This window comes from Sphaerodactylus townsendi, linkage group LG11, assembly GCF_021028975.2.
Source record: "Sphaerodactylus townsendi isolate TG3544 linkage group LG11, MPM_Stown_v2.3, whole genome shotgun sequence".
Taxonomy (NCBI): Eukaryota; Metazoa; Chordata; class Lepidosauria; order Squamata; family Sphaerodactylidae; genus Sphaerodactylus; species Sphaerodactylus townsendi.
Genome location: NC_059435.1, coordinates 18295461 through 18366890, shown reverse-complemented (window position 1 = coordinate 18366890; position 71430 = coordinate 18295461). Strand labels below are relative to the sequence as shown.

Genomic DNA, 71430 nt, shown 5'->3' with positions numbered 1-71430 from the left:
CCCCCCCCACCCCCCCCCCCCCCCACCCCCCCCCCCCCCCACCCCCCCCCCCCCCCACCCCCCCCCCCCCCCACCCCCCCCCCCCCCCACCCCCCCCCCCCCCCACCCCCCCCCCCCCCCACCCCCCCCCCCCCCCACCCCCCCCCCCCCCCACCCCCCCCCCCCCCCACCCCCCCCCCCCCCCACCCCCCCCCCCCCCCACCCCCCCCCCCCCCCACCCCCCCCCCCCCCCACCCCCCCCCCCCCCCACCCCCCCCCCCCCCCACCCCCCCCCCCCCCCACCCCCCCCCCCCCCCACCCCCCCCCCCCCCCACCCCCCCCCCCCCCCACCCCCCCCCCCCCCCACCCCCCCCCCCCCCCACCCCCCCCCCCCCCCACCCCCCCCCCCCCCCACCCCCCCCCCCCCCCACCCCCCCCCCCCCCCACCCCCCCCCCCCCCCACCCCCCCCCCCCCCCACCCCCCCCCCCCCCCACCCCCCCCCCCCCCCACCCCCCCCCCCCCCCACCCCCCCCCCCCCCCACCCCCCCCCCCCCCCACCCCCCCCCCCCCCCACCCCCCCCCCCCCCCACCCCCCCCCCCCCCCACCCCCCCCCCCCCCCACCCCCCCCCCCCCCCACCCCCCCCCCCCCCCACCCCCCCCCCCCCCCACCCCCCCCCCCCCCCACCCCCCCCCCCCCCCACCCCCCCCCCCCCCCACCCCCCCCCCCCCCCACCCCCCCCCCCCCCCACCCCCCCCCCCCCCCACCCCCCCCCCCCCCCACCCCCCCCCCCCCCCACCCCCCCCCCCCCCCACCCCCCCCCCCCCCCACCCCCCCCCCCCCCCACCCCCCCCCCCCCCCACCCCCCCCCCCCCCCACCCCCCCCCCCCCCCACCCCCCCCCCCCCCCACCCCCCCCCCCCCCCACCCCCCCCCCCCCCCACCCCCCCCCCCCCCCACCCCCCCCCCCCCCCACCCCCCCCCCCCCCCACCCCCCCCCCCCCCCACCCCCCCCCCCCCCCACCCCCCCCCCCCCCCACCCCCCCCCCCCCCCACCCCCCCCCCCCCCCACCCCCCCCCCCCCCCACCCCCCCCCCCCCCCACCCCCCCCCCCCCCCACCCCCCCCCCCCCCCACCCCCCCCCCCCCCCACCCCCCCCCCCCCCCACCCCCCCCCCCCCCCACCCCCCCCCCCCCCCACCCCCCCCCCCCCCCACCCCCCCCCCCCCCCACCCCCCCCCCCCCCCACCCCCCCCCCCCCCCACCCCCCCCCCCCCCCACCCCCCCCCCCCCCCACCCCCCCCCCCCCCCACCCCCCCCCCCCCCCACCCCCCCCCCCCCCCACCCCCCCCCCCCCCCACCCCCCCCCCCCCCCACCCCCCCCCCCCCCCACCCCCCCCCCCCCCCACCCCCCCCCCCCCCCACCCCCCCCCCCCCCCACCCCCCCCCCCCCCCACCCCCCCCCCCCCCCACCCCCCCCCCCCCCCACCCCCCCCCCCCCCCACCCCCCCCCCCCCCCACCCCCCCCCCCCCCCACCCCCCCCCCCCCCCACCCCCCCCCCCCCCCACCCCCCCCCCCCCCCACCCCCCCCCCCCCCCACCCCCCCCCCCCCCCACCCCCCCCCCCCCCCACCCCCCCCCCCCCCCACCCCCCCCCCCCCCCACCCCCCCCCCCCCCCACCCCCCCCCCCCCCCACCCCCCCCCCCCCCCACCCCCCCCCCCCCCCACCCCCCCCCCCCCCCACCCCCCCCCCCCCCCACCCCCCCCCCCCCCCACCCCCCCCCCCCCCCACCCCCCCCCCCCCCCACCCCCCCCCCCCCCCACCCCCCCCCCCCCCCACCCCCCCCCCCCCCCACCCCCCCCCCCCCCCACCCCCCCCCCCCCCCACCCCCCCCCCCCCCCACCCCCCCCCCCCCCCACCCCCCCCCCCCCCCACCCCCCCCCCCCCCCACCCCCCCCCCCCCCCACCCCCCCCCCCCCCCACCCCCCCCCCCCCCCACCCCCCCCCCCCCCCACCCCCCCCCCCCCCCACCCCCCCCCCCCCCCACCCCCCCCCCCCCCCACCCCCCCCCCCCCCCACCCCCCCCCCCCCCCACCCCCCCCCCCCCCCACCCCCCCCCCCCCCCACCCCCCCCCCCCCCCACCCCCCCCCCCCCCCACCCCCCCCCCCCCCCACCCCCCCCCCCCCCCACCCCCCCCCCCCCCCACCCCCCCCCCCCCCCACCCCCCCCCCCCCCCACCCCCCCCCCCCCCCACCCCCCCCCCCCCCCACCCCCCCCCCCCCCCACCCCCCCCCCCCCCCACCCCCCCCCCCCCCCACCCCCCCCCCCCCCCACCCCCCCCCCCCCCCACCCCCCCCCCCCCCCACCCCCCCCCCCCCCCACCCCCCCCCCCCCCCACCCCCCCCCCCCCCCACCCCCCCCCCCCCCCACCCCCCCCCCCCCCCACCCCCCCCCCCCCCCACCCCCCCCCCCCCCCACCCCCCCCCCCCCCCACCCCCCCCCCCCCCCACCCCCCCCCCCCCCCACCCCCCCCCCCCCCCACCCCCCCCCCCCCCCACCCCCCCCCCCCCCCACCCCCCCCCCCCCCCACCCCCCCCCCCCCCCACCCCCCCCCCCCCCCACCCCCCCCCCCCCCCACCCCCCCCCCCCCCCACCCCCCCCCCCCCCCACCCCCCCCCCCCCCCACCCCCCCCCCCCCCCACCCCCCCCCCCCCCCACCCCCCCCCCCCCCCACCCCCCCCCCCCCCCACCCCCCCCCCCCCCCACCCCCCCCCCCCCCCACCCCCCCCCCCCCCCACCCCCCCCCCCCCCCACCCCCCCCCCCCCCCACCCCCCCCCCCCCCCACCCCCCCCCCCCCCCACCCCCCCCCCCCCCCACCCCCCCCCCCCCCCACCCCCCCCCCCCCCCACCCCCCCCCCCCCCCACCCCCCCCCCCCCCCACCCCCCCCCCCCCCCACCCCCCCCCCCCCCCACCCCCCCCCCCCCCCACCCCCCCCCCCCCCCACCCCCCCCCCCCCCCACCCCCCCCCCCCCCCACCCCCCCCCCCCCCCACCCCCCCCCCCCCCCACCCCCCCCCCCCCCCACCCCCCCCCCCCCCCACCCCCCCCCCCCCCCACCCCCCCCCCCCCCCACCCCCCCCCCCCCCCACCCCCCCCCCCCCCCACCCCCCCCCCCCCCCACCCCCCCCCCCCCCCACCCCCCCCCCCCCCCACCCCCCCCCCCCCCCACCCCCCCCCCCCCCCACCCCCCCCCCCCCCCACCCCCCCCCCCCCCCACCCCCCCCCCCCCCCACCCCCCCCCCCCCCCACCCCCCCCCCCCCCCACCCCCCCCCCCCCCCACCCCCCCCCCCCCCCACCCCCCCCCCCCCCCACCCCCCCCCCCCCCCACCCCCCCCCCCCCCCACCCCCCCCCCCCCCCACCCCCCCCCCCCCCCACCCCCCCCCCCCCCCACCCCCCCCCCCCCCCACCCCCCCCCCCCCCCACCCCCCCCCCCCCCCACCCCCCCCCCCCCCCACCCCCCCCCCCCCCCACCCCCCCCCCCCCCCACCCCCCCCCCCCCCCACCCCCCCCCCCCCCCACCCCCCCCCCCCCCCACCCCCCCCCCCCCCCACCCCCCCCCCCCCCCACCCCCCCCCCCCCCCACCCCCCCCCCCCCCCACCCCCCCCCCCCCCCACCCCCCCCCCCCCCCACCCCCCCCCCCCCCCACCCCCCCCCCCCCCCACCCCCCCCCCCCCCCACCCCCCCCCCCCCCCACCCCCCCCCCCCCCCACCCCCCCCCCCCCCCACCCCCCCCCCCCCCCACCCCCCCCCCCCCCCACCCCCCCCCCCCCCCACCCCCCCCCCCCCCCACCCCCCCCCCCCCCCACCCCCCCCCCCCCCCACCCCCCCCCCCCCCCACCCCCCCCCCCCCCCACCCCCCCCCCCCCCCACCCCCCCCCCCCCCCACCCCCCCCCCCCCCCACCCCCCCCCCCCCCCACCCCCCCCCCCCCCCACCCCCCCCCCCCCCCACCCCCCCCCCCCCCCACCCCCCCCCCCCCCCACCCCCCCCCCCCCCCACCCCCCCCCCCCCCCACCCCCCCCCCCCCCCACCCCCCCCCCCCCCCACCCCCCCCCCCCCCCACCCCCCCCCCCCCCCACCCCCCCCCCCCCCCACCCCCCCCCCCCCCCACCCCCCCCCCCCCCCACCCCCCCCCCCCCCCACCCCCCCCCCCCCCCACCCCCCCCCCCCCCCACCCCCCCCCCCCCCCACCCCCCCCCCCCCCCACCCCCCCCCCCCCCCACCCCCCCCCCCCCCCACCCCCCCCCCCCCCCACCCCCCCCCCCCCCCACCCCCCCCCCCCCCCACCCCCCCCCCCCCCCACCCCCCCCCCCCCCCACCCCCCCCCCCCCCCACCCCCCCCCCCCCCCACCCCCCCCCCCCCCCACCCCCCCCCCCCCCCACCCCCCCCCCCCCCCACCCCCCCCCCCCCCCACCCCCCCCCCCCCCCACCCCCCCCCCCCCCCACCCCCCCCCCCCCCCACCCCCCCCCCCCCCCACCCCCCCCCCCCCCCACCCCCCCCCCCCCCCACCCCCCCCCCCCCCCACCCCCCCCCCCCCCCACCCCCCCCCCCCCCCACCCCCCCCCCCCCCCACCCCCCCCCCCCCCCACCCCCCCCCCCCCCCACCCCCCCCCCCCCCCACCCCCCCCCCCCCCCACCCCCCCCCCCCCCCACCCCCCCCCCCCCCCACCCCCCCCCCCCCCCACCCCCCCCCCCCCCCACCCCCCCCCCCCCCCACCCCCCCCCCCCCCCACCCCCCCCCCCCCCCACCCCCCCCCCCCCCCACCCCCCCCCCCCCCCACCCCCCCCCCCCCCCACCCCCCCCCCCCCCCACCCCCCCCCCCCCCCACCCCCCCCCCCCCCCACCCCCCCCCCCCCCCACCCCCCCCCCCCCCCACCCCCCCCCCCCCCCACCCCCCCCCCCCCCCACCCCCCCCCCCCCCCACCCCCCCCCCCCCCCACCCCCCCCCCCCCCCACCCCCCCCCCCCCCCACCCCCCCCCCCCCCCACCCCCCCCCCCCCCCACCCCCCCCCCCCCCCACCCCCCCCCCCCCCCACCCCCCCCCCCCCCCACCCCCCCCCCCCCCCACCCCCCCCCCCCCCCACCCCCCCCCCCCCCCACCCCCCCCCCCCCCCACCCCCCCCCCCCCCCACCCCCCCCCCCCCCCACCCCCCCCCCCCCCCACCCCCCCCCCCCCCCACCCCCCCCCCCCCCCACCCCCCCCCCCCCCCACCCCCCCCCCCCCCCACCCCCCCCCCCCCCCACCCCCCCCCCCCCCCACCCCCCCCCCCCCCCACCCCCCCCCCCCCCCACCCCCCCCCCCCCCCACCCCCCCCCCCCCCCACCCCCCCCCCCCCCCACCCCCCCCCCCCCCCACCCCCCCCCCCCCCCACCCCCCCCCCCCCCCACCCCCCCCCCCCCCCACCCCCCCCCCCCCCCACCCCCCCCCCCCCCCACCCCCCCCCCCCCCCACCCCCCCCCCCCCCCACCCCCCCCCCCCCCCACCCCCCCCCCCCCCCACCCCCCCCCCCCCCCACCCCCCCCCCCCCCCACCCCCCCCCCCCCCCACCCCCCCCCCCCCCCACCCCCCCCCCCCCCCACCCCCCCCCCCCCCCACCCCCCCCCCCCCCCACCCCCCCCCCCCCCCACCCCCCCCCCCCCCCACCCCCCCCCCCCCCCACCCCCCCCCCCCCCCACCCCCCCCCCCCCCCACCCCCCCCCCCCCCCACCCCCCCCCCCCCCCACCCCCCCCCCCCCCCACCCCCCCCCCCCCCCACCCCCCCCCCCCCCCACCCCCCCCCCCCCCCACCCCCCCCCCCCCCCACCCCCCCCCCCCCCCACCCCCCCCCCCCCCCACCCCCCCCCCCCCCCACCCCCCCCCCCCCCCACCCCCCCCCCCCCCCACCCCCCCCCCCCCCCACCCCCCCCCCCCCCCACCCCCCCCCCCCCCCACCCCCCCCCCCCCCCACCCCCCCCCCCCCCCACCCCCCCCCCCCCCCACCCCCCCCCCCCCCCACCCCCCCCCCCCCCCACCCCCCCCCCCCCCCACCCCCCCCCCCCCCCACCCCCCCCCCCCCCCACCCCCCCCCCCCCCCACCCCCCCCCCCCCCCACCCCCCCCCCCCCCCACCCCCCCCCCCCCCCACCCCCCCCCCCCCCCACCCCCCCCCCCCCCCACCCCCCCCCCCCCCCACCCCCCCCCCCCCCCACCCCCCCCCCCCCCCACCCCCCCCCCCCCCCACCCCCCCCCCCCCCCACCCCCCCCCCCCCCCACCCCCCCCCCCCCCCACCCCCCCCCCCCCCCACCCCCCCCCCCCCCCACCCCCCCCCCCCCCCACCCCCCCCCCCCCCCACCCCCCCCCCCCCCCACCCCCCCCCCCCCCCACCCCCCCCCCCCCCCACCCCCCCCCCCCCCCACCCCCCCCCCCCCCCACCCCCCCCCCCCCCCACCCCCCCCCCCCCCCACCCCCCCCCCCCCCCACCCCCCCCCCCCCCCACCCCCCCCCCCCCCCACCCCCCCCCCCCCCCACCCCCCCCCCCCCCCACCCCCCCCCCCCCCCACCCCCCCCCCCCCCCACCCCCCCCCCCCCCCACCCCCCCCCCCCCCCACCCCCCCCCCCCCCCACCCCCCCCCCCCCCCACCCCCCCCCCCCCCCACCCCCCCCCCCCCCCACCCCCCCCCCCCCCCACCCCCCCCCCCCCCCACCCCCCCCCCCCCCCACCCCCCCCCCCCCCCACCCCCCCCCCCCCCCACCCCCCCCCCCCCCCACCCCCCCCCCCCCCCACCCCCCCCCCCCCCCACCCCCCCCCCCCCCCACCCCCCCCCCCCCCCACCCCCCCCCCCCCCCACCCCCCCCCCCCCCCACCCCCCCCCCCCCCCACCCCCCCCCCCCCCCACCCCCCCCCCCCCCCACCCCCCCCCCCCCCCACCCCCCCCCCCCCCCACCCCCCCCCCCCCCCACCCCCCCCCCCCCCCACCCCCCCCCCCCCCCACCCCCCCCCCCCCCCACCCCCCCCCCCCCCCACCCCCCCCCCCCCCCACCCCCCCCCCCCCCCACCCCCCCCCCCCCCCACCCCCCCCCCCCCCCACCCCCCCCCCCCCCCACCCCCCCCCCCCCCCACCCCCCCCCCCCCCCACCCCCCCCCCCCCCCACCCCCCCCCCCCCCCACCCCCCCCCCCCCCCACCCCCCCCCCCCCCCACCCCCCCCCCCCCCCACCCCCCCCCCCCCCCACCCCCCCCCCCCCCCACCCCCCCCCCCCCCCACCCCCCCCCCCCCCCACCCCCCCCCCCCCCCACCCCCCCCCCCCCCCACCCCCCCCCCCCCCCACCCCCCCCCCCCCCCACCCCCCCCCCCCCCCACCCCCCCCCCCCCCCACCCCCCCCCCCCCCCACCCCCCCCCCCCCCCACCCCCCCCCCCCCCCACCCCCCCCCCCCCCCACCCCCCCCCCCCCCCACCCCCCCCCCCCCCCACCCCCCCCCCCCCCCACCCCCCCCCCCCCCCACCCCCCCCCCCCCCCACCCCCCCCCCCCCCCACCCCCCCCCCCCCCCACCCCCCCCCCCCCCCACCCCCCCCCCCCCCCACCCCCCCCCCCCCCCACCCCCCCCCCCCCCCACCCCCCCCCCCCCCCACCCCCCCCCCCCCCCACCCCCCCCCCCCCCCACCCCCCCCCCCCCCCACCCCCCCCCCCCCCCACCCCCCCCCCCCCCCACCCCCCCCCCCCCCCACCCCCCCCCCCCCCCACCCCCCCCCCCCCCCACCCCCCCCCCCCCCCACCCCCCCCCCCCCCCACCCCCCCCCCCCCCCACCCCCCCCCCCCCCCACCCCCCCCCCCCCCCACCCCCCCCCCCCCCCACCCCCCCCCCCCCCCACCCCCCCCCCCCCCCACCCCCCCCCCCCCCCACCCCCCCCCCCCCCCACCCCCCCCCCCCCCCACCCCCCCCCCCCCCCACCCCCCCCCCCCCCCACCCCCCCCCCCCCCCACCCCCCCCCCCCCCCACCCCCCCCCCCCCCCACCCCCCCCCCCCCCCACCCCCCCCCCCCCCCACCCCCCCCCCCCCCCACCCCCCCCCCCCCCCACCCCCCCCCCCCCCCACCCCCCCCCCCCCCCACCCCCCCCCCCCCCCACCCCCCCCCCCCCCCACCCCCCCCCCCCCCCACCCCCCCCCCCCCCCACCCCCCCCCCCCCCCACCCCCCCCCCCCCCCACCCCCCCCCCCCCCCACCCCCCCCCCCCCCCACCCCCCCCCCCCCCCACCCCCCCCCCCCCCCACCCCCCCCCCCCCCCACCCCCCCCCCCCCCCACCCCCCCCCCCCCCCACCCCCCCCCCCCCCCACCCCCCCCCCCCCCCACCCCCCCCCCCCCCCACCCCCCCCCCCCCCCACCCCCCCCCCCCCCCACCCCCCCCCCCCCCCACCCCCCCCCCCCCCCACCCCCCCCCCCCCCCACCCCCCCCCCCCCCCACCCCCCCCCCCCCCCACCCCCCCCCCCCCCCACCCCCCCCCCCCCCCACCCCCCCCCCCCCCCACCCCCCCCCCCCCCCACCCCCCCCCCCCCCCACCCCCCCCCCCCCCCACCCCCCCCCCCCCCCACCCCCCCCCCCCCCCACCCCCCCCCCCCCCCACCCCCCCCCCCCCCCACCCCCCCCCCCCCCCACCCCCCCCCCCCCCCACCCCCCCCCCCCCCCACCCCCCCCCCCCCCCACCCCCCCCCCCCCCCACCCCCCCCCCCCCCCACCCCCCCCCCCCCCCACCCCCCCCCCCCCCCACCCCCCCCCCCCCCCACCCCCCCCCCCCCCCACCCCCCCCCCCCCCCACCCCCCCCCCCCCCCACCCCCCCCCCCCCCCACCCCCCCCCCCCCCCACCCCCCCCCCCCCCCACCCCCCCCCCCCCCCACCCCCCCCCCCCCCCACCCCCCCCCCCCCCCACCCCCCCCCCCCCCCACCCCCCCCCCCCCCCACCCCCCCCCCCCCCCACCCCCCCCCCCCCCCACCCCCCCCCCCCCCCACCCCCCCCCCCCCCCACCCCCCCCCCCCCCCACCCCCCCCCCCCCCCACCCCCCCCCCCCCCCACCCCCCCCCCCCCCCACCCCCCCCCCCCCCCACCCCCCCCCCCCCCCACCCCCCCCCCCCCCCACCCCCCCCCCCCCCCACCCCCCCCCCCCCCCACCCCCCCCCCCCCCCACCCCCCCCCCCCCCCACCCCCCCCCCCCCCCACCCCCCCCCCCCCCCACCCCCCCCCCCCCCCACCCCCCCCCCCCCCCACCCCCCCCCCCCCCCACCCCCCCCCCCCCCCACCCCCCCCCCCCCCCACCCCCCCCCCCCCCCACCCCCCCCCCCCCCCACCCCCCCCCCCCCCCACCCCCCCCCCCCCCCACCCCCCCCCCCCCCCACCCCCCCCCCCCCCCACCCCCCCCCCCCCCCACCCCCCCCCCCCCCCACCCCCCCCCCCCCCCACCCCCCCCCCCCCCCACCCCCCCCCCCCCCCACCCCCCCCCCCCCCCACCCCCCCCCCCCCCCACCCCCCCCCCCCCCCACCCCCCCCCCCCCCCACCCCCCCCCCCCCCCACCCCCCCCCCCCCCCACCCCCCCCCCCCCCCACCCCCCCCCCCCCCCACCCCCCCCCCCCCCCACCCCCCCCCCCCCCCACCCCCCCCCCCCCCCACCCCCCCCCCCCCCCACCCCCCCCCCCCCCCACCCCCCCCCCCCCCCACCCCCCCCCCCCCCCACCCCCCCCCCCCCCCACCCCCCCCCCCCCCCACCCCCCCCCCCCCCCACCCCCCCCCCCCCCCACCCCCCCCCCCCCCCACCCCCCCCCCCCCCCACCCCCCCCCCCCCCCACCCCCCCCCCCCCCCACCCCCCCCCCCCCCCACCCCCCCCCCCCCCCACCCCCCCCCCCCCCCACCCCCCCCCCCCCCCACCCCCCCCCCCCCCCACCCCCCCCCCCCCCCACCCCCCCCCCCCCCCACCCCCCCCCCCCCCCACCCCCCCCCCCCCCCACCCCCCCCCCCCCCCACCCCCCCCCCCCCCCACCCCCCCCCCCCCCCACCCCCCCCCCCCCCCACCCCCCCCCCCCCCCACCCCCCCCCCCCCCCACCCCCCCCCCCCCCCACCCCCCCCCCCCCCCACCCCCCCCCCCCCCCACCCCCCCCCCCCCCCACCCCCCCCCCCCCCCACCCCCCCCCCCCCCCACCCCCCCCCCCCCCCACCCCCCCCCCCCCCCACCCCCCCCCCCCCCCACCCCCCCCCCCCCCCACCCCCCCCCCCCCCCACCCCCCCCCCCCCCCACCCCCCCCCCCCCCCACCCCCCCCCCCCCCCACCCCCCCCCCCCCCCACCCCCCCCCCCCCCCACCCCCCCCCCCCCCCACCCCCCCCCCCCCCCACCCCCCCCCCCCCCCACCCCCCCCCCCCCCCACCCCCCCCCCCCCCCACCCCCCCCCCCCCCCACCCCCCCCCCCCCCCACCCCCCCCCCCCCCCACCCCCCCCCCCCCCCACCCCCCCCCCCCCCCACCCCCCCCCCCCCCCACCCCCCCCCCCCCCCACCCCCCCCCCCCCCCACCCCCCCCCCCCCCCACCCCCCCCCCCCCCCACCCCCCCCCCCCCCCACCCCCCCCCCCCCCCACCCCCCCCCCCCCCCACCCCCCCCCCCCCCCACCCCCCCCCCCCCCCACCCCCCCCCCCCCCCACCCCCCCCCCCCCCCACCCCCCCCCCCCCCCACCCCCCCCCCCCCCCACCCCCCCCCCCCCCCACCCCCCCCCCCCCCCACCCCCCCCCCCCCCCACCCCCCCCCCCCCCCACCCCCCCCCCCCCCCACCCCCCCCCCCCCCCACCCCCCCCCCCCCCCACCCCCCCCCCCCCCCACCCCCCCCCCCCCCCACCCCCCCCCCCCCCCACCCCCCCCCCCCCCCACCCCCCCCCCCCCCCACCCCCCCCCCCCCCCACCCCCCCCCCCCCCCACCCCCCCCCCCCCCCACCCCCCCCCCCCCCCACCCCCCCCCCCCCCCACCCCCCCCCCCCCCCACCCCCCCCCCCCCCCACCCCCCCCCCCCCCCACCCCCCCCCCCCCCCACCCCCCCCCCCCCCCACCCCCCCCCCCCCCCACCCCCCCCCCCCCCCACCCCCCCCCCCCCCCACCCCCCCCCCCCCCCACCCCCCCCCCCCCCCACCCCCCCCCCCCCCCACCCCCCCCCCCCCCCACCCCCCCCCCCCCCCACCCCCCCCCCCCCCCACCCCCCCCCCCCCCCACCCCCCCCCCCCCCCACCCCCCCCCCCCCCCACCCCCCCCCCCCCCCACCCCCCCCCCCCCCCACCCCCCCCCCCCCCCACCCCCCCCCCCCCCCACCCCCCCCCCCCCCCACCCCCCCCCCCCCCCACCCCCCCCCCCCCCCACCCCCCCCCCCCCCCACCCCCCCCCCCCCCCACCCCCCCCCCCCCCCACCCCCCCCCCCCCCCACCCCCCCCCCCCCCCACCCCCCCCCCCCCCCACCCCCCCCCCCCCCCACCCCCCCCCCCCCCCACCCCCCCCCCCCCCCACCCCCCCCCCCCCCCACCCCCCCCCCCCCCCACCCCCCCCCCCCCCCACCCCCCCCCCCCCCCACCCCCCCCCCCCCCCACCCCCCCCCCCCCCCACCCCCCCCCCCCCCCACCCCCCCCCCCCCCCACCCCCCCCCCCCCCCACCCCCCCCCCCCCCCACCCCCCCCCCCCCCCACCCCCCCCCCCCCCCACCCCCCCCCCCCCCCACCCCCCCCCCCCCCCACCCCCCCCCCCCCCCACCCCCCCCCCCCCCCACCCCCCCCCCCCCCCACCCCCCCCCCCCCCCACCCCCCCCCCCCCCCACCCCCCCCCCCCCCCACCCCCCCCCCCCCCCACCCCCCCCCCCCCCCACCCCCCCCCCCCCCCACCCCCCCCCCCCCCCACCCCCCCCCCCCCCCACCCCCCCCCCCCCCCACCCCCCCCCCCCCCCACCCCCCCCCCCCCCCACCCCCCCCCCCCCCCACCCCCCCCCCCCCCCACCCCCCCCCCCCCCCACCCCCCCCCCCCCCCACCCCCCCCCCCCCCCACCCCCCCCCCCCCCCACCCCCCCCCCCCCCCACCCCCCCCCCCCCCCACCCCCCCCCCCCCCCACCCCCCCCCCCCCCCACCCCCCCCCCCCCCCACCCCCCCCCCCCCCCACCCCCCCCCCCCCCCACCCCCCCCCCCCCCCACCCCCCCCCCCCCCCACCCCCCCCCCCCCCCACCCCCCCCCCCCCCCACCCCCCCCCCCCCCCACCCCCCCCCCCCCCCACCCCCCCCCCCCCCCACCCCCCCCCCCCCCCACCCCCCCCCCCCCCCACCCCCCCCCCCCCCCACCCCCCCCCCCCCCCACCCCCCCCCCCCCCCACCCCCCCCCCCCCCCACCCCCCCCCCCCCCCACCCCCCCCCCCCCCCACCCCCCCCCCCCCCCACCCCCCCCCCCCCCCACCCCCCCCCCCCCCCACCCCCCCCCCCCCCCACCCCCCCCCCCCCCCACCCCCCCCCCCCCCCACCCCCCCCCCCCCCCACCCCCCCCCCCCCCCACCCCCCCCCCCCCCCACCCCCCCCCCCCCCCACCCCCCCCCCCCCCCACCCCCCCCCCCCCCCACCCCCCCCCCCCCCCACCCCCCCCCCCCCCCACCCCCCCCCCCCCCCACCCCCCCCCCCCCCCACCCCCCCCCCCCCCCACCCCCCCCCCCCCCCACCCCCCCCCCCCCCCACCCCCCCCCCCCCCCACCCCCCCCCCCCCCCACCCCCCCCCCCCCCCACCCCCCCCCCCCCCCACCCCCCCCCCCCCCCACCCCCCCCCCCCCCCACCCCCCCCCCCCCCCACCCCCCCCCCCCCCCACCCCCCCCCCCCCCCACCCCCCCCCCCCCCCACCCCCCCCCCCCCCCACCCCCCCCCCCCCCCACCCCCCCCCCCCCCCACCCCCCCCCCCCCCCACCCCCCCCCCCCCCCACCCCCCCCCCCCCCCACCCCCCCCCCCCCCCACCCCCCCCCCCCCCCACCCCCCCCCCCCCCCACCCCCCCCCCCCCCCACCCCCCCCCCCCCCCACCCCCCCCCCCCCCCACCCCCCCCCCCCCCCACCCCCCCCCCCCCCCACCCCCCCCCCCCCCCACCCCCCCCCCCCCCCACCCCCCCCCCCCCCCACCCCCCCCCCCCCCCACCCCCCCCCCCCCCCACCCCCCCCCCCCCCCACCCCCCCCCCCCCCCACCCCCCCCCCCCCCCACCCCCCCCCCCCCCCACCCCCCCCCCCCCCCACCCCCCCCCCCCCCCACCCCCCCCCCCCCCCACCCCCCCCCCCCCCCACCCCCCCCCCCCCCCACCCCCCCCCCCCCCCACCCCCCCCCCCCCCCACCCCCCCCCCCCCCCACCCCCCCCCCCCCCCACCCCCCCCCCCCCCCACCCCCCCCCCCCCCCACCCCCCCCCCCCCCCACCCCCCCCCCCCCCCACCCCCCCCCCCCCCCACCCCCCCCCCCCCCCACCCCCCCCCCCCCCCACCCCCCCCCCCCCCCACCCCCCCCCCCCCCCACCCCCCCCCCCCCCCACCCCCCCCCCCCCCCACCCCCCCCCCCCCCCACCCCCCCCCCCCCCCACCCCCCCCCCCCCCCACCCCCCCCCCCCCCCACCCCCCCCCCCCCCCACCCCCCCCCCCCCCCACCCCCCCCCCCCCCCACCCCCCCCCCCCCCCACCCCCCCCCCCCCCCACCCCCCCCCCCCCCCACCCCCCCCCCCCCCCACCCCCCCCCCCCCCCACCCCCCCCCCCCCCCACCCCCCCCCCCCCCCACCCCCCCCCCCCCCCACCCCCCCCCCCCCCCACCCCCCCCCCCCCCCACCCCCCCCCCCCCCCACCCCCCCCCCCCCCCACCCCCCCCCCCCCCCACCCCCCCCCCCCCCCACCCCCCCCCCCCCCCACCCCCCCCCCCCCCCACCCCCCCCCCCCCCCACCCCCCCCCCCCCCCACCCCCCCCCCCCCCCACCCCCCCCCCCCCCCACCCCCCCCCCCCCCCACCCCCCCCCCCCCCCACCCCCCCCCCCCCCCACCCCCCCCCCCCCCCACCCCCCCCCCCCCCCACCCCCCCCCCCCCCCACCCCCCCCCCCCCCCACCCCCCCCCCCCCCCACCCCCCCCCCCCCCCACCCCCCCCCCCCCCCACCCCCCCCCCCCCCCACCCCCCCCCCCCCCCACCCCCCCCCCCCCCCACCCCCCCCCCCCCCCACCCCCCCCCCCCCCCACCCCCCCCCCCCCCCACCCCCCCCCCCCCCCACCCCCCCCCCCCCCCACCCCCCCCCCCCCCCACCCCCCCCCCCCCCCACCCCCCCCCCCCCCCACCCCCCCCCCCCCCCACCCCCCCCCCCCCCCACCCCCCCCCCCCCCCACCCCCCCCCCCCCCCACCCCCCCCCCCCCCCACCCCCCCCCCCCCCCACCCCCCCCCCCCCCCACCCCCCCCCCCCCCCACCCCCCCCCCCCCCCACCCCCCCCCCCCCCCACCCCCCCCCCCCCCCACCCCCCCCCCCCCCCACCCCCCCCCCCCCCCACCCCCCCCCCCCCCCACCCCCCCCCCCCCCCACCCCCCCCCCCCCCCACCCCCCCCCCCCCCCACCCCCCCCCCCCCCCACCCCCCCCCCCCCCCACCCCCCCCCCCCCCCACCCCCCCCCCCCCCCACCCCCCCCCCCCCCCACCCCCCCCCCCCCCCACCCCCCCCCCCCCCCACCCCCCCCCCCCCCCACCCCCCCCCCCCCCCACCCCCCCCCCCCCCCACCCCCCCCCCCCCCCACCCCCCCCCCCCCCCACCCCCCCCCCCCCCCACCCCCCCCCCCCCCCACCCCCCCCCCCCCCCACCCCCCCCCCCCCCCACCCCCCCCCCCCCCCACCCCCCCCCCCCCCCACCCCCCCCCCCCCCCACCCCCCCCCCCCCCCACCCCCCCCCCCCCCCACCCCCCCCCCCCCCCACCCCCCCCCCCCCCCACCCCCCCCCCCCCCCACCCCCCCCCCCCCCCACCCCCCCCCCCCCCCACCCCCCCCCCCCCCCACCCCCCCCCCCCCCCACCCCCCCCCCCCCCCACCCCCCCCCCCCCCCACCCCCCCCCCCCCCCACCCCCCCCCCCCCCCACCCCCCCCCCCCCCCACCCCCCCCCCCCCCCACCCCCCCCCCCCCCCACCCCCCCCCCCCCCCACCCCCCCCCCCCCCCACCCCCCCCCCCCCCCACCCCCCCCCCCCCCCACCCCCCCCCCCCCCCACCCCCCCCCCCCCCCACCCCCCCCCCCCCCCACCCCCCCCCCCCCCCACCCCCCCCCCCCCCCACCCCCCCCCCCCCCCACCCCCCCCCCCCCCCACCCCCCCCCCCCCCCACCCCCCCCCCCCCCCACCCCCCCCCCCCCCCACCCCCCCCCCCCCCCACCCCCCCCCCCCCCCACCCCCCCCCCCCCCCACCCCCCCCCCCCCCCACCCCCCCCCCCCCCCACCCCCCCCCCCCCCCACCCCCCCCCCCCCCCACCCCCCCCCCCCCCCACCCCCCCCCCCCCCCACCCCCCCCCCCCCCCACCCCCCCCCCCCCCCACCCCCCCCCCCCCCCACCCCCCCCCCCCCCCACCCCCCCCCCCCCCCACCCCCCCCCCCCCCCACCCCCCCCCCCCCCCACCCCCCCCCCCCCCCACCCCCCCCCCCCCCCACCCCCCCCCCCCCCCACCCCCCCCCCCCCCCACCCCCCCCCCCCCCCACCCCCCCCCCCCCCCACCCCCCCCCCCCCCCACCCCCCCCCCCCCCCACCCCCCCCCCCCCCCACCCCCCCCCCCCCCCACCCCCCCCCCCCCCCACCCCCCCCCCCCCCCACCCCCCCCCCCCCCCACCCCCCCCCCCCCCCACCCCCCCCCCCCCCCACCCCCCCCCCCCCCCACCCCCCCCCCCCCCCACCCCCCCCCCCCCCCACCCCCCCCCCCCCCCACCCCCCCCCCCCCCCACCCCCCCCCCCCCCCACCCCCCCCCCCCCCCACCCCCCCCCCCCCCCACCCCCCCCCCCCCCCACCCCCCCCCCCCCCCACCCCCCCCCCCCCCCACCCCCCCCCCCCCCCACCCCCCCCCCCCCCCACCCCCCCCCCCCCCCACCCCCCCCCCCCCCCACCCCCCCCCCCCCCCACCCCCCCCCCCCCCCACCCCCCCCCCCCCCCACCCCCCCCCCCCCCCACCCCCCCCCCCCCCCACCCCCCCCCCCCCCCACCCCCCCCCCCCCCCACCCCCCCCCCCCCCCACCCCCCCCCCCCCCCACCCCCCCCCCCCCCCACCCCCCCCCCCCCCCACCCCCCCCCCCCCCCACCCCCCCCCCCCCCCACCCCCCCCCCCCCCCACCCCCCCCCCCCCCCACCCCCCCCCCCCCCCACCCCCCCCCCCCCCCACCCCCCCCCCCCCCCACCCCCCCCCCCCCCCACCCCCCCCCCCCCCCACCCCCCCCCCCCCCCACCCCCCCCCCCCCCCACCCCCCCCCCCCCCCACCCCCCCCCCCCCCCACCCCCCCCCCCCCCCACCCCCCCCCCCCCCCACCCCCCCCCCCCCCCACCCCCCCCCCCCCCCACCCCCCCCCCCCCCCACCCCCCCCCCCCCCCACCCCCCCCCCCCCCCACCCCCCCCCCCCCCCACCCCCCCCCCCCCCCACCCCCCCCCCCCCCCACCCCCCCCCCCCCCCACCCCCCCCCCCCCCCACCCCCCCCCCCCCCCACCCCCCCCCCCCCCCACCCCCCCCCCCCCCCACCCCCCCCCCCCCCCACCCCCCCCCCCCCCCACCCCCCCCCCCCCCCACCCCCCCCCCCCCCCACCCCCCCCCCCCCCCACCCCCCCCCCCCCCCACCCCCCCCCCCCCCCACCCCCCCCCCCCCCCACCCCCCCCCCCCCCCACCCCCCCCCCCCCCCACCCCCCCCCCCCCCCACCCCCCCCCCCCCCCACCCCCCCCCCCCCCCACCCCCCCCCCCCCCCACCCCCCCCCCCCCCCACCCCCCCCCCCCCCCACCCCCCCCCCCCCCCACCCCCCCCCCCCCCCACCCCCCCCCCCCCCCACCCCCCCCCCCCCCCACCCCCCCCCCCCCCCACCCCCCCCCCCCCCCACCCCCCCCCCCCCCCACCCCCCCCCCCCCCCACCCCCCCCCCCCCCCACCCCCCCCCCCCCCCACCCCCCCCCCCCCCCACCCCCCCCCCCCCCCACCCCCCCCCCCCCCCACCCCCCCCCCCCCCCACCCCCCCCCCCCCCCACCCCCCCCCCCCCCCACCCCCCCCCCCCCCCACCCCCCCCCCCCCCCACCCCCCCCCCCCCCCACCCCCCCCCCCCCCCACCCCCCCCCCCCCCCACCCCCCCCCCCCCCCACCCCCCCCCCCCCCCACCCCCCCCCCCCCCCACCCCCCCCCCCCCCCACCCCCCCCCCCCCCCACCCCCCCCCCCCCCCACCCCCCCCCCCCCCCACCCCCCCCCCCCCCCACCCCCCCCCCCCCCCACCCCCCCCCCCCCCCACCCCCCCCCCCCCCCACCCCCCCCCCCCCCCACCCCCCCCCCCCCCCACCCCCCCCCCCCCCCACCCCCCCCCCCCCCCACCCCCCCCCCCCCCCACCCCCCCCCCCCCCCACCCCCCCCCCCCCCCACCCCCCCCCCCCCCCACCCCCCCCCCCCCCCACCCCCCCCCCCCCCCACCCCCCCCCCCCCCCACCCCCCCCCCCCCCCACCCCCCCCCCCCCCCACCCCCCCCCCCCCCCACCCCCCCCCCCCCCCACCCCCCCCCCCCCCCACCCCCCCCCCCCCCCACCCCCCCCCCCCCCCACCCCCCCCCCCCCCCACCCCCCCCCCCCCCCACCCCCCCCCCCCCCCACCCCCCCCCCCCCCCACCCCCCCCCCCCCCCACCCCCCCCCCCCCCCACCCCCCCCCCCCCCCACCCCCCCCCCCCCCCACCCCCCCCCCCCCCCACCCCCCCCCCCCCCCACCCCCCCCCCCCCCCACCCCCCCCCCCCCCCACCCCCCCCCCCCCCCACCCCCCCCCCCCCCCACCCCCCCCCCCCCCCACCCCCCCCCCCCCCCACCCCCCCCCCCCCCCACCCCCCCCCCCCCCCACCCCCCCCCCCCCCCACCCCCCCCCCCCCCCACCCCCCCCCCCCCCCACCCCCCCCCCCCCCCACCCCCCCCCCCCCCCACCCCCCCCCCCCCCCACCCCCCCCCCCCCCCACCCCCCCCCCCCCCCACCCCCCCCCCCCCCCACCCCCCCCCCCCCCCACCCCCCCCCCCCCCCACCCCCCCCCCCCCCCACCCCCCCCCCCCCCCACCCCCCCCCCCCCCCACCCCCCCCCCCCCCCACCCCCCCCCCCCCCCACCCCCCCCCCCCCCCACCCCCCCCCCCCCCCACCCCCCCCCCCCCCCACCCCCCCCCCCCCCCACCCCCCCCCCCCCCCACCCCCCCCCCCCCCCACCCCCCCCCCCCCCCACCCCCCCCCCCCCCCACCCCCCCCCCCCCCCACCCCCCCCCCCCCCCACCCCCCCCCCCCCCCACCCCCCCCCCCCCCCACCCCCCCCCCCCCCCACCCCCCCCCCCCCCCACCCCCCCCCCCCCCCACCCCCCCCCCCCCCCACCCCCCCCCCCCCCCACCCCCCCCCCCCCCCACCCCCCCCCCCCCCCACCCCCCCCCCCCCCCACCCCCCCCCCCCCCCACCCCCCCCCCCCCCCACCCCCCCCCCCCCCCACCCCCCCCCCCCCCCACCCCCCCCCCCCCCCACCCCCCCCCCCCCCCACCCCCCCCCCCCCCCACCCCCCCCCCCCCCCACCCCCCCCCCCCCCCACCCCCCCCCCCCCCCACCCCCCCCCCCCCCCACCCCCCCCCCCCCCCACCCCCCCCCCCCCCCACCCCCCCCCCCCCCCACCCCCCCCCCCCCCCACCCCCCCCCCCCCCCACCCCCCCCCCCCCCCACCCCCCCCCCCCCCCACCCCCCCCCCCCCCCACCCCCCCCCCCCCCCACCCCCCCCCCCCCCCACCCCCCCCCCCCCCCACCCCCCCCCCCCCCCACCCCCCCCCCCCCCCACCCCCCCCCCCCCCCACCCCCCCCCCCCCCCACCCCCCCCCCCCCCCACCCCCCCCCCCCCCCACCCCCCCCCCCCCCCACCCCCCCCCCCCCCCACCCCCCCCCCCCCCCACCCCCCCCCCCCCCCACCCCCCCCCCCCCCCACCCCCCCCCCCCCCCACCCCCCCCCCCCCCCACCCCCCCCCCCCCCCACCCCCCCCCCCCCCCACCCCCCCCCCCCCCCACCCCCCCCCCCCCCCACCCCCCCCCCCCCCCACCCCCCCCCCCCCCCACCCCCCCCCCCCCCCACCCCCCCCCCCCCCCACCCCCCCCCCCCCCCACCCCCCCCCCCCCCCACCCCCCCCCCCCCCCACCCCCCCCCCCCCCCACCCCCCCCCCCCCCCACCCCCCCCCCCCCCCACCCCCCCCCCCCCCCACCCCCCCCCCCCCCCACCCCCCCCCCCCCCCACCCCCCCCCCCCCCCACCCCCCCCCCCCCCCACCCCCCCCCCCCCCCACCCCCCCCCCCCCCCACCCCCCCCCCCCCCCACCCCCCCCCCCCCCCACCCCCCCCCCCCCCCACCCCCCCCCCCCCCCACCCCCCCCCCCCCCCACCCCCCCCCCCCCCCACCCCCCCCCCCCCCCACCCCCCCCCCCCCCCACCCCCCCCCCCCCCCACCCCCCCCCCCCCCCACCCCCCCCCCCCCCCACCCCCCCCCCCCCCCACCCCCCCCCCCCCCCACCCCCCCCCCCCCCCACCCCCCCCCCCCCCCACCCCCCCCCCCCCCCACCCCCCCCCCCCCCCACCCCCCCCCCCCCCCACCCCCCCCCCCCCCCACCCCCCCCCCCCCCCACCCCCCCCCCCCCCCACCCCCCCCCCCCCCCACCCCCCCCCCCCCCCACCCCCCCCCCCCCCCACCCCCCCCCCCCCCCACCCCCCCCCCCCCCCACCCCCCCCCCCCCCCACCCCCCCCCCCCCCCACCCCCCCCCCCCCCCACCCCCCCCCCCCCCCACCCCCCCCCCCCCCCACCCCCCCCCCCCCCCACCCCCCCCCCCCCCCACCCCCCCCCCCCCCCACCCCCCCCCCCCCCCACCCCCCCCCCCCCCCACCCCCCCCCCCCCCCACCCCCCCCCCCCCCCACCCCCCCCCCCCCCCACCCCCCCCCCCCCCCACCCCCCCCCCCCCCCACCCCCCCCCCCCCCCACCCCCCCCCCCCCCCACCCCCCCCCCCCCCCACCCCCCCCCCCCCCCACCCCCCCCCCCCCCCACCCCCCCCCCCCCCCACCCCCCCCCCCCCCCACCCCCCCCCCCCCCCACCCCCCCCCCCCCCCACCCCCCCCCCCCCCCACCCCCCCCCCCCCCCACCCCCCCCCCCCCCCACCCCCCCCCCCCCCCACCCCCCCCCCCCCCCACCCCCCCCCCCCCCCACCCCCCCCCCCCCCCACCCCCCCCCCCCCCCACCCCCCCCCCCCCCCACCCCCCCCCCCCCCCACCCCCCCCCCCCCCCACCCCCCCCCCCCCCCACCCCCCCCCCCCCCCACCCCCCCCCCCCCCCACCCCCCCCCCCCCCCACCCCCCCCCCCCCCCACCCCCCCCCCCCCCCACCCCCCCCCCCCCCCACCCCCCCCCCCCCCCACCCCCCCCCCCCCCCACCCCCCCCCCCCCCCACCCCCCCCCCCCCCCACCCCCCCCCCCCCCCACCCCCCCCCCCCCCCACCCCCCCCCCCCCCCACCCCCCCCCCCCCCCACCCCCCCCCCCCCCCACCCCCCCCCCCCCCCACCCCCCCCCCCCCCCACCCCCCCCCCCCCCCACCCCCCCCCCCCCCCACCCCCCCCCCCCCCCACCCCCCCCCCCCCCCACCCCCCCCCCCCCCCACCCCCCCCCCCCCCCACCCCCCCCCCCCCCCACCCCCCCCCCCCCCCACCCCCCCCCCCCCCCACCCCCCCCCCCCCCCACCCCCCCCCCCCCCCACCCCCCCCCCCCCCCACCCCCCCCCCCCCCCACCCCCCCCCCCCCCCACCCCCCCCCCCCCCCACCCCCCCCCCCCCCCACCCCCCCCCCCCCCCACCCCCCCCCCCCCCCACCCCCCCCCCCCCCCACCCCCCCCCCCCCCCACCCCCCCCCCCCCCCACCCCCCCCCCCCCCCACCCCCCCCCCCCCCCACCCCCCCCCCCCCCCACCCCCCCCCCCCCCCACCCCCCCCCCCCCCCACCCCCCCCCCCCCCCACCCCCCCCCCCCCCCACCCCCCCCCCCCCCCACCCCCCCCCCCCCCCACCCCCCCCCCCCCCCACCCCCCCCCCCCCCCACCCCCCCCCCCCCCCACCCCCCCCCCCCCCCACCCCCCCCCCCCCCCACCCCCCCCCCCCCCCACCCCCCCCCCCCCCCACCCCCCCCCCCCCCCACCCCCCCCCCCCCCCACCCCCCCCCCCCCCCACCCCCCCCCCCCCCCACCCCCCCCCCCCCCCACCCCCCCCCCCCCCCACCCCCCCCCCCCCCCACCCCCCCCCCCCCCCACCCCCCCCCCCCCCCACCCCCCCCCCCCCCCACCCCCCCCCCCCCCCACCCCCCCCCCCCCCCACCCCCCCCCCCCCCCACCCCCCCCCCCCCCCACCCCCCCCCCCCCCCACCCCCCCCCCCCCCCACCCCCCCCCCCCCCCACCCCCCCCCCCCCCCACCCCCCCCCCCCCCCACCCCCCCCCCCCCCCACCCCCCCCCCCCCCCACCCCCCCCCCCCCCCACCCCCCCCCCCCCCCACCCCCCCCCCCCCCCACCCCCCCCCCCCCCCACCCCCCCCCCCCCCCACCCCCCCCCCCCCCCACCCCCCCCCCCCCCCACCCCCCCCCCCCCCCACCCCCCCCCCCCCCCACCCCCCCCCCCCCCCACCCCCCCCCCCCCCCACCCCCCCCCCCCCCCACCCCCCCCCCCCCCCACCCCCCCCCCCCCCCACCCCCCCCCCCCCCCACCCCCCCCCCCCCCCACCCCCCCCCCCCCCCACCCCCCCCCCCCCCCACCCCCCCCCCCCCCCACCCCCCCCCCCCCCCACCCCCCCCCCCCCCCCCCCCCCCCCCCCCCCACCCCCCCCCCCCCCCAACCCCCCCCCCCCCAAAACCCCCCCCCCCCCCCCACCCCCTGCCCCCCCAACCCCCCCCCCCCCCCACCCCCCCCCCCCCCCACCCCCCCCCCCCCCCACCCCCCCCCCCCCCCACCCCCCCCCCCCCCAACCCCCCCCCCCCCCCAAACCCCCCCCCCCAAACCCCCTCCCCCCCCCACCCCCGAGTTGTTTCTGTCTTAGTCTGGTTTTCCATTATCCTGTGCCACGCCAAGCAGTCATTTCAGATTCCCATCTTCCAGTTTTGTTTTTTTCCGTCTTCAGTGTAAGTTGCTGGATATTGATGAATGCAGGGAATTGTTTATATATAACGTAAAAAGCTCATTTGAAGCCACAGGTTTTATAGGAAGAAATAAATGAATCCTTAGAAATATAGCAAAGAACACTAATCCAGGATGCACTTGTGTGTTCGTGTATATGTTGTATAATACCAGTTGATCATCTTGGGCTGGGTACTTTGAAATTTTCCTTACATTTTTCTAAATCAGAAATTAGACTGTTATCCAGTTAAGCATAAGAACAGTTTGGACAGATGGGAAATACCGTATTTAACTCTCTGGGGAGTTTATTGGAGCTCCTTTGATGTGACTTAATTAGTCCACTCAACAAAAGCAAAGACTAACTGTCTAACAACTGGCTAAAGTGGAAGGAATTTTGTAACATGTTTTGATTCTTAATCAGAACTTTAACTTTTTTATTGCTTTGTAGGAAGGAATCTTTTAAAATAATGTGAGGCAATAGCTGCAAAAGTATGTATCTTCCCTCTGATGAACATCTTCCTCAGTTGCTGCAGCTGCAACGTGGGGGTTGTACTCCTTCAAGAAAGCAGGTGACCGTCCAGAGAGAACTAGGTATTTATTTGGTCTAATAAAGGAGGATTTTCCATTCTGGCCAAGAAACAGGCCTGTGAATGTTATGTGAAAAACCACACAGTTGGTAAAGAGTCAAAATAGCACAGACTGTAGTCCTGTCTGATACTTACATTTCCTATCCAGAAACATTATCCCTTTTGTACTGTTAGCCTTTGGTAGTATTGCTGAAGAAGTATATGTAGAGTATGTATGATGTAGGAGAAATTCTTTCACAACTCTTTTGGCATGCTGGTAGGAATGTCTGAGAAGACCCATGTTGCATTTTGTGACCTGTTCTAGACCACAGCTCTTTTTTTAAAAAGATGGGACATAATGATCAAAATGAATTATCTAGCGTGGCATGTGACATCCTGAGAATCACACTTTAAAATGGATGTTCCCGATCCTCATGGCTGCTGAGAAAAGTTTGGAAATGTGGTTTTATTTAACGAGCTGCAATTAAACTTCAGTCTTGTTACTGTGTTTATGTGTTCCCTCCTCTCTTCATCTTATTCGTGGAGCTTGCTTGAAAACTTCTGAATATGATGGCATTCTGAACTTCACTTAAATCCTACTTTAGTAACCCACCGTGAAGGGGCAGAGGGAAAATCCAGTTTGCCAGAATATCTGTAATCAAACTAGGAAGTTATCAAAGAGGGTCTGTGCATCATTGCAGGATTGCGGTCATTAATGTGAACTCGGCAACAGGCTGTAGTGCTCCCCAACAACAGTCTGTTTACAGCTTGTTGTGATCTCTGAACGCAGCCATCGTGTCGACTTGAAGGTTTAGAAACAGCTGGATCTTTGAAGCGCAGACTTCAGTGATGGCCCAAAAACGAAAAGAGCAATCCTGAGGGCGGCACGGACTGGGATGCTGCATCCACATGGCCTCCCAAGAGGATTGTGGTGCGTGGCCAGCAAGCAAAACACAAAGTTCCGTCGACCCCCTGAAAACCCCTATGCTGCGCGACACACCTACCGTTTTGCAGGCATATGTCCACACTGGCACAAGGGGGATTTCCTGGGTCAAAAGGGTGGAGGAAGCCTATAAAAGCTGGCTCCGCCCCCAGGAATGCCCATTTCGATGCTAGCTGAGCTCCTGTGCTGGAGGAGTTCTGGTGCTATGGCTGTGTTGGCACCCAGGAGTCGTGCTGTCCCATAGCTCCCTAAGGCCATTGCAAGTGCCCTGCACAGGTGTAATTACCCTTTATGCTAATATAAATGGTATTTGTGCCAGTGCTGGGGTTATGCACCTCCTGTGGGGTTTCACCCTCTAGCTGGATTGCACCATAAAGGTCCTTCCGAATGCTTACCATTTCCCATGTCATTCATGTATTCAGCCCTAACGACTCTTCATTTTCCCTGCTTTATTCCTTTCTAATTCTTACCTCAAGATTTTCAAGTTTTGAAAACACAAAATCCACTGATATAATTTTTTTCCCCTGGTTTTCAGATCAGATCAGATCAGGTCATTTCATTTTATTTTGTGAGTATACACCTAAGATTATTTTATTTCTTTATTTCAAACATTTTTATGCCACCTTTTCACAGGGAGACAAAAATAAGCAACATTAAAGCATTTTGGGTGATTCCGCACACGAAAAATAGGTTCAACCCAGTTCCCTAAGAAGGGTACTAACCTAGGTCGAAGACATTGTTGTTCCCCACTGCAACCGGCTTGATCCCAGCTCGGAGGGCAGGATCATCCTGTGCCTCTTCGCTGCTCCGTTCCGATTGGCTACTGTTCTACGGCCATGTTCCGTCTATCTCCATACACGTTATAAAAGAAACTGCCACAGGAATGGAGGGACGAAGGTGGCGTTTTTTGATTGGCCGCTTACATTGGTACGCAGAAATTGTGCGCCGTTTGTGCGACCAGCCATCGCTTCGAACACAAGAAAGAAGAGGGGGGAAAATTAGGCGCGATTGTTGCCGCGGCGGTTCTCCAGCTGTATGGATGCCCAAAACACTCAGCTGTGATTGGCTGAATAGGGGACTCCTGGCACCAGAGATTCCGCACTTTACTGGAATCGAGCTGAGTTCGAGCGTGGTTCCCTGAAAAAGTAGTAGTTCACGGAAATTTGACCATTACACGGGGCAAAGCTGGTACAAAACCACGTCGATCCCAGTGGTTATGCGGAGCACTTAGGTCGAACACAGCTTGAACTTAGGTCAATAACGCAAGTGCGGAATCGACCTTTAACAAGTAAAAGTACAGTTAAAGTAGTAAAATCCAACGAAAAGCACATAAACAACCTCAGAAGAAGGGTCAGTATTACTAGGGGTATGCCAGATGCCATAAAAATTTTCCCCTGCTAGTGAAAGGCACTGTTAGAGGAAGACAGATGGGTCTCCATGGGGAGGGTATTCCGAAGGCTTGGTGCCATGACCAAAAAGGCTCTTTTACAATATGAATACAATGTGTTTCATGGATCACAGAGTTGTGATTGGCTGCCGCTTCCTATTGAGAGTTTATCAGTGGCAAGCTTGGGTCTGTGTAATGAATAAATGAATAAAATATTTTGTAATCATCATTGATCAATGTTAACCATTGAAAAAATCTAAAACCGAGGGTCTTTGGGGTGAAGTTTGTCTTTTTTCTGGTTTTTGCTGCCATTTAAGCCGTCACAGAATATCAATATGACTCAACTGACAGTTTGCAGATTCATGATAGATACTTCTGTTCCTGGCCCAGTGCCAAGTGACGACTCAGACTTCAGGTGGGCAACTTCCCCATCTAGAAGGGGGCATCCTTTCCTTTTCCCAGCTGACCTGGGTGGGATAAAGACAGATCTAGTTGCCTTTGCCTCTATCCATCCTTTTAATCCTTTTGTAAATGGCAGAATGAGAAGGGATGGATAAGGAGGGTTTTATAGTTCCATGCTTAACTGTAGTGCCGTCTTTGTGCACCTGTAGGAGGGTGGAGAACAGATGTTATCTTTCTGAAAAGCAGACGGAACGTTTCATTATTACAATGTGGAACTTCTCCTTGAACACATTTAATTTTGCTCTCCTTGCCAGTATTATGAAAAAGAGAATCTCACTGAGAAGGGATTCGTCTCAGGGTTTGTCGGTAAACGACACACTCTAATCCTAAACGCAGCGTGGAGAAATATATCTGATTGGAGCACTATCAAATTAGTTAGCTTTTTCACTGTGTAGGTGATCATTAATGATGGAAAGTTCTTTAGCCTTCCAAACTTCAAGGGCCTGTATTTGTCTTGGCATGCACAGAGCTGTCTGAAGAGATTTTTGGGATGTAAGTCAGAAAATCCCAGTAGTTCCTGCTTGCACAGTTTTGGGCTAAGTCACAGGTGTCAAACTCGCGGCCCTCCAGATGTTATGGACTACATGATGCTGGCAGAGGATGATGGGAACTGTAGTCCATAACATCTGGAGGGCCGCGAGTTTGACACCTATGGGCTAAGTGATATCAGGACAGCTCCCATTCATTGCAAAGGGGCTTGTTCAGCAAATCTGCCTGGTAGTTTGCTGCCTTAAACAAGTCCCCAGTGTGCTGCCGGGCATCATTGGATCCTCTGGCCCCCTCTGAACAAACAGCTCTCATGATGCCTTTCTGAAGTTATGTGCTGAGCGGTGGTCTCTGATCTTGACCCTAGTAATATGCAACTAAATTTGAAAAAGGTTTTGAGCTGGGAGGCATGTCGTATTTGACCTGGAAAACAATGCCTATGTCCTTTATGGGGAAGTAAATTAAGGCAACTGTGCAGTATGAGAAAGCCGTACTTTGTAAATTCAAGGAGGTAGGTCATTAAAGGCTTATTCACACACAAGGCAAACTATGTTGACTGAACACAGGAGGGGCGGGAGGGTCACACCCACACCTCCCTCTATCTCCACGAGTATGCAGACTGGAACAGAAGGAGGAGGAGGAATTTGGATTTATATCCCCGTTTCTCTCCTGTAAGGAGACTAAAAGGGGCTTACAAACTCCTTTCCTTTCCCCCCTCAGGTGAGGCTGAGAGAGCTCTAAAGAACTGTGACTAGCCCAAGGTCACCCAGCTGGCATGGAGTGCACAATCCAATCTAGTTCACCAGATAAGCTTCCACAGCTCAAGTGGCGGGGAATGAAACCTGGTTCTCTAGATTAGAGTGTACCTGCTCTTAACCACTACACCACACTGGCCCTCATTTGGACTATCAGAGGCAGGTTTGACCGGGAGTGAGTATGTCCCATTGTTGACCACGTGCACAAGTCTTTAGTGGAATGTGGTAAGTTCTCATTACCCTCATTATGACGCACACGTGTGAGAATCACAATGCTGTGAAGTATTTTGATTTATTTATTTCTAATGGGCCAACAATGTGCCCACTATTATACAAACATTACATCTGGAATAGATCTTTCAGGGAAGAAGCTAGACAAAATCTTGTTTTATCCAGAGGAAGGTGAATACAGGAGGAAAGTCAGAAGTTAAAAACACATTAATAATTGCAGTAAAAACTCCTGAAGGGCTGGATAATCTTGGAAGGAAAGGAGCTTATGTAAAGCCAAACGGAAAAAGACAGGCATTAAAAAAAAAGAGAGAGAGAGAGATTTGAAGATAGAAATTGAGAAGAGGCATTGTGAATGTGAGCTGGAAGTGAGTTCCAGTTGTAGGGAAGTCTTTCTGGCATAAGTTTGTGAGGTAAAAGAATGAGTACAGACTAGAACTGTAACATTTTCAGCACTGAAACTGCTAAAACACAGAAGAATAGACTGCCCAGTAAATCATTTGTTTTCAAAATAGGGATCTTTCTTCTGTGTGCTGTTAACTTCCATTCTGATTCTACTATGAATGGCCACATTCTCGTTCACTGTTGTGGATTCATGATTGTAAACTGCTGAAGGCACAACTTATGCCTTGAAATACAGGGGACGACCCACCACTCCTAAGTCCCTGTGTGGCAGTGAATATGAAGATAGGATTCGTTGCCTGAATGTCTCCCGTTCTTTTCTCAGCATACAATTTCTGCCCCTTTCTTCTTCTTCTATAACCTCAAAAGGGCTTGGGAGAGAAAAGCAAACTAAATTCCTCCCATCCTCAAATTATCTAGGTGGAAAAATAAAAGATAGCAAAAGTGTTGTGTATGGGCAATCCAAATAGTGGAAAAAAGGCGAAAGAAATTACTGATAAGTTGAAAATCCATTACAAAGGCAAATATATGTGTATACATTTTTTTTAATATTGTAAGGTCCAATAGTATAGAACAGCCGCGAATCACAAAATGTCTGTACAATGCTCGAGCACCACATATAAAGAAAGTTCAATTTTTGCTATCTAGTCCATTGTGATAATTTTGATTTATATGTTCATGACGGGCTGGGAATCTGCTTTGTGAAAGACTTCTGTGTTCTGCGAGGGCTTGCATCACGAATAATTTCTTCATACGCCCAGAACAAAGATGCTGGTTAGAAACATTTTTGCCCCTCATGCTATTCTAAACTTTCTAGTCAGATTTTTATACCCAGTTGTGTTTGCTTGAAAGTTAGCCCTGTTGATTGCAACAGAATTTACTTTCAAGTCAGAATGTTAATACTGGGAGTACTAATCATTGCAGAGTTCAGTGGGAGAGTCTATGGGTGTGTGTGTGTTTTGTTTCCAAGAGGAGAAAAATTGTAGGGGGGTTTAAATGAACCCTCAGTATGGCCAAAAACCTGAGTGACTGAAGCCCATGAGAAGCCAAAGGTACCAGGGCCATGTGGCCGTCTTACATCATTCAAATAGAGATGTCCTTGGTCTCCAAGCTTTTTCTCCATGTAGAAAATTTCTTCTTTATTAGTTATTAGTTATCTATTCTATTAAGCATCCTAGCATTAAATTCCATTGGGGTGGGGGCCCATCAGTTGCTAAGTTCTACTCCGCTGGAGGAGACTGCTATTCTGCCTTCAGTTTGGTAATTTAATGATGGCGAGTTTCCTTAGTCAACCAAATTTAGAGTACTAGAATGCTTATCTTATATCCAGACCTTGAACATAAAAGGCATTTTATACCAGCAATTGTTCATTTAATGAGCAATTGCCGAGTGCAGGCCGGTTAAGGGATTGAGCTATATGCACCATTATTGAGAGAAGTATTCCGAAATACCAGAAATAGGACGTAAGCTCTGATCAGGGAGACTGTGAGCACAATTACCTTCTTTTCAAATCCTTCTGTGACACTGCAGGAGGAAAAAGGACTTTGAAACTTGAAAGGCTAGAGCTTGCTTTCAACCTCAAAAGCGAGGAGGAAAGGGCTCTGAAATTTGCTCAGTATTCCCAATTCACCATTAGCCTGTTTCTTCCTTTAGCCTCAAGGCATTCTGCGCTTTTTGAAAAGATGTTAAGAAATTCAGTCACAATAGAGAGCCTAGTTTTGAACATGTTTCACTCGGTCCATTGAGGTCTGGTCTTCAGCCTTTGTGTGGGGTGAATTGAGCTGAGCAGCTAGCTGGTTGGGGAGAGGTGAATGAGCAGTCTCTACGCAAGTCACCGATTCTGGGGGGAAAAAAAGGGGAAAGGAAAAAAAAGGTTACCCTTTCGTGTGTTTTTTTTTTAAAAGAGAGAGAGAGAGAAGAAATTTACAATATGCATTCCTGTACAAGTCTGCCCAGTGGCAATCCGTAGAACGGAGCTCCCCGCTCAAGTCAATATGGAGCACTTTGGTTTACAGCTACTCTTGTTAAGTTTGCCTTGTAATTGAAGATGCTGTTGACCTTGCTCGAAGACCGTTTGTAAAACCGTTTATTTAGCATAAACTGAAATAATAAACCCTCCTTCTCTTAAGGCCGATTGTGATAGGGTGACATTAGTTTGATTTAATGATTAGCCGGCCTGACCCCTCAGCTTGAGAGAGCGGCTTGAATGGGGAGAGTTCACTACCAGGCGCACAGGAAGAATACTAATGAGCTTGTTAAATTTAGCATGGCACCAACCAATTTTAATTCCTCTAATGGGAGAAGCGCTGCCTCTGAGAGAGAGGGAGGGAGGCAGAGTAAGAGAGAGAAAGAGAGAGGGGAGAAAAAAGGGGGGGATGAGGCAGAGAGAGGGAAAAGAGGGGAGGAATGTCCACATAAGCAGTAGCTAGTGAATTTCAGTCAAGGCAAGAGGTACCAGAGAGCAAGCCAAGGTCTTTTGGATTGAGTTGTAAGTACCTTGTATGTTTGGTTGTTGTTGTTTTTCTGAACTTGCTCCTCTTCCCCCAAAAACCCTCAGGTAACATACCCTTAATAATTGCCTGCAAGACAGTAATATTAATGGAGATATAATTATGTACTGTAAAGTTCAGTCTATATTTTGCCCAGAGCTTGAACTTCATAGTGGTCGTTGGGGCATTCTGCATCTTGCTAACAAAACTCCTCCTTTTAACTTTTTATGAGTTATCTTTGGAGATGGAAAAGTTTGCCTACTTTGAAATGGATGCTTCAGTGTTTTGCGAAAAAGTTTGACTCTTTAGCTTGGTAGTTGTGTTTGGGATAAATGAAATGACTGGTTCTCAGGTAGATTTTTGGTAGGAAAAAAGTTGTGCAGACAGACATCTCTGCTCAGTAAAACGTTGTGACCCTTTGGCCTTTATGTGTGCTTTTGTGTCATTTCTATCAAAAATTCACTTCTTATGTTTGTTGGAAGGACACAGAATTGGTTTGGTAACTTCAGACTGTGTACTTGCCTCTGTGTTGTACTTCTTTTTCTGACAAAATAGCTAAAGACAACAGCTAAGTTTTGTGAAACTCAGGAGTTTCCTAGAATCTACACTGTCTGATGTGAAACTCCTTTGCTGTGTTCTGGGACTGGGGGAAAACACTCTGTACATACTCAGGCTCACTGTTGTCTACCCAGACTGCCAATCTAGGGGAAAAATGGACTCTCAGATAGTCATATGGGAGGATGGCCTTTGATATTAAATTGACTTCTGGTTCCATTCAAGTCCTTCAGACAGAAAAACGGAAAAGGAGAGAATAAACCTGGAGTGGCAGAAGGTGTCATTGTGGTGGTCCTGTCTGTGCCCTTTCTCTTAGGCTGCGGTAAAGCTGAAGAAATGTTTGGAATAATAGAGAACGATGTGATTAAATAATATAAAAACAAGCATAATTGAAATACTGCTGGCCCTTTGATTTTCAGGAGAAGTTTGTCCTGCAGGACAAACTTCTCCTGAAAATCAAAGGGCTGGCAGTGTTTCAATTATGCTTGTTTTTATATTATTTAATCACATTATACACTTGTTCCACGCACATGTACACACACACACACACACACACAGAGAGAGAGAGAGAGAGAGAGAGAGAGAGAGAGAGAGAGAGTGAGAGAGAGAGACTTTTCCCCTCTGTCGACAACAGAGAAGGCGACATCTTAAACACAAGCAAGCGGTAACAGTTTGTTTCATGTTTTTTGGCTAGGAGACTCGATTGGCAGATGCTGCCAAGGAAGTGACTTGTTTGCTTACATTTTCCCTCTAGACCCACACTTGTTGCCATGGCGGACTGTCTGTTTCTGTCAATAATTTGGCCTGGCGCAGCTTGTCTGCACTGACTCTTAAATTTTATTGAACAATTCAGCTGAAACAGAACAAGATTAGACAGCTTTCACCTTTTGGCTGGCTGAAGTGGTTTTACTGTGCTTGTGAGAGCCAGCAAGAAAAGTCTCTCTTCCTACCCCCCCCCCCGCCCCCGCCCCGGTCCCTTGTCAGTGTGTAGAGAGTGGTTTCAAACCACTTGGCTGTTTGTACTCTGGAGTGCCGGTACTGTTAAGTTTTTCATCTGTCCCCTTTGAAAAGCGGCTTCTGTAGTGCAGGACAGGCAACAAAACTCTAAACAAACAGTTTGTTGGGATTTCTCATTATTACAGAAATGCCATAGCAGTCAAAAGGGGGAGGGGGGTGATAGTCTTGTTAGTTTTTCACCAGTAAGTGGTATTGTTTTCATGCTGTAAAAATACACATATCATTCGTTGTTAAGAGTTTTGTCTTCCTTACATTGTGTACATATTTGTACAAAACTTAACATAGTTTTATTTCTGATTTGATGGAAGCTTGCACATTTTTAGAACAGCACACATCTCTAAAAACCTTCTTTCAGTTATGTCAGTGGAGTTTAACTTAGATCATACTGTTTATTTGAGGGGTAGAAAAATGACAAGGTCTTTGATCAGCTTTGGAGTGGCAAGGTTTTTTTTTATAAGTTTGTACTCCAGTGTTAAGCAAATTAATTCGTAAGCAAGTCCTGCTGCTGTTGGATTTTGCTTCTAAGAAACTGTTACAGGTATGGCATGATCAGTACAAAGTAAATTACATTTCTAAACTGATATCTAAAAATACACATATTTTTAACACTTGCAAATTAAACACTCTGCTCCTTAATCTTAATATAGTGTTCCAGTGTAAACTTGTCTCATTAAAGTGTCTGGAAGCATTCTGAACTCAATATAGATCTCTCTCTTTCTCCCTTTTTAAATTGCACCTTCCTTTCCAAAGTTTGCAGTAGGCTTCAACAGAACATAATTACAATACTGAAGTTGGAAAGTGCTAACGACTTAGTTTGTAAGAATGTTTAGATATTCAATAGCCACTTCATAATTCACAACTAATTTAATTATAAAATAGATGAAAAGATTTAATAGAACACTGCCCAAGCATATGAAAGCAAACAGAGACAAAAATTTGGATTGTCTTCTCAAAATACTATAAGATGTCTGAGAGGTATATGGGAGGAGAATTGGGACCTCTTGTCTGTCAGCATTCTTTAAAAAATGATGGGATGTCATTTACAATTCATTTCTTAAAAGCTTACAGACATTTCAGGTAAAACTGAACTATTCCAGGGGCATATCCAAATATTTTTCTTGTCCTCGATGTCTCCCTCATTGTTAGAGTCCGAAGTCTATCTGATTTTTTAAGAAATAATATTGCAAGGAAGACTGAGTTAGAGCACACAAAATCATTCTCTGATCTATGTTCCCTTAGAGCAAACATAATAACTTGAAATTGAAACTGACATTATAGGGTAGTTTGAAAAGTTTAAAAAAAAGTTTCCTCATATTCTTTCCCAACATTAAGAAATAAGTTTTTAGGTATCATCTGTTTTTCTGTCCTGAACACCCGATCCTTAAAATATTCTTGAGTTTTAATTTTTTGTTTTCTTTTTGTATTTTTGAGCTGTAAAAACACACACAACTTTACTGGGCTTGGTGCAGCATACTTCATATCTGGTCAGATAGGTCTTATCTCCTGCCAATAAAATAAATGGAAATTAGGACTGTTTTGGACATTGAATAGAGGAAAACCTGGACAGGTCACAGAATATTCACATATAATAGAGTTGTATCCAAACACAGTTCGTGACTGAGTATGCTTGTATGATAGGCATGTTGGCTATTGTATGTTCATTATTATTCTTGCTTTACGTTTCCACGAAACACTTTAAAACAGGTTAGGGGTGCATGCAATAATACAATATGTGAACTGGCCCTTAGTGAAGAATCTGAGCTTGGGTGGTACAATGTAAAGATATGAACAGGCATATTTAATAACGTTCAACACTGGTTTGCAGTGGGTGCTTGAGTAGGTGAAGGCAAGGTCATGCTGAAATGCAGGACTGATGACTTACCAACCGGCATTAACCATGTTTACTTCAGAGCTGCTTTGAGATTCCAAAGGAGTGTGTTGAGGAATGGGAAGACACTCTGAGGCTCATTCCGCACATGCAGAATAATGCACTTTCAAACTGCTTTCAGTGCTCTTTGAAGCTGTGCGGAATAGCAAAATCCACTTGCAAACAGTTGTGAAAGTGGTTTGAAAACGCATTATTTTGCGTGTGCGGAAGGGGCCTCTGAGAGGCAGGTTGCTTTAAATGAGCGTGGAAATGTTGCTCCCCCCCTGCACTAGTCCATTTAAACATATGCACAACTCTGTTTTAATATACTAATTCATACTTGGGGCTATGCTGAGGAGCTGCTCTCTTCTCCCCCACACCCAAATTCTGCTGATGCTAGGAATGCAGGCGTTGAATTGCCATAGTGGGGAGGAGGAAGAGATCTGTTTATGTGAGGAGGGAGAGATCTGGAGTAGTGGGTAAATCCTTGTGTGTTGTCCCCAGAAAACGAGTTACTTCCGTTTCTGTATTTTTCTCTGGGATTCATTGTGTGACTTCTCTCGAGTGAATGACAAATAAGTTAAGATGCTCTGATTTTTATCTTTTTTCCCCCGAATGGTTAAGTATGCTGGTGAATCATACATAACAAAAACAAACTTAAAACTTTCTAGAGACAGTAGGGGGCATCTTGCAGATTTGTTCTACTAGCAGACGTGCTTTCCTCTGATGGAAGAAGATGCCCTTAAGAGGATCGGCAGAATCCAACCCAACAGTTTAAACTCTGAAACATTTAAAATATTGTACTAATACTGTTTCGATCAGGGGTGTCCAACTCTGCCTTTCCAGTTGTGTGTGGACTACGATTCTCATCAGTGGCAGGGGCTGATGGGAGTCGTAGTCCATGAACCTCTGGAGGAGCAGAGTTGGACACCCCTGGTTTAGATATTGTTTCTGCTTATCATGAAATAAACCAACTGCACTAATCCTGACATTTCCGTTAGATCAGTAAACAGCATGAACTTTGGTCCACAGTTCTTCTTTTTCCCCATCAGAGATGGTGAGATTGGGGTGAGGAGAGAGACACTTGTTAAGCTAACAGTTTAAAATGTAATTTAGGACCTTGCATATCAAGATTTGCGTAGGTCATGTTCTTTGCACTGTGTGTGTGTGTGTGTGTGTGTGTGTGTGTGTGTATGTACCCACAGGCAGACTTGCAGCATTTAAAACTGTTCGTTCTAACTGTTGTACTTCTCGGCACCCAAGGCAGAGCAGGTGGCCTCGTATATATTCCAAGCCTCAACTTTTGTAGCGTTCATGTGTCTTAGGAGCTCTTCCTTAATTTTAATAACTGCAATCTCCCTTTAGTGGCAAGGAGCCGTCCTCTTTCTAGCAGTGCATCCATGTGGGTGTAAAAAGGAACGTGAGCTGGCCAAAACAAAGCATCAGTGGGGGGCTAGGCTCGATTTAGTTCCTGCTGGCAAAGTTCACCTTCTGCGATTTGTGACAAATTGTTTTCTCCCTCCTGGCCAACCAGGCAAAACTTCCAGGCCCAGAGGGTAGTACCTAGCGAGCCTGTATCCATCCCCTTGTACGATTAATAGCCCCATTGGTAAATGCATCAGTGAATGGGGAAATGGTGATCTTCTGCACAACTGCTGCTTGTACTGAGGTTGGGTTCCCCCCCCCCCCGCCCTTTATATCCAGAGTAATTTTTTCAGAAGCACATATGTGTTATTCCAAACTTGCAGGATAGTGTCGAGCAGGCTAAATGGCAAAAGGAAACACTAACTTCGTTTGCTACAGTCGAGCTAAAAGTTTCTCTTCCTCACTCTTCTCCCCCTCCCCAACCTCCCTTTTTTCCTCTCTCTAGAGGATGAAAGTCCTGGACAGACCTATCACAGAGAGAGAAGAAACGCAATCACAATGCAGCCACAGGGCGGGCAAGGCCTCGGCAAAATCAGCGAAGAGCCTTCGACATCTAGTGAGGAAAGGGCCTCATTAATCAAGAAGGAGATCCATGGATCTATATCTCACCTTCCTGAACCTTCCATTCCTTACCGTGGGACCGTCTTCGCCATGGACCCCAGGAACGGTTACATGGACCCTCATTACCGTGAGTATTTAACACAAGTTCGTTAGAGAAGGCAAAGTTAAGATGACCTTGAAGCCACCACCACCTTCTGTGCATTTTGAGTGAGTGTTGCTTCAAGAAAGGTTGGCTCCTGGTATGATTTTAAAACATGTTTCTGTGAAATATATTTTTCTGTTTGTTTAAAAACTGGAGATCGTGAGATTCCACTTAACATCATAACATTATGCTGTTAAATGGAACAAAGGACACCATCCTCAGGAACTTTTCCTGAATGAGACCCACTGGGATGAATGGGGTTTTTGTCACATTGCACTAATGTTCAACCCCTTCCCGTTCCCTTGGATCTCACATAGAAGTTCTCCGCCTCTTTGCAAATAAGGGCATACCAACCCTTGCAGGTTCTGTTTGCTGGAGTTTAAGCAGCATGCTGTGGAGCGGGGAGATTGAGAAAGGGAAAGGATACGATGCATAAAGTCGTAAAAGTGCTCAAAACTAGAAAAAAGTTACCTAACTAGAAAAAGTAGTACTTTTAACAGTAGCCCCATAAGAAGGCAAAGAGCAAGCATCTATTTGTTTCATCCACAGGCGAGATATATAGCTAGAAAGGGAGAACGTAAGTGGGTTTAAATGTTGAAATTCCTGATCAGATATTAATAAAGTGTAAGAAATTAAGTGATACTGGGACACAGATGTGCAGACAGACTTCTTTTTGGCAAAAAGGGGAGTTTAAAAGCATTTTTTTCATCTGTTTCTAGTTTCAGGGGGTGGAGGAGAAACCATTTAGTTGGGTAGTAATGAAGCACATCTTGAGGTATCAAAGCCTGTTCCTTTGATTATAGATTTATCAGCTAGTCCGTGTATGTGCTGCCATTTAACCCTTCAGCCTCTCATAGCGGATGATAGATTGCAGCCTGTGAGGAAGGGCCCATGTGAGTCTGGTGCCTCAGACTTGCGCCCCCCCCCAATCTTTTTTCAACTACATTCAGAAATGTTAGTGTTTTGTGGCAAAAAGTCGTTAGCCCAGATGACTGATTAGTGAGGACAGCTGATTAGTGAATTTTTTTTTTTCCGGTAAAGAGTGCCAGGGATAAAAGCTAATTTTATCCCTTCATTAGTTTGGTTAGCAGCAAAGGAGAATGTTCACTCATCAGGGCGCAGATCAAAGTGTGTCTTACACACAAATGTTAAGTCTCACCCGAACTGCCTTTATTTAAAACAAGGTAATTCTGATTGATAATAAAGATGGAGCCTGGTTGGAAAAAAAAGGAGCATTAGTTTATATTGGCCTTCAAAAGGAAAGTTTATGTGCCACAGAGCATTTTTCACATTACATATTCCAGCTGTGTTCTTAAGTGAGCGCCAGCAATGGATCTGTGAACAGACCAGAAACATTCTGTTTGCTTCTCTGGAGTTCATCTACATTGAATTCCTTCTTGCGTGTTTTTAAAACATTTTAAAGTATTTTAGAAGGCACCGTGCGTGCGTGTGTGCGCGCGTGCACGTGCGTGCACACGAAAAACTGTCAGGAAGTATGCATATGCTACTATTTACACATGGATCATAAACGTCAGATATAATTCTGCACCGGGTGACGGACATGCAAGTCCCTTTTAGTTCACTGGGACCTGTATATATCGTGCTAAACTTTCGATTCGATTTAGAATACCTTTAATGGCATATAAATAGTTTAAGATTAACATTGCAAGGTAATAACAGCCTTTACAACTTCTGACATGCTAAACTTTCATTGAGCCTACATAGGCTGCACCTTACCCTCTGATATAACAAGGGATGTTTCCACTAACTGGGAACTCAGTGTCATTGAATGAAAGGGTTGGAGAAGGTCTGATTAGAAAAGTCATTCATAGATGAATGTCCTCATATTTCAAAGCGAGTGGCTAATTTTTGAGCCTTTGTGTTTAAAGTCTGGAATAAGACAAGGGTCCCTGTTAGTGACAGTAAACCGTCTCAAATTTTATAATCTCTCGAGAAGTATGTTTTTAGTGTTTTATAGTGTTGTTTAGTTGTTTTGTCTGAAATATTGAGGTTTTAAGGCTGTAGTTCATGCCCTGTAAAATTTGTATTCTGTTGTATGCTAGTCTTGGACTGCAATAAAGGATGAAAAGGAACTTATTCCAATGAACTGTGCTTAGAGACGGCAAAGTTCACCAAGAGCAAGCTGCAGCTCTGAAGCAGAAGTATCCAAGACAGTTCTGTGCTGTCTTGTAGATCCTATATAGTTTGCAACATGTTTGGTGTAGTTTTCAGATAGACTATCATACAACGTTGGGCGCGAGGATTGTATCTAGCATTCTGAGACGTCCAAATGTGATTTGGCAGTGATTCTCTCAAAACAGCGCTCACAGAAATGAAACATGTGCTTTAAGCTTATTGTAGAAGTCACAAATGCTACCTGGACCCCTTGATTTGTGGCTGTGCCCGCTCCCAAATAAGCCACAGGTATCACAGGTGACTGTTTATCATGTGGCACATTAACAACTTGAGGCTGAAGGTGATTGTTACAGTGTGCAAAAAACCCATTTTTGCTGGAGCTCAATTCTCCAAGGCCCGCTATTTTGTTTAATGGGTTCTAAAATTATGTATCGGCTTGTTACGTTACCATTACCATACCATTGTAGCTTTCTACCGGGCCTTATATCACGGCTGTACGTACAGTGCACAAGAAGGGGCCATCGCATTAGTTAAAAACCTTTAAACACTACCCTGAGTGACAGACAGACTTTCATAGAAACTGTGGGTTTTTTTGCATGTCCTGTGGTCTGTGTAAACTGGGGATGTTACAGATTCCACCACAAATTCATTCGATTGTCAAACCTACTGTGCTTAAAGGTGTTGATCAGATGCAAGTTAATTGCCGGATCTGTTAAATTCATGCTGAACAGCTGCAGATGCAATCCAAACTGGTTTGCTTTGGGTTTTTGCAAAAGTGTGCATTCCCAAAGACGCTACCAGTTCAAACTAATTGGCAGCTATTAGTGTTGCTAAGGACTACTTAGACGAACACCAAAGGGTGGGATTTTATTGAAACACAGCATTTATTTATGACGGAGCTATATGATTTGGGAGCGATCTAATTGTCTGTTTAAACAATTGCCAGCTGCGTAGAGCAGTTACACAGCGAGGACCGGGGGAGGTAGTAGAATTCAAACGGAACTTTGTGAAAACAAGCATACACAAAAAGCCGATTGTGCTGCGCGGTTGGATCAGGGCGGAATACAGTGAAGCAACTTGTCAACAACCGACCAGCAGACTGATGAACTGTTGAATTGATTGACGGACGAATAATCAGATCCCTGTTTGCGTCTGGTGGACCAGATGCGAGTCGAGGATAAACGGGTGCTCATTAGGTATCTTTCTCTCCCGCTCTTTACATTGATTTGGGAGGAGCTCTCATACCGTAATTGTTCCTTGTGGCGAATACTGCCATACCTAGTCAATTAGCACCTCTTCCCTTGCTGTTAAGAATTCAGTGGTTTATAGGTATTTCAGAGAAAGTGTCCAAAGTGGGAGCACAAATGAGTCTTACGACTGAGATAAAAAAGAATGCGTGCGCTTCCTTCCTTCCGTTTTATTAAATCCTTCCATCATTACATACCAATTAATTAGCAATTATTAATATATAAGCTACATTATGTTTCCTCGTACATGTTTCAGGTTTCTAGATGAAAGGAAGATCTAGCTAACTAAACAGGGTAAAAAGGAGATGCAGATTAATTGGCTAATACATTGATGCTAAGTTCACTGTATGCATCTGCAGAGTTCTTCCTATATATATTCCTGGTTGGCATGGCTGCCTCAGTTGCCACTGCCACTTGCAAGAACTTTGCCCGCGTGGTTGAGTTTCCTAATCTGTTTATAAATCATGCAAGCAGTGCCCAGTTGTTCTGGCTTGCAATCTTTGTAAACACGCCAGACAACCAAACCATATGGACAGATGCCTTTACATGCACTGTCGTGGGCTTAAGTTATACTTTAAAGAAGTTAGCGAACCTTCTCTATCAAGGTCGCCTATGTGAGGAATATCAAATTATGTAATTTCACTGTGGCCCTCTTGTAGGTGCATAAGAAGACTGATCTGTATAGGTGGCCTCTCTTCCTGGTGAGCGTCTTGCTAGATATCCAGAAAGAAAAGACAGCTTTTTGATGCTGTTGCTGGTTTGTGGATCGTCCCAGTAATTCCACCCTTCTCTGTGGTTGGAAAATGTGGCCTTTTCAGGATGTCTCGTTTATGTTTCTAAATATATACCCACATTGTACTTAAAAATGTGGGCAGTTTTCCTGTAATACAGGAGAAAAGAAATAAAAGAACACAATTTCTGTCTTACTTTTTTGTTTGAAGGCGGACATCTGTATGTTTTTTTCTCTCCCCCCCCCCCCCCCGGCTTTTAAATCAGTTGCATCTGGAATACATGTCCACGTTGGGAGTTGCAATTGTTAGGAAGGACTTGAATGTTTTTCATTTATGAATGTAGGCATGTGGGGCTTTGCCAACGAAGGCTTCTTTTGTGTGGGTTTGTGCTTTTTAACAGAAGAGGCTGATGTTAATTATCCTTCCCACGTTTAGAGGTCCGATAAACGTCATCAGTGGGTAGGAGGACAACATTCTGTCTTAAAGCAAATAGCTGAGATTGTGTTTGGAGTTGAAGGGATGATTGAGACAGCAATTGCTTAGCGTGGAGCAGAAGCTCTGCACACTTGTGGACTTACCCAGATATAAAGGACTATTCCTCTCAAAGTGGCAAACTTGTACCTCGGCTGTACCATTTGAGACTGAGCATGGAGGCTCACATGACATAAGTGACCATTTACGCAAGTGCGTTCTTTTCACTTTCAGCATGCATTCCTGTTGAGTTTTATTGGGTTTTTTAAAATGCATGTGTTTTCCCCTCTTTGGCAGTGACCCCACTGTTCTGCGGTTCCCCACGTTTTGTGACTGCTCTCAAAATGCCACTTTTCACTGTACCATCCGTGCCTTTCTCCCTGCCCATCCCACTGTCATTTCTCCCACTATGTGGCCCACATCCCCCCCCCCCCATGCCACCTCCATGTTGGGAAGCTCAGAAGTTTTGGGAACCCAGTGAAATTGACAAGGTTTAGTTAGTGGATAAAGTTCACCTAAGCTACTTGAGCGCCTGAAGTTTTTTTCTTGGACTTATTTAGCCTTTTATGAACTACTCCACTGCCTTGATCCATGCCCATTCCAGAAACAGCCAGATATCTCTTTATACAGAAGTGAAGGAGAAGGATGAGGAAACGGCCATTTATGTTTAATGCAAGGGTGATGCTTGAGTATACTTTCTCCACAGATATATTCCTTATTCTTTAAAAAATATATTAAAATCTTTAGCCTAGAACTAAATTTTATAAAGCTATTTCTGTACTTTGTTTCTGATAGGGTGTAAAAAGAATGCTTATTTCAGTTAGTTTCCAAATAGAGTTGTGTAGCACTGAGCAGTTAACACTGGTACTACTCCCACACACTAGTGGAGACAAAAATATGCCTTCTATGGGTGCAACTAGTGGTTCGACTAGCTCAGTGACTGTCAGCGTCAAAATTTGTGTTACAGGCTAAAATGTCAAGGACGGAGGTAAGGGGGGGGTTTAGCCCCCCCATTACATGTCCGAAGCTCTGCCCCCGTTTGTGGTTTTTTGTATTTTTAAGTGTATTTTTGGTTTTTGGCCTGCAGGGGGTGCAGTTTTTAGGCTAGCAGCACCACAATTTCAGGGATTTGTGGGGAGACTCTCCTGATGATACCACCCAGGTTTGGTGAGGTGTGGTTCAGGGGGTCCAAAGTTATGGACTCCCAAAGGGGATTCCCTCATCCCCCATTGTTTCCAATGGGAGCTTCCGAGATCAGACGAGATCGGGCGTGTTCAGGGTGGTATGGCCGTAAAATCACCATGCAATTACTATACGGAATCCCACTGTGGATACAAGCATGGAGCTGCGATATGGAAAGAGTTCAGTCATGCTTTCTCTATAGTATACTCGGCTTACCTCACTCAGTCCCATATGCTGCGGTCTGTTTGGAGGTGGGCCAACATCTACTCCATACAAGAGCATGGTGCATGACCTTCCAATTCTGGATACGATTGTGCTTTAACAACTGTCACAAAAGCTTTACCTACCAGGCTCTTTCTTTCATAGCCAAAACCGAGTGGTGGTCCTTTGTTGAGGCGAAAATCCATGAAATGGGTCTATCCTTGGATGCATTGGTTTTAATGAATGCCAATGAGCTAAAGCTGACTATCAAAAAGAGATTGTATGATCTCGAGTATAGTCACCTGATGCAGCAGGCTAATAAACGCTGCTCTCCCTTGCACTTGGGTATACCATTAAAACCCTATACCATGGCCAAGTATTTCCATTTTGGTCTTAGAACCCAAATTGCGGCGAGCCCTGACCCTTGCCAAGGTGCAATATTCTCCTTCAGCTACCACTCAGGGCAGAATACAGAAAGTGCCTTTTAATGAAAGATTTTTTGTCCCTGCAGTTCAACTACGAAGAATCAATCCAACACGTGATATTACACTGCCCGTTACACAGTTTAGCCAGGAATAAATATCTAAACCCGTGGTTAAAAGCCCCCATTGATAATATTAATCTATCGATTGTGGTAAAGATGTTGGAGTGTGATTCTGCAAGTGTATTGGAAGCGCTGGCTAACTTTTTGTGCTCTGTCATCAGCAAACGGTTATAACTGTACTGGAGATTGTATCATTACACTGAGGTCGCCATTTTTCTGGTATATTGCTGCTGTTTTAATTATGCCATTAAAGGTTTATATATATATCCAATGGGAGCTAATAGAAGATGGGGTTTACATCTTGGAGGGTCCATAACTTCGGACCCCCTGAACCAAAATTCACCAAACCTGGGTGGTATCATCAGGAGAGTCTCCTAAAGATACCCTGAAATTTTGGTGCTGTTAGCTTAACAATTGCACCCCTGACAGCAGGCACCCCCCAAATTTCCCCAGATTCTCCTTTTAAATCCACCCCCTCCGGCATGGATTTAAAGGGAGAATCTGAGGTCCCCAGTTTAAACATTGAAAGTGATGCTGTTTCAGGGTGGGGGATATTCCACCCCCAAACAGCATCACTTTCAATGTTGTTTTAACTGGGGACTCCAGATTCTCCCTATAAAGTGGATTTAAAAGGAGAATCTGGGCTCCCTAGCTTAAACACCATTGAAAATGATGCTGTTTGGAAGTGGATTCCAGCATCACAGTGGCCGCCCATGGTGGGTTTTTTGGTTTTTTTTTGCAAAACTCAGCTTTCGCACTGGGCTCCATTTTCCCCAGCTACACCTCTGCCCAGAGGGGAGGGAAGAAGGGACTGCTGGCTGCCAGCTGGGAGCCCAGCCAGTGGGTGGGCAAAGTGGATGGGTCAGGGGAGTCTGCAGTCCCTGGCCACGACCAAACAAGGTGGGCTGTTAGGGGTGATGGCTGCAGTCCATTTGACCCCATATGTCCCCCTGGGCGGTACGCCCCTGTGTGGGGGAGATGGCAAACAAAAAAATTCCTCCCTCTCTCTGTAAAAAAAAACACTTTTATGGCAGTATTACAATATATAACATGCTCCTCAGTCAAAGATCTGTCCTTATCATACTCTCTGAAATCCCTCTTAACTGGATATGGTTGAACCTGGAGAACCATGTATCCAAAGTATGCACTCTGCCATGGCATGGTGGACCTTCTCTAGAGATGTTAGGTGTATAGACTCTTCAGCTGGAAGTTAACATATACGTCAGTTTCATATTAGCATGAAATCTTAATCCAAAAATTGCAAATGAAACCTTCTATCTTAGGAGCAAAACATTTTTTACTTCTTACTTGCAGAAGATTTCTCCCTCCCTTAAAAACAGTGGCTCATTATGCATGCTACACTTGCTCTGTGGCTGCCAGTTCCATAGTGTGGTCTCCGGCTGTGAAGTGTCCGTGGACGAGCTGAGCTGCCATTTTGCTCACTGCTGCCTTTCTTTTGGTTTCCCATCTTTGATTAGCATGATTCATTGGATCAAAGATAGATCGATAGATCTTCACTGCTAATGCTAAAAAAGGCCAATCAGATTGCTATTTTAATGTAATGGTGGAACTAGTAAAACTACTGCTGCCCACCACTTCCTTGTTTCTGTTCCCTGATGCTTTTTTGGGGGTAAGGATGTTGCTGACTTTTTAACTTTTTAAAATGACTTCTGTGTTGCTTTGCTGCATCAGTAGATCTTTACACTCATTTTAATCACTATCTCAAATGGCATAATTGGGGTGGGAAAAGGTGGGGAGGAGCAAGGAAAGCTAAGGAGGGAGTAACACATCCATTTATTTCATGTTCCCTGCATGTTCAGGGGAAAAGGTTGCACTATCCCCACTTTTGGAAACGGTGGGGATTCTCTCATCTGCAGTGCAGTGAGTTTGGGAGCAGGGGAAATGCGTGCACAATTACAAATCTGACCCGAAGGTAATGTATCATTGCTGTGGAGCAGACCACGGTGCACAGATGGCCAACAACAACCCACTTCGGGATGTCACCAAGATTTCTAGGTGCCAGCTATAAATGAGAAGTTCAGATCTGAGTTTCATGGCAGTGTGTGTAGCTGTTTGTCTTTTTTCATCATTAATAATTATTATCTTGGCATACAGAAAAGGAATCAAATTTCACCTTATAATTGCAAACTACCCGTGTTTCCCCGAATATAAGACAGTGTCTTATATTAATTTTTGCTCCCAAAGATGCGCTATGTCTTATTTTCAGGGGATGTCTTATATTTCTGTATTCTGTTCGTCAGGCATGCTTCCAAACAAAAACTTTGCTACGTCTTATTTTCCGGGGATGTCTTATATTCGGGGAAACAGGGTATATTGTTTGAAGAGAGAAACCATGTCTTAAATCTGTCAGGGACTCTGGGACTCATAACCTCGATGTCTGTGGCCTGAAGTAAAAAAAAACTAGTCAGCAGTCTTAGAATAAAGGTGCTCAGAGCTCCAGGCATAGAATGGAATAAATATACAGAAAACGGAACAAAGATTTGCTAAAATTGGCCACCTTTGCTGTTAGGATGTCTTCGAAGTGGCCAGACTTAGAGTAAATATCTGGAACTTGGCCTTTTTTCCTTGGCCTGATCAACAGACAGGGGTATGTTGCTGAAATATTCAGGCTCTACTTCAGCATTTGGCTAGCTTGAGTTTTCATTTCCATCAGTGAACTTAGCAAGTTCCCTGGGCTGAAAATGCCCTTCCTAGATCTGCAGGTGAGCATAGTAGCCCACTGCCCTGTCTCTGCCTTTCCAGAGCTTCCCTTTGCATTGTTGTCAACAGGCCCTTTTCCTTTGAAAAGGAAGCAGCAGGAGCAGCAGTGGCGTAGGAGGTTAAGAGCTCGTGTATCTAATCTGGAGGAACCGGGTTTGATTCCCAGCTCTGCTGCCTGAGCTGTGGAGGCTTATCTGGGGAATTCAGATTAGCCTGTGCACTCCCACACATGCCAGTTGGGTGACCTTGGGGTAGCCACAGCTTCTCGGAGCTCTCTCAGCCCCACCTACCTCACAGGGTGTTTGTTGTGAGGGGGGAAGGGCAAGGAGATTGTAAGCCCCTTTGAGTCTCCTGCAGGAGAGAAAGGGGGGATATAAATCCAAACTCCTCCTCCTCCTCCTTTGGGGAGATCAAAATAACTATGATATATTAATCTTGTATTGTAGTTCTGTGATGCTGTATATCTCTATATTACTGTTAAATCAGTCTTTACTTTCTGGGATGAAACTTAATAGGTACACTTCAGATACTTTTTACAGTTTGTGTTTGTGAATCTGAATGAAAATACAGTCTAAAAATAAAACTAAATGAATAAAAAGTCTATCTTGGGTCACTTTCTGCACTTGCAGGAATCATCTGTTCATCAGAACAATGTTATACACAAACATAGAACAATAAATCTCAATTATTTATGCATTTTCTAATGTACACTTCAGTGGTGTGCAGAAGTCCAGGATGTGAGAGATTCTGTTGTCTCATTCTTCATTCACAAAGACAGCTTCCATGGAGTGCAGTAAAACACACAAAGGACTCTTTGAATCCATCGTATTTTTTTCCCTACACATATAATTTCTCGTAAAAGATTCTTTGAGCTTTAGAACCTAGAAATACTGTAAACCAGTGATCTTCAATGGGCTGAAGGCTTCATCCTCCCACTTGGCTGATTGTGCACTAACCAGTAAGTGGGAGAAATAGTACAATACAAAGTTGTTTGCTTGTGTGTGAACACCATATGCAGCGATCCCAACTCAATTAGTTTTTAGATTATGCTATCTGGGATGGCGACAGCAATCCTTTCCTCTGGTGTTTGGAATAGCAGAAATCACTATGGGAATAGATAAATTCCTTGTGGTATGTGCATATTAGTTATGTGAGTACCCAGAACATCTCTCATCATTGTAAGTCATCTTAGAAATAAAACAAGTAGGGACTTTATAGGTCCCATACTATATTTACATTTTTAATATCTTAATTAATCTTCAGGCTTTTATTCACCCCCACAAGGCCTCTGTCTTCTGTGTTGATTAGCATGTTTCCATTTAACTTAATTTGTTTCCTTGTGAATGGGATCTGTCATTACATTACAGGAATGTGGAACTTGAAAGTGGTAAGCAATTGGGATGTTTGACTTGGGTGTATTCGGTCACTTTTTTGTGGTTGTTGTTAAATAGATGCAAACATATCATTGGGATTTCATATTTGATTTTAAAAAATTGTTCTGATATATATGGGATGAATACAATATCCTTTATGAAAATCAGAATCATTTTACCCTTTGAAGTATTTCTGCAAAGAAACAGGTTTGAAAATTATTTACTATGTCCCATTATGCACGGAATGCTTACCTTGGGACTCTTCTCTGCGCAGTGGGCTTGCAGAGGGCTCTCCTCGCATTTCTCTGTTGACCCGTGAGGAGTTTCTGCCTCCTTTCCCTTGAGTTTTTCTGCAAAGAGCTCTCCAGACCTGGTTCTCTGAACTCTGCCCATCAACTGATCCTAAAGGCACAGATCTCATTACATCTCAAGACAGCTGACCCCTCCCCCTTCTGCCTTTATTGACACATCATTAGGTTATTAGCAGCAGATTATTACCTAAAATATAATGGAAGGGATAATTTGTATCTGTTGAATGTAAATCAGCTACCAGAATTATGATGAAATAACCAACAATGGTCATCAGTAAACATTTTGTTGCTTGCATCTTTTCCCCATTTTTGAAAAAAGTATGTGTATTATTGAAGGCTTTCACAACCAGAATCAATTGGCTGTTGTGGGTTTTCCAGGCTGTGTGCCCATGGTCTAGTAGTTTTTGCTCCAAATGTTTTGCCTGCAACCATGACTGGCATCTTCAGAGGCACGTCACATTAAGATGCCCCAGAGAGAAACAAACTTACCGTGACATCTTATCTCTGAAGATTACAACCAGAATCAACTGGCTGTTGTGAATTTTCCAGGCTGTGTGACCATGTCTGATAGTTTTTGCTCCTAACATTTCACCTGCATCTATGGCTGGCATCTTCAGAGGCATATCATGGTAGGATGTGTATCTCTTTGTGGCATCTTTATGTGACATGCCTCTGAAGATGCCAGCCCAAGGCCACACAGCCTGGAAAGCCCACAACAGCCTGGGTGTAGGTCACTTGAAGCCAGGGCACAAAGAATAGAGCTTGGGAAGCAGCAATTAAAGACCAAGCTGGACATTTTTCTGTACATGGGATACTCTGTCCCTGTAATTCTATTTCTGCATTGAAAGGGGACAGGGATTGATTGGTGGGACATTCCTGTAAAAAGATAAGCACTGTTACTGTTACCTGCAGGAAATGGTTGGAAGAAAGGTGTAAGACCTGGGCTCATTCCGCACATGCAGAATAATGCACTTTCAAACTGGTTTCAGTGCTCTTTGAAGCTGTGCGGAATGGCAAAATCCACTTGCAAACAGTTGTGAAAGTGGTTTGAAAATGCATTATTTTGCTTGTGCGGAAGGGGCCCTGGAAACTTTTACCTACTCTATTCATTTTCTTGCTAGAAAAAAATATTTCTGGTGAGATTGCTGTATAGTTCCAGATTGCTGTATAATTCATAGGAAGTTGCAGAATGTCGACAGGAGTCTTACCCAAATGCAGGGGAAACGAGATTTGGAATCAGTCTGTGGAAAATATCACTTTCAGTATATAAAGTGACTTGATTGAGCAAAGTAAGGACACATCTTTTCCCCCCTGTAAATTTAAAATAGGGAATTAACACTGTGAAAGAGGACCACATCTGATGATGGTTATGCAGCCATTTTGCTTTCTCTTTACCCCTCTCCCCCAATACAATTCTACAATTCTGTAGTACAAGTCTTCTTGTTTTTAAGTTATCTCTGACATGCAGCCTTCCCATCTTGGCTTCCAGGAGTACCAGATCCCCTATTTTCAAGCCATTCTTGTGCAACCCGCCCGCCCCTACTAACTCTCCAAAATAAGAGGTTCGTCTCCTGAGGACAACTCCACGTCGCAGAGTATAATCCTTAACATATTTCCCTCCCCCTCTTCTGCTTTCAAATAGCTGGGGACCGTGAGTGAGAACTCCCTTTGTTTCATGTAGTGTGCATTTCAGGGAAAGAATGTAACAGAGTAGAAAATGAAGAAAGACATAAAAAGAATCCCAGCTCAAGGAGGTCAGATCCATCACAGACTTAGCATTGCCTTCAAAGATGTCTGGGACAGGTGGCAGTTCAAGACAATCAGAGGAGAAGCATCCGCTAACGCTGAGATAAGGGATTCTCACAGAATCCTGCTATCTGGTCCCAGGTTGCTTTGATGTAACTCTGCTAGAGAAGACTTCTGGGAGTAGGGTACTGCTACCTTCGGCAATAGGCGGCGATTCTTGATCCTTTAAAGGTCTTATTACTGCGGTCCTCGAGGATTCATCCTCTTTAAGGTTTACATGGAAATGGTATTGTTGAAGGACCAGCTAAGGGACCTTGGTCCCACCTGCACAAAACAATGTTATATTCTTTCAGTCTCCTGTTTCCCTGTTCTCTTTCCTTTTCTGTGTTATCAGTGTTTGTCTGAAAGCTAAAACCCCAATCAGCTAAGCCTGTCTTCTTCCCTCTTTTGTTGTTTCTGGGTATTTTTGTTGAGCACAGCTTGAGCAGGTCTTTACCGGCACCAAAGCACTAGCAGGTAACTTCTAGTATCTGGGCTTAGTTAGCTTGCAGATTTCTGCTGGTTCTCTCTCTCTCTCTCTCTCCCCCCCCCCTCTCTCTCCCTCCCCCTTTTCTATCTACTTTTTCTCTCTTTGATTACTTCTGGGCAGTATAAAAAAATCCAGACATCGTGTTATATCACTGAAACACTATTTCCTATGTGAGCACACTTAGGACTGGATCTAGTATTCAGACAGGAATTTAAAACACATAATGTTTCGAGTCTAGCAATAGCCACGTGTAAGGGAAGTAGCATGCACAATTAGAAGCCTGTAGGTTGGAGATACATGTTTGCAACCGCATTGCAAGGCAGGTGGGAACGCACACGATTTTAGTGCAGAAGGGAGATTGTATCAGGGGTTTTGCATTCAGATAGGTATCACCGCACAGAGGCACATCTGAAACCTTCCACTCTGCAACTCCAGAGTGGTTCTCTGTCCAGAAACACAGTTTACCTACAGAAGTGTACTTTCCCCTGTGAAACTCCTTTGCTGGATCAGCGTAATTAGGGTAAGTCATTCGTTCTAAAGGTGTAAAACTGACTTTGCTGCAATTGCAGCCCTTGTTCAAAGTTGCAGATTCCCGAGTACTCCCTAAGCGCTGTGATCAAGAATGAAAACAACCTGCGCTTCTACGCAGTAGAGATTGCAGATTCAGTGGAAGAGCTTCATTTTAATATCGGCAAGGCAAAACCTGGTATGTGGCTAGCCACCCTAGAGAAGTTGTCAAGATGTGCTTGACAACTGGATTGTATTAGGACCCATGGGGTTGTGATCGCTGAAGCAGAGCGCTGCTGCTGCGTTAGCCACTGTTACCCTTGCCTGGTGTGACGCTGGAGTTGCACAAAGCAGAAAGTTGGCACAGAAATCAGTGGCAAGTGGGTGAAACTGGACTAGGAATGACTCACCTGTCCTAACAAAATGTTGACCATTGTGAAATCAGCTATGCTGACTCCTCCTGAAATGAGCCTCTTGGAAGGTCTTTGATGAGCCATTTGTGGCAGAACAGAAATTTAAGAACTATCTAGTACCCTGTTTCCTCGAAAATAAGACATCCCCTGAGAATAAGACGTAGTAGAGGTTTTGCTGAAGTGCCAAATATAAAGCATCCCCCGAAAGTAAGATGTAGCGAGGTTTTTGTTTGGAAGCATGCCCGTCGAACAGAACACCAGAACATGCAGCTGTGGAGCGGAAAAATGAGACATCCCCTGAAAATAAGACATAGCGCATCTTTGGGAGCAAAAATTAATATAAGACACTGTCTTATTTTCGGGGAAACACGGTAGCAGTTGACCTGCCCTTTTCGCAAGGTCAGGAGCCGCGTGGCATAGTGGTTAAGTTCTTGCACTGCCACTCACACAGTCAGGAGTTCGAGCCCCCTGTGGGTCAGATATCCTGGCAGCCATCCATTTCTTGGTCAGTAAATGAGTACCTAGCTCATAGCTAGGGGGTAAAGAATAGCTGGGGAAAGCAATGGCAAAGTACCCCACAAAAGAGGGCCTATGAAATCACTGCTCGCAGTGGTACCCCAGGGTCGAACATGACTGAAGGGGAAACTTTACCTTTTACCTTTCTCAAGGAGACCAAGGCAGTATCCTTGACTTTACCTCCTAGTTTTCACAACCATCTTCAGAGGTGGGTTAGGCTTACAGTGGGTGACTGGCTCAAGGTCATGCCACGAGTTCCCATGACAGAACGAGGGTTTGAACCTGGATCTCCCTCATCCTAGTTCAGGACTTCGCTAACTGCTCCACACCGGCTCTCAAAATAATATGCAGCAGAAAGTGGTTGTAATAACGTTGCTCTGAAATACATCTGCTCCACTTCCCTTATTCGGGATGTTTATGTAGTACAATCCGCTTCGTGTTTACAGTTGGGTGAGCAACTGTAAATATATAATTAATCTGTCTCATCACTTAATGGCAAGATCTTCACATCGAGGAAACTGGTGCTTAAGTGCACTGTATGCCGTTCACAGTTTCCGTAATTTCCAAACTCATTAATCAGGCATTAGCAAACTTACATATCACCCCAGTGCAGCACATGTAATTGCAGCTCTAAAACAAGCAAACAAATAAAGATACGCGCAGTAGAAGGCGGCAAAAAAGTACATTCTTCAAAAGAGCAGCTCGGGTTACATCAGGCGCATGAAGGATGCAGGAATAGTTTTCTCACGAGACAGATATTTGCATATTATTGAGTTATATGAAACATTACAGTTACTGAACATTTTATAGTGATCTTTGGGTTTTCCTTCTTTATGAGCTGCTTTGTGAGTGAATCTTTGATTGAAAAGGGGGTCAACAATCAATAATTAGAATGTTATCTGTGTATGTTCTTGTTCAGAGTCCAAGTTGTTAGGATGCAGTTCATTTTTACATCCACATAATGTGCTGTACTATCATGACCAGGATCTAAAGAGCTGCTTAGACCAACCTGAACTGTTCTGCCCCCCCCCCCCCCGACAACTTAATCCCTCAGGCTGTATCCAAGAGTGCTTTTTTTAAAAACAAGAAATAGTTTAAAGCCTTCCCAATGTCTTTAATAGCATTAATTTTTTTGTCTGTCAAGAGTGATCATGGCCGCATTTGTAATGCATTCCTTTGATACTTGTTCTAAACTTTTCTTTGATACTTGTTCTAAACTTTTCTTTATTTGTAGACTTTTGTTTCTTACCTTTTAAATTGGGTTTACAATTTTTTTTCTTAAATACTTTCACGTTAGCTACATAGTTGTTGTTAAATGTAACCGACTGATCACATATAGCAGATGTCTCTTCATTATTATTAATATAGTTTCTTAGAAAAAAATGTCATCACTAAAATCTTCTGTTAAGTCATTAATTTTCTATAACCCTGTTTTGGGGGCTTCTGTGAGGGACTGAGGGTTTTTTTGTCCCGGGAAATCGCAGTTCAGGGCTGGGGTGGTTACTTGTCAAAGCACCAGATGTGGTAACAATTGATATCTGAATATTCTAGAGCAGCCATTCTCAACCAGGGTTCCGTGGTACCCTGGGGTGCCATGAGCATGTCCCAGGGGTACCACGGCAACTCTACTGCCCCCCCTCATTTTTGTGGTGTCTCCCACCGGCACCAGCAAGGACATGGAGCTGGCCCATGGGGCAGGGCCTGCCACAAGGTCAGCAGCCATCACGACCCCCAGTGCTTCCCTTCACCCTGGGAGGGGAAGGTGGGGTGTGTGGCAAGCAGGGGCAATGAGAGGGGAAGGTGGAGGGTGGCGGCAGGGGTACCGCGAGATATGAAGAGTGAGGTCAAGGGTACCCTGACCTCGAAAACGTTGGGAAACACTGTTCTAGAGTATGAACTAAAGGTTTACACTTCTGTCCCTGAGACAGATTGGCCATTTAGCTTACAGAAAACCCCCTCAATGGGCCATTGCCTCTGGCAGCCTAGAGCAAGAAGAGACAAATCTCAGTAGCTCCACCCAAACTGCAGGGGCCATTCACCTCTGTCTTGGTCATTGGATCCCCATGATGGGACTCAGCACACCCCATTGATTCCTCCGACAGGAGGAGGCAACAGGTGAGCTAACCCCATTGCAGGGCACCACTGGCCCCGTTTGGGCAGACTGTTTTGGCAGACGGTCTGTCTTGCTCTTGGCCTGTTTGAATTTCCCTGTCTGGCCTAAAACTGAACACACATCTTGAATGGAAGAAAGGTGGATTATGTGTAATAAACAAACACAAGTCAATTGTGGGCCATTGAGGCCAGGTGGATGGAGGATTTGCCTGGAATCTGGGAGACCCAAGCTCAAATACCCTCTCTGCTGTGGAAGCTTTCTGGGTAACTTTGGGCAAGTCACACACTGCCCAGTCTACCTCACAGGGTTGCTGTGAGAATAGAAATAGGAGAATGATGTATGCTTGTTTGGACCCTTTTAGGAAGAAAAGTGGGGTATAAATGAAGTATATAAATTAAATACAGTGGAACCTCGGTTTTCATTGCCTTTGGTTTTTTCGGTTTTCATCTATTTTTTCAGTGAAAAATTTGCCTTGGTTTTCATTGATTTGCAGTAAGGTGCAGGGGTTTGTGGAGAAAAATCACCCAGGCCCTTTCCCCACTTACCTTAAGCCCCGCGCTACTCTCCTAAAGTAGCGCGGGGTCCAGCTGCACTCCCCACTTCAGGGGCGGCGAGAGCGCAGCCGCCCCGACGCTGCCTCTCTCACGCCCCCTCAGCGCGCGTAATTCCTGGCGCCTTTCCAAATGGCGTCCGCGGTGTTGTGGGGAAGCTGGGAATTGCGTGCAGCAACCCTCCGATAAGGGTAAGTGTGGAAAGGGCCCCAGACAAAACTGTTGCAGGCTGTGTCTGCAACTTGTTTAATGATAATGTCTTGCCCCATTTCAGACAAATCTTAAAGAGGCGTCAGAAACAGACCTCTTTGGACAGCTTTCTGGTGCGACATTGGTCCACTGGCTCTGAAGCTGGTCCTAGTGTTATTGTTTGTTACTGTTTTCAGCATTAAACACTATGTTTATTCACCAAGAATAATCCGTGCTTAGAACGGATTAATTGGATTTACATTGATTCCTATGGAAAAGTTTGCCTCTTTTTTAATCGGTTTCGGTTTTCATCGATTCTTGGACGGATTGCCAACGAAAACTGAGGTTCCACTGTAGATCTATTCGTCGAAGTCTAAAATGGACTTCTCGCTTACAAGACAAGGATGTGAAAGGTGTAAGAAAGAGCCCTTTCCTTCTTCTGCCTATTTTATGGAGTGGGGGATCGATGGGAATATGAACCCACATTATACAGTGTTGATGTACTGCTCTGTGTGGGAACGTTGTGAATTTGTGCCTCTTGCTATGTTTGCAAGTGCCCGGCTCTAAGTACCTAACCAAATATCTATTTCATCCTCCTTGCCCTTTTACTATTAAGAAGTAAAGGAGGCCGGCAAATTAAATTTCTTTGTAGTGCCCCATCAAGAACCTGAGCTATAGATAATAGGTAGCCTCACCCATGTGTTTTAATAAAATTAGTTTACAGCTTTGGATGTCCGTGAGCAAATGCATGCAATTACTTGGAGAATTCCTCCAGCGTTTGCCTGGGTTTAAATCTCTCCCTAAATCTTCTCAGCTGGGAGTTAGGCAAGTCCTTCCGTGCCACGGAATCCGGGCTTTGTTCTCCTGTTCCGTTTGGCTCAACCTGGAATAATTCAGAAATGTATTAGATAGATTGCTGCTCCCAGAAGGCCTAATGGAATAACCTTCACTCCCAGCCTTTGGGAAATAGGCTCACAATCAGGCAGATTTCTCGATTAGAGGAAGGACTAACTGTGCGCAAATTGCTCTGTAACAATTTGCAAGTGGTCCTCTTTAGAAATTATTTGCAGAAGGAAAGCTGATAGATGTATAAGCAAAGCAGCGGGCCCTGGGAAAGCTACGGGGTCCTCAGTCTTTTCCCATTGCTCCCCAATTAGCGTCCAAAAATGTGGTTTTGCATTCTGTTGATAGCCAATGCCGGGAAGTTTGGCTGCAGCTGTTTAGTAAAATCAATGAAATGTTATATCTAACCCACGCTTCTTTTTTAAAAAATTGCCTATTTAATATACATAGTTAAGTTAAGCTAGCTGGAACAGACTGGTGTTAACCTCGCGCTGTCAGTTTTTATTTGGGTAAATTTTTTGACTACGTGCAACAAAGGAATGGAAGTGATTGTGCGTAATGTTGTTGTGACTCCAGGTGTTTTCTGGTAAAATTATTCAATAAATCAAAATCAGGCCTCTTGCTGTAGGTATTGTTTAGAATAGGATATTTAAAAGACTGTCAGTCGCTTTTCATTGATTGAACAAGACACTGGAGCCCGGCAAAGAATGGGTTGTATTTTGATGAATGGCTGTGTTAGGAAACCAAGTCTAGGGACACTGTAAAGAGCTGTTCATATTTTACTTGCATTAAAAAAAAGAAAAGAAAACTTATAAGCTTGGGTTGCATAAAGGACGTAACTTTTACATATGCCTTCAAAACTGCTCATCTGAAACTTTAGCTTTATAATGATAGAAAATCTCCCCTCTGCGTTAAAGAATGCATTGCGACTTGTGTTTGTTGGCTTGGAACTGATTATCTCTTTCGTTAATTAGACAGTTTTAGCCCCAAACTGTCTAAACCACACAGGGATGTATTATTGTATTTGTTATGGTTAGGAATTGTAGGCTTGGGCTTTCTTGGAAATGCACTGAAATTGTTGGTCCCCGGTCTCTTCCAGAAGGACTCTACAGTTCTAACATGTTTCTAAAATTAGAGGAATTACATGGGAACAAGAGATAAGAGGATTAGGCTTTCTCGGTTCCGTGCACATGCACACAAACATGTCTCCAAGGCCTTGTTCTCATATTTTCTTCTTGGGGCACCTTGGATGTATGAATCAGAATGATATCCAGATCCTTTTGTCTTACCGGGATCATATCTGAGCTTGCCAGATATTTTAGTCCTTGTTTTCTCTTCAAGTGGAAACCGAGGCCAGGACAAAATCTGTCTAGTGCACGTTTATCCCACCCTTCCTCCAAGGAGATCTGGGTAGTGTAATTGGTTCTCCCCTCCTCATTTTGCTCTCACTAGTGAGGTAGGAAGTGAGGAATTAAGAAAATGTCACCCACCCATGGTGGACTGAGGATTTAAACCTAATCTGAAACTCTCACTAACATATCTAACTATCACAAATGTAACCAATGGCTAAGTTTTGGAAGCCTGCTGCTCAGAACAGCCCGTCTCTCCATCTTTCACCTCCACTATTCCTTAGAGCAGCAATTCCCAATCAGGGTTCCGTGGTACCCTGGGGTGCCATGAGCATGTCCCAGGGGTACTGCGGCAATGCTACCGGCCCCCCTCACTTTTGCGGTGTCTCCTGCAGGCACCAGCAAGGATATGGAGCTGACCCAGGGGGCAGGGCCTGCCACAAGGTCAGCAGCTACTTCCTACCCCCCACCCCACCCCATGCTTCCCTTCACCCTGGGAGGGGATGGTGGGGGTGGTGGCAAGCAGGGGAACTATGAGGGGTAGGTGGGGAGGATGGCAGGGGTACCATGAGATATGAAGAGTGAGACATCAAAAAGGTTGAAAAGCACTGCCTTAGAGCATAGGTGTCAAACTCGTGGCCCTCCAGATGTCATGGACTACACTTCCCATCATCCCCTGCCAGCATCATGCTGGCAGAGGATGATGGGAACTGTAGTCCATAACATCTGGAGGGCTGCGAGTTTGACGCCTGTGCCTTAGAGTCATCTAGTAATATAATTATATTTGTCACCATCCTATGAGTTTTCATGACTCCACTGTACTAAATTGACTGCTGCTTGCTGGGGAGGAAAGACTTGCAGAGTGGTGATTTTAGGTCAACATTTTTCTATGATCAGCTGTCACTAGAGGCAAAGGAAGAGGAAGAGAGACCGAGACCCTGTTTTTAGGTAACTGTATCCCCTGTAATACTTGCTTCCTGTCTGATAGCTACAAAGGTGGCAAAGAGTCTATCTGGGAATAGGCTGTATGATGTGGATAATGTTTAACCTGTTCTAAAAACATACACAGTAGGGAGAGGATGTCGTGACAATGTTTTATATAGTAATGAGGCTTATAGTGTCCAACTAGAAGATGATAGCGTGCCCCTTAGTCAGCCACAGAGGTGCACAGACCTTGCTTTTTGCCTTTTCAAAACACTGATCCTGCAGGTGAGCATAGCATGAGGTAATGGGGGGCTCCTGTTGCACCCTCATGCCACTTTCAAGAGTTGAAAAGGCCGCTGTTTTGAATTTTGAAAACATCCTGGCAACAAGAGCTCCTCATTCCTCTCTCCTGCGACCCGTGGCGGGATAAAGCCCCTTTGCTTTGAAAAACAAAAAGATCTAAAACGGCACGGCATCCTGTGGCAGACTCAGGATGTGGTTTCATCTAGTTTGGCCCTTAGGTAGCAGCTATGGCTACTTATCTATGGCCATGGGCTCTGTAGGTGACTCTCATGTCCCTCAGCCATAGATTCCATCTGCAGTAAGGGAACAATAATTTACTTTATAGGTTGCTGTAAGGATGAACTTGAACACTGAAAAGGTCTATATTAGTCCCAAGTGTTGCTGTTACCACTAGCACAGGGATCTTCAACCTGTGGCTCTCCAGATGTTCATGGACTACATGCTGGCAGGGGCTGATGGGATTTGTAGTCCATGAACATCTGGAGAGCCACAGGTTGCAGACCCCTGCACTAGCAAAAATGCCCCGGGGTTTTCACAGTGGTACCGTGCTTAATTTGAGAATAGTAAGAGCAGGGCTTCCCATTATCATTATTGGAGAAGACCCTTGACACATCTCTGTCCCAAAATTCCTTGAAAATGCAGAAACGTGCCATTGGCTTAGATGAGTGAACAGGCCCGTTCCCCAGTCTGCGGGAACTCTTGCAAGTTTTCTTGTTATTTGTTGTTTCTGAACCAAAGTTGCGTATCAAAGGAAATCCCTCTCAGTGTCAGAGGCAGAGTTGTTACAGTTACCATCGAAAGATGTTCAATTAGTGTGTGACTGATGTCAGTGAGGAAACATTCCACTGCTATTTTAGTGGTTTGCCTTAGAAGCTTGATGCTAACATGTAAAATTGCCTGTCAGCTGAAAGATTCTGTCATATAGTTCTGTGCATTTCATTTGGGACCCCATATAGGGCTGACATGAAAACCCTGCATTGAGGTGTGCGGTTGATCTGTAAAAGTTGACTTCTGTTGTGCCTTGGAATTGAATCTGGTGTAGAATCATGAGTATTTAAGTGGAACTGTACTCCAGATGTGTTTCTGATCAGAGACCTGTTTCACATATGAAGTGTCAATGGGTTTTTTTTTACTTCCATAGACTCAAGTTCACACGTAACACATATATTGATCCTTTTAAGGCTACCGTTCTCAAGTGTTTTAAGGGGAATGTGATTTTGTACATGTGTGCCTTCAGGATGCCCACAGGATTTTGCATATGCGTTTACATGCCCGTGTACAAAAACTAAAACGGCAACTAGCTGTTCAGTATTTTACAGTCCTGGGACAAGGTAATGACTTGGAACCTGCTGAAAGTTTCCATAGTCACAATAAATGGGGACGAGTTCGCTGATTCTCTCCTCCAGTAACAGCTTAAAACACCCACTGAAATGCTGTTCTTGGGGAATTCCTTAAATAGCTTGCGGAGAAATCTGTGGTGTCTCACGGGAGGGGGAACCTCCCCCAGCACCCATGAGAATTCTAGTTGGGATCCAAGCTATCATACTGATGATTTTACAGTGCCAATAATGAATTTGATAATCAAGTTGGAGAAGTTAACAGGTGAGGACAGTCCAGTGGTCCATATGAGGCCACAAGCAGTTTCCAGGTTTTGGAGCCGAACCAGCCTGGATTATTCAAAGTAATGAAAATTGTACAATACATTATGCAAAGTCATAAACAAAGTCATTCAAGTTAACTCAGGGCCTTTCCCCACTTACCTTCTGCTGCGTGCTACTCTCCCCAAATAGCGCGGGGTCCCACGGCACTCCCCACTACAGGGGCGGCGACAACGCAGCCGCCCTGAAGCTGCCGCTCTCGCGCCCCCTCCGTGTGCGTCATTCCTGGCGCTCTTCAAAACGGCTATCCATGTGCGGGGTCGTGGGGAAGCCCAGGCGCGTGCCAGAAATGACGCGCGCTGAGAGTAGCGCACAGCAAAGGGGAAACGACCAAAGTGGGGAAACGGCCTCAGTTCCAACCCACAAAATCTAGCCTTTAAGGTACAAGTTGAGTTTTCTGCACATAGACATTTATTTCACACACAAAATCTAGCTTTTAATGTACAATTTGAGTTGTCTGTATGCAGAAATGTATTTCAGACACACACGCACACACACACACACACACACACACACACACAAACCCCTTAGAACATATTTTAGTGGAGTATGAAATACCATCTGATTTAAGAGGAAGGCATTTGTCCTCGCTCTTGGCAGGTTATGTGAATTTACCATCTCAAAAATTGTCTAGTTTTTCCTTGAAGTTTTTTTTGTTGCTAAATATTGCCTCTAAGGTGGTTGGATTTTGATCTGTTCAAGGTCTTTGAATAAAAAGAACAGTAAGATCAGAAGAGAAGAATCACTATTTTTTTTTAGCATGGAACACACAAAGTACAGAGTAGGGAAAGCAAGTGGAAAACTAAACAGTTGCAGGTCGTCTTTGTTGGGTTACCACACAAGCATTCCCAGTTGCTTCAAAGATAGCAGGAAGTACCTGGAAGTCATCATGACAGGGGATTCTACAAAATGTGTTCCAAATGGAATGAAGTAGGAAGAGAGGACAGAAAATTTGATTTCTGTTTGTGTTAAGTACTATAATAAGCAAGCAGGTTACAAATCCAAAAGATAAGTTGCCCAGACTTGGTTTACTTTATGGATCCTGAATAAGCTGATACCAGTATTTATTGGGAATAAATTAGGTTCATCAATTTAAGGCAATTATTATTGGGAGGAAGATTAGGATCAGTACAAAAAGTCAGATTTAGCATGAAATGTAACCGAAACCTCATTGATATCAACTTGATCAGCATTTCACTCTTAAATAAAGTTAACATTTGCACTTAATTTACACTTTAGGAAACCATGCAGGTGAAACTCTTGTCTTCTCCTAATGGGGCAGGAGGTCATCTTGCTGGTGGCAGGAAATGATTTTACTTTCATTTCTGGTCTCCTTGAATGGGAGTTGCCCGTCCTCAGTCGTTTTCCACCTCAGAAAGGCAGAGCAGGGTTCTTTAGCTTTGCCTCTTTCCTGCTTGAATTTCAACACCTTCCTTCAACGCTTTTCAACTTTTAAACCTTCTTTCCCTATACCAGGGGTGGCCAACCTATGGCACTCCAGATGTTCATGGACTTCAATTCCCATGAGCCCCTGCCAGCATGGCCAATTGGCCCTATAGTATACTATCTTTTTCATTCTCTCTCTCATTCCCCCTCTCTTTACATTCTAATTTCTTTGCCAGTTTATTTGCTGACATACATAATTTTAAAATTAGTTGTCCTGTGTTAAACTGATTTCATTGGTCAAGTTACACTTGCTGTGTAGAAAACAGGTGTGCTGAATTAATGACAGATATTGTTATAGTTGGGCACATCTGGCTGAAATGAGCATATTCAAATTAGTAACATTTCTTTAGTCATCTAGAAGCTTATTTTTTAGGTCTTGTTATTATTATTTTTTTCAAAATTACATTGTCCCGTATGTTTCTTTTTCAGATTCAGCCCCTGCTTTGAATTCTATAAAGTACTGTAAGTAACCTTCTTTGTTGTATATGGTTCAATACAATTAATTTTAATGTGCATTTATGTGTTTCTGTCTTGTATTTTTTAAATATTTTGGGAACAAACACTGCACCATTTATCATTAATGGATATTTAAAATAAGATAAGATATTTAAAATAAGATAAGATAAGAGATAAGAAATTTTGCCCTTCAGAAATCTTAGCTAAGTCAGTTTTAGCTAAAATGGTTAAACATAGCTAGTTAAACATGGTCAATATTTAGATGAGAGACCGACAAAGAATGCCTGGGTCACTATGCAGAGACAAGCAATGGCAAACCACCTCTAAACAGCCCTTTCCTGGAAAACCCTATGGCAGTGGTGGCAAACCTTTGGCACTCCAGATGTTATGGACTACAATTCCCATCAGCCCCTGCCAGCATGGCCAATTGACCATGCTGGCAGGGGCTGATGGGAATTGTAGTCCATAACATCTGGAGTGCCAAAGGTTCGCCACCACGGCCCTATGGGGTTGCCGTAAGTAGGCTATGACTTGATGACAAGGCTGGCTTCCATTCAGATTCCTTATATATTTTGCTACAGGCAAATAATACTCAAACTTAGGCAGATATTAGTGGCAACTCCCATGTGGAATACGTACATGAATGCATGACACTGCTTTCTCCTGAAACAAACTATCAGTCAAATATTGTCTGCTCAGATTGGCAGCAAGTCTCTGGGCAGAGGTCTTTCGTATCAACTACTGCCTGGGATTGAACCCGGTACTGCGCGTATGCCAAACAGATAAACAAAAACAAAACTACACTAGGCATTGATGAAATATTGGGAACTCAGCCACCAAGAGACAGTCAATTGGTCTTCAGCTTTAACTGGACATCAGTAAGCCTCAACAACCTATGCTATCTGTATGTATTCTCATCAAATGGTACGTTTTCCCATTTAAAATGCTTTACAGCAAACTTGACTAACAGTGCAGTCCTATGCAGAGGTTCTTCAGCCTAATCCATTGAAATCAATTGGTTCAGACTTGCAGCCCAATTGGAGGAGGAGCAGCCCCTGGATCTGGTGTGGGTTGCACCGGCGCATTTGCCCACCCCGCTGGCTCAAGTGGCAACTGCACCAGTGGGGACAATGAACAGAGTGGTGGGCTGGCGCTGCACAACTTGACGACCCCTGACCTGGAAGAGCCTGTTGCCTGCAGAGCCACAGTGACCTAAAGGTGGATGCTGGAGTAGCTGGGGTGGGCTAAGGGCGTTCCCTTAGCTCCCACTGGGCTTTCGGCTTAGGAATGCCCCCAATGTGAGCCCTTAGACTTACATCATGATAACATGTGGCGTAAGTCTGTATTGGAGGTGCTGCGATGTCACCTTTGCAGCACTATCCTCAGCCACTGCTGATCTCCCCCCTCCCACAATCATGTTTGGGCTGTGTGAGATGGAAATGTTGAAGCCATGAGTGGGGAAACTGAAAAAGAAGTGACAATTCGGATGAAAATTTGGGCAAAAATTGAAATATATGCAATACTTATTTTTCTATTAAACCTAAACTTCTTGTAATATTGAACAATGGAAAAATGCTTCATTTAGTATATAAAATTATGCTGTTTGGCATATTTATAGGATTTAAAAGTATAAATATCTTCATGTTCTGAATGAAAAATTACAAGCGTTCTCAATATTTGTGGTGTGGTTTCAAACTGCTGCACCCTGTGCTGGCATAGCATACGCACCTTTAATTTTTGCCATCTGAGAGTTAGAAAAAAGTAGAAGTTGAAGTTGTTATGAACAAAAGAAATGGTATTATTTGAACTGAAACTCTCTGTCACAGGAGGTAGAAATGCAACTGTTTGGATTTTGAGCTGAACTTTGTAACCCAGAAGACGCTGAATTCTTTAATAAAGTGTTGCCATTAAACTTTACAGCATGTGACCTCTTTCCGAAATTCTTCACACTTACCCAGAAATAAATTCTTGAAAATTATGTATATATCTTACAATATATGAGTTTTCTCCTCCTGTGCTCCCCAAAATTGTCTGTTCTGCTGGAAAAATCAAGGTCGCCAGACTTTTTCATTCTTTACATTTTGAATGTAAAAAGAATGTTAGAAAAAAAATCAAATATATTTTGGGAATAAAGTGGGGGGAAATCAAATTTCCCAGAAATTTTTGCCCCCCCCCCCCCCGCAGTTTTAATTTAGATTGCTGTAACTTCATAGGATTGTACTGAATTTTATGAACATTTTGCGAGCACCTCCCCAGTCCCAGGCACCTGTTGATTAGTGCTTTATTGATCCATTAGTGCTTTATTGACCCATCTAGCCCAGTATAGCTTACTGTGATTGGTAATGATGTCCAAGGTCTTAGGCCAGGGGTCTGCAACCTGCGGCTCTCCAGATGTTCATGGACTACAAATCCCATCAGCCTCTGCCAGCATGGCCAATTACTAATGGAAATTGTAGTCCATGAACATCTGGAGAGCTGCGGGCTGCAGACCCCTGTTTTAGGCAGATCCCAAACACATGAGATTATTTTAACTGGAGATACCAGGAAGTGAACATCGACTTCCTGTGTAAAACCTTGAACTCTGCAACTGAGCTGGCTCACCTTCCATGAGGACGAAAAAAATAAAAAAGATAATGATTGAAGCAATTTCAAAAGAGGAAAGTGGTTGTCACGGCTGATTTCTAGAACTGCTGAGTCAATTTCAGTGGCAATCCCAACAGCATTATGTTCAGTCTTTGCCATCATATTTCCTAGTGTTGGTGATGGGGGAATTTCTAGATTTTATCTTAAGTCATCCAGATCAATGAATATTTCTGTTTCCTTGATTCTTCCATACAGATATTAGGTGTTGTTAAACTTTGTTGCCTAATTCTGCTTCATGATAAAGTGGAATCTGAGCATTAATATGTAACTGAAGTAGGTTTCGCAGCTAATAAGCACGTTTTTTTAAAAAATGTGGAATATGTGAATGTTGTTAATGTAGAAAGCGAAAAGTGCACACGCTGGTCAGTGTAAACCTTCATTCAGTGTACCGATGTGGAAGATGGGAGAAAACCTTTTGAAAATGATCAGGTTTTAGCGCTGTTTTCTTTTGAATATCAGAGGCATTTCATAACCCCAGTCCAAAGTGTTGCTACGCCAGTATTTGCATATTTAGGATGTGGTACACCAACAGCGATCCCAATACAATTCCTCTCAATCATGATGTACTCAACATGTTGGCCTCATTTAATTGTTGGTTTTGCTTAGCCTTCTGGTCTTGTCTAAACTTATTTGTCTCTAAGGTGCCACTAAACTCAAAACTAGCTCTTCTATTGCAGACCAACATAGCTACCTTCCTGAGACTAACCTGTTCGTGCTTGATATTATCCTACTTCTCCAGGGAGGTTCTCTGGTGCTTTATGTACATCTTAAAACAATACCCTTTTTTCTTTTTCTTTTTCTTTAAAAATATATGAGAAATTTATATTAATTCTATGAATGTGTCAAAAAGTGTGAAAAATGGCCAAGTAGTATAACATATATAGCAAACCATGTTTTCCCCTGATGTTAAAGTTGTGGCTTTCCCCCTGTAAATGGGAGGAAGTGGCTATTCCACAACCTCCCATTCACAAAAAGGAACCTGGATGGCAGCCAAAAAGAATTCTTGCTTCTTGTATCTGTGGTTGAAGTGCTAATTTATTTTCTCTTCACTTTACTCCCATGTTATTTCCATGTGCGCATTCGGTGCCTGTGTAATTTGTAACAAATTCACCAACAGGTGGGGTTTACAAAGGCTATTGATTCACTCTGTCATGTGCCCCCCCAGTCGCTCCTCTGCTGTTTCTGTGGCCGTTTATGCATGCACTACATACCCTGCAGCTTTTTGCCTCGCAGTGGGGTTTTCTCACAGTTTTTTGTTTGCACAGGGATTCGTCTCCTGTGAAGTGTTTCTAGATGATCCAGACTGCCATTTTGCCAGCATCCCCACTTCCTTGTTATTTCCACACAATCTCCATGTGGGAGATTGTATGCTGTACAACTGCTACCGCCCCCACACCCCGGTTGTCTTTGGTCTAGCATTAGTTTGCTAGACCATGACAATTTCTTGTCAATTTCACTGGGTCTGTCATTTCAGCAATTGACCTTCAGCATGAAACTAGATTTATAAAAAAGAAAGCACATCCGACTTTCTGAAATGCTGTCCCAAAGAGAGGGAGGAACTGCTGTCGCGTGAGTGAGGGAGAGTGGGGAGAAGTGAGAAGTCCTAAAGAAAGCTAAATACATGCTGATCTCCTTTGCTTTCCCTGAAAAGGAAGAGGAAAAATCACACGTTCAGAGCTTTTGGGAAATCACATGGATTCTCTGATCTGAAGGCAGGGTGACTGCCTAAGTGGGCGAAATGTGTACGTAAATGAGAATCAAACCTGAAGGGAATGTACGCTTAATGCGAAGGAGACCACATCATTTTTTAAAAGTCAGTACCTTCTGTTCAGCTGTGTTCTGGGGATATTTTATAGGATATGTTTTGCTTTCTGGAACAGATTCTCATGTTGTACAAGGTAGAACTTGTGTGTATATAAGCTGTCTTTCACCATTAAAGTATCTCATTAAATTATCTGGTCAGTCACTGGGAAAGGGTTGGAACACCACTCATACAAGGGAAATGCCACATGTGTGATTCTTTGGAAGTGCTTGGATTTTTAACATTATAATTAATTTTTAGGGGGAGGGGGGCATGCTATTAAAAGGCACCAAACGATATGATTAGAATTCTGATGAGGACTGGATTTTTCTACTTCCTCCCTGGCTTTATTAGGCTGACCATTCACTGAAAACTGTTCTGTGTATCCCAGAAATTCGGTTAATGCTTAGGGGAAAATGTTACAACCAAACCTAAATATTAAATAAACTAATAAACTTACTGGGGAAATATAATGGATTAGATCCAAACTACATTTTTTATTAACAGAAGTGGAATGGAATTGAACTTTTCCAACTGCTGCAGCCCAATAATCTCCCTAAAATACTGCTCCTCGGGAGCAAGGGACCATTTTGGGGAGCTCAGCAGGTTCAAGAGGGGGGCAGAAATGTGTTCTGTTTTTCAAAGTGTCTTCTGGTCTGTTGATCAAGGTGCTTTTTGTTAGTGGAAACTGATCCTTTGGGCCCAGCACAGTAGCTTATGTGCAGTATTGAATGTTTTCTTCCAAAACTCTCTTTTCTATCTGACAGTGAAAGCTAGCTTACCCATTATTATTATTATTATTATTATTATTATTATTATTATTATTATTATTATTAATCGCCCTACCTTCGAAGGGCTCAGGGTGGTTTACAGGCAATCAGACACAATACATTGCAACTAAAACAATCGAATAATCCCAAATTAAAACATAAATACAATAAAAACAGTAGCAGCATTAACCTTCCATAATTAATAAATAAATTAGGTGGATGACGTCCGGTAAAACCCTGGGAGGGGACTGGCAGATTTTCAGATAAGCCGATGACACAGGGAGGGGTGGATTCAGCGGCCAGCCTCTCCAAAAGCCCGGTGGAACAGCTCAGTTTTACAGGCCCTGTGGAACTCCCCAAGGTCTCGCAGGGCCCTAACAGCTAAAGGAAGAGCGTTCTACCAGGCAGGGACTAGGGCTGTAAAAGCCCTGGCCCGGGTGGAGGCTAGCCGCATCATAGAGGGACAGGGGACCACCAGTAAATTCGCCTCTGCCGAACGGAGAGAGCGACTCGGGACATATGGGGTAAGCCGGTCTCGCAGGTATGAGGGCCCCAGGCCGTAGAGGGCCTTAAAAGTCAATACCAACACTTTACAACATGGAGCTTTTACCAAATATCCCTTGTACATGTGGCAGCTATACTATATAGATCAGCCTTAGAAGGACATAGAAAACCTTCAATTTATGTTAATTTTTTAATGTTGGGCAGCTCAAGGCAGAGGCTGCCATGGCCAGGGACGGCTCTGCTTCCATGCTGCCCCCAGGAGGTGCAGGGGTGCAGTAAAAAAGAAAAAAGAACCTGGCCTCCTGAAAGCCCTCCGTTCAGGTGGCGTAACTCTGAGGCCCGGACTGTGGCATTCCCAGCTCTAGAGGCTAGGTGGAAGCTGACTACAGTTGGCTCCACCCTCCGGAACACTTCCAGCCTGCCCCCACAGCCAAAGTCACACCAGCAGGACCTTATTTTTGCGCCTCCCCTGCAACCTGGCCCCACTTACGGTCTCCCAGAAGCAGTTTATGATGCACTTCATGTGCTGCTGCTGCCACCCCCCACTCAACCCCCATCAGCGACTGGCTGCCTCCATGCCTTGTTCATTGGGGATGGGGGGGGGGTTGAGGCTTTGGTGTGGGGGGTGATTTTGCGCCCCCCCCATGTGATCAGCTGGGTGGCGCCCAGAGACATGCGACACCCATGTCCCTCTGGCAGGTATGCCCCTGCCCTCAGCACTGATGGGGCCAGCTGTGGCATGGGAGCGGTGTCTGCTGATGTTTTTGCCCCTCTGCCAGGGTAAGTGCCTCAGAGAGGGCAAATTCACTGGAACAAACACGCACCATATCCGTGAGTCAATCCCGTTTCCCCACTGGGGCCATGAAACACTCCATGGACATCATGTTTGCAATCTTTACAACAACTCTGCAGTGCAGGTCAGAACTATTGTTTCCCCATTGGGACACTGAGAGATGGCATGGCTTCATCTGAGAATCTTTTTAATGTTGCTGGAGGATCCTTCTTCTGCATTGTGGTAGAATTAGAATTTCAACAACAGTTCTGCACAGCACTTAATATAACACTGTATTCCCATTTAAAAAGCTGGCAGTGTTTCCTGCAAAGTCAAGATCATACTATATGTCTGCTTAGAAGTAAGCCAAATCAAACTGGTGCCTTTACCCCCTGCATTTTTCCTTCAGTTCCTGTGTTTTGAGCCTGATTCATTCATTTCTCCTTTTCCAAACACTTACTAAATGGTTAGTTATCCGCTCTTGAGAGGGAAGGGCTTAAGTGCTGTTCTTTAACTTTTTAATGTCAAAATCAGAGGTCATAATGTTTTGATTTTATTGTTTATTCTTGTAATAATACAACTATGCAATAAACGATACTTACAAAAATGAACAGGGATGATCAGTGAGTTGGCTTGGAAATAAATGAGGAAAAACCTTACTTTGAATTTCCCTACTATGTATTTATAAATGTTGTGAAGAAAAGCATCTATTTGGCTGAGAATATGAAATATATAATGAGGCTGGAAGGATTTTAGAGGGGCTGTAGCTCTCAGAAGCCTTAATACTGCAATTATGTTTTAATTTTTTTAAAATGCCACTAACATGAAAATGATAGATTATATTGTCGTATCATCTGGATTGTCCGTAAAAATGAGTAAATAAATCATGGCCATTCCAGTCTTAATAGCTAGATTGTATTGTGATAGTTTAGATTGTAGAAAAATAGTTTGGAAACGTACAAAATTACCTTTTAGAGATGGGGAAAGGAATTTTAAAGGTGGATGGCATCTTGTCTAAAGTGCATTCCTGAAGGGATTGAGGTCTCTGTTCCTTTTCAAGTTAAGACAATTTAATGACACAAAAAGGCCTTTTCATATTGGATAGCCTCAATATTTCTTTGTCTGTTTACTTGTGGACTTCCTTTTGGCAAGGATATGAAAGGTTTTAGTCCAACCTTACAGCAGTGAAATAAGATAGGCAAGGCAGAGACAGTCCCCAAAGCCAGACAGTAAGCTTTATTTCTAGCATCTGAATCCCAAAAGTTAACATTAGGATCTTCCTTAATTTTTCTCATTAGCAATATAAAGTAACAATAAAGGAAACAGGACTTTTAAGCATATGAAGATTTTATTTCCCTCTTGTGGCCCTGGATACAAATTTTGAAAAATAGAGTTGAAAGTACTGCCTGCTGGGAGTTGTAGAACAGGAAGTAGAAGAGTGGAGACTCAAAGGGACTAACAATCTCCTCCTCCCCCCCCCCCCACAACAAACACCCTGTGAGATGGGTGGGGCTGAGAGAGCTCCGAAGAACTGTGACTAGTCCAAGGTCACCCAGCTGGCGTGTATTGGAGTGCACAATCTAACCTAGCTCACCAGATAAACTTCCACAACTCAAGTGGCCGATTGGGGAATCAAACCCACTTCTCCAGATTAGAGTGCGCCTGTTCTTAACCACTACACCATGTTGGTTTACAACTTAAGTTGCACTCAGTTGCTTAATGCAATACTTTTGCAGAAAGTAACCAGAACTTTCATGCAATTACTTGTGTCTAGGAAGAAGTTGAGTGGTATTGACTTGGAGAGGCCTGCATGTCTCTTTTTATATATTAAGCACTGATTGACCTCATTTCTTAGTGAGCAAAAGCGTTGGAAATCATCGGAAGTTTGTTGAAGTGAACTACCTAATTATTTGCCTGTTGCCCTGGCCAAAAATCCAAAGACATTGTTATGGCGAAGGTCAGGTTGGGTTTCTGCTGCTGTCTAATTTTGACCTGTGAGAAGAGATACCTGTGAGAAAACATAGAGCACACGCTGATGTTGACTTTCCTTGTTCACACCTTATTATCAAGAAACAGTTAAAAGCTGTGTGACCGGGTTGATGACTCTGCTTTGAGCAGCAGGTGAGAAGTTATTTTTATGAGAGAAGTGCCCAGAAGGCAGATAGGTAAGTTAGTGGAGGGATTTTACATTTGCAAAAGTGTGTAATGAGTCTCCGCTTCTGCCGAAATTTCCTTTGTTTTTCCTTGGTTCTCCAGTTTTGATTAAGAGAACTACATTAGCAAGAGGAGACAGTAGGGTATGGTGGAGGCAGTAGAAAAGAGTACGTTGGAGCAGTTGTTAGTTGTCATTCTACCCTGTTTCCCCGAAAATAAGACAGGGTTAAATTAATTTTTGCTCCAAAAGATGCATTATTTTCAGGGGATGTCTTTTACCCCCATAATTTGGGGTAAATTGGGAAGAGGATTTTGAATATGGAGCTGCTGGACGCCGTTTATTTTTATGCTAGTATTTTCATATTGTATTTATGAGATCTAGCTTTTACTGTTTTATTGCTGCTTTTAAAGATTTGGCCATTTTATGTTATATTATGTTTATTGTTGTACACCGCCTGGAGCCCCTCGGGGATAGGGCGGTATCAAAATCTAATAAATAAATAAATAAATAAATAAATAAATAAATAAATAAATAAATTGCGCCCCCCTCATGTGACCAGATCAGCTGTGCCGGGGAATCTGTAACTAGGACTTATTTTTGGAATAGGGCTTATTTCAAATTTCAAATTCTTTATTGCAGTCAAAGACCAGCACATAGTAATACAAACTGAGAAGGGCACTTATACACAGTCGGTGACCGTTTACTAAAAGGTCAACTCGCGAAAAAGCAAGTAGTAGATAAAATACATTTGATTATGTCAAAAGATTAAAAAGTTAATATAACTACACTTGTAAAGTGCCCGTGCAGTCTTGCTAAAACCTATAGTGACATTACTAGAAAACTCCGGCCTCCGACCATATCTTCAAATAGGGCTTATATTTCAAGCATCCTCCAAAAATCCCGAAAAAATCATGCTAGGGCTTATTTTCGGGGTCGGTCTTATTATCGGGGAAACAAGGTATTCAGTTGCACTTACAGCTTTTGCATAAAACCATAAGAATGGCCTTCTTGAGTCAGATCAAAGTTATCACTGGTTGACCCTGCTGCCTCCCAACAGCGACTAGCCAGATGTATCTGGAAAACTTGCAAGACAAACACGAAGACAATGTTTACATACTACTTCTGAACGGGGAGTTGCTCTTTTGTTGTCAAGGCTGACAGCCACTATAGATGTGCTTGTTCTTATTTGCCCGTATGGAAATCTTGTGCAATAACATAGAACGTTCTCACCATTTAGGGAATAGCTTGATGAAGTTGTTCCATTTGCAAAAGGGCAAGTGGAAGAATCATGCAGAGTCTGCATGGGAAAGTAACAAAAGATAGAGGAAGCAGTGTTAGTAGCGCTAGCAAAAAGTGAGGAAAGGATCAGACTCAAGGTAGGTCAGGGGTGCCTACGCTTGTTGAGCCCATGGGTGCTTTGGATGTTTGAGAACAGATAGAGGGTACTGTAACAGTTAATTGCCCTGTGGCCCTATATGGAACAGAATGTTGGCCAACAACTCAGAAACATGAACAAACTCTTCATGTGGTGGAAATGAAGACGCTCCGGTGGATGCTTGGCCTGACTCTTTCCGATTGTGTTACAAGCGAAGACATACAACAAAGACTTGGAATTACACAAATGACAAAGAAAATGAGGGAAGCACGGCTCCGGTGATACAGACACCTTGTGCGACTAGAGGAGACTTCTGTTGCAAAAATGGCCCTAAACTTTGACCCTGGAGGCCACTGCCCACATGGAAGACCAAACAAATGGTGGATGGACAGAATTGCTGAAGACGTGTGCTGTTGACCTTACCCTTGAAAATGCCCAAAATCGAGCTATTTGGTGAAGAAAATGTCAGTGCTAACCCCCTCAAGGGGAATGTAGCCCAAGAACAACAACAAGAAGAGCTTGCTGTAACAAAATGGCTACTATGGGAGGTGAGACTAATTGAAAAAGTTGGCAGGTTCCACAAAGTCTTGGGAGTTTCTAAGCCAAGCATCCTTCTGTCGTGGCAACAGCTATTTCTGAATGGGTGCTCGCTGAAGATATAAATGTTATATCTCCAGGGTTCTTTTGAACCACTTTGCACTGGAGGAAAACTGGGATTGGTTGTTTGCTTTGGAGAAGCGATGCTTTGGGGAAGTGGGTGCCATGAAACATACTGGCAAGTTCCATGATTCTCAAGTGGGCATGTGTGCAATCACTGGAGCAGGTGAAGGATCACAGAAAGCAGTGTTTGAGGATGGTTGATTGGAAGAGAGACACATAGGTGGATCCCTCACAGGGAAAATGTAACAGGTGTAGGGCACAATACAAACCAGTTGGAGGGGGGACTTCGCACTGGTCCCATCCCCAATACGAGTTTGCCCCATTTTATTTCCCTCAACCTGGGATTTTCGAAAATTGCTAAACCAGGGATTCTTTTGCAAAATCCTGGGTTGGAGCTGCTCCTGTGCGAATGGCCAGGCAGGAGACGCTTGGTTGATGGTATTGTGGGGTGATCAACATGGCTTTGGGGGTTCGTTTCTGTATGCCTGCGCAGCTATGCATGTGTTGCGGATTTTTTTTTAAAAAATAGAAACATCTCCATGCGAAGGCATGAAAGC

The 71430-nt window shown here is 58.5% G+C and overlaps 1 long non-coding RNA gene across 1 annotated transcript; it reads left to right on the top strand.

Moving 5' to 3' along the window:
• Nucleotides 1-30082: 30082 nt before the first annotated feature.
• Nucleotides 30083-60199, top strand: LOC125440883. Its single transcript, XR_007245759.1, has 3 exons — nucleotides 30083-30165; nucleotides 35476-35718; nucleotides 60167-60199. It is a non-coding gene; the product is annotated as an uncharacterized LOC125440883 (long non-coding RNA).
• Nucleotides 60200-71430: the final 11231 nt, after the last annotated feature.